At 39.8% G+C, this 64,814-nt stretch overlaps 2 protein-coding genes across 5 annotated transcripts; both read right to left on the bottom strand.

Moving 5' to 3' along the window:
• Window positions 1-4,757: 4,757 nt before the first annotated feature.
• Window positions 4,758-29,702, bottom strand: LOC138803179 (stomatin). 2 transcript variants are annotated; one of them, XM_069987021.1, is made up of 7 exons: window positions 29,544-29,702; window positions 18,923-19,026; window positions 17,856-17,928; window positions 15,698-15,780; window positions 12,115-12,318; window positions 10,466-10,600; window positions 4,758-6,834 (listed from the first exon to the last, which is right to left on the bottom strand). In XM_069987021.1, the coding sequence occupies exons 1-7, from the start codon at window positions 29,602-29,604 to the stop codon at window positions 6,640-6,642; spliced, it is 855 nt and encodes a 284-aa protein (XP_069843122.1). In that variant the 5' UTR covers window positions 29,605-29,702; the 3' UTR covers window positions 4,758-6,639. The 2 variants fall into 2 exon arrangements, with proteins under 2 accessions (XP_069843122.1, XP_069843123.1); XM_069987022.1 differs by lacking the exon at window positions 29,544-29,702 and adding an exon at window positions 29,057-29,281.
• Window positions 29,703-45,407: 15,705 nt separating this feature from the next.
• On the bottom strand, window positions 45,408-55,622 carry LOC138803166 (N-acetyllactosaminide alpha-1,3-galactosyltransferase-like 1). Of its 3 annotated transcripts, XM_069986986.1 has the most exons (6): window positions 55,524-55,622; window positions 53,424-53,503; window positions 52,151-52,186; window positions 48,835-48,882; window positions 46,510-46,647; window positions 45,408-46,135 (listed from the first exon to the last, which is right to left on the bottom strand). In XM_069986986.1, the coding sequence occupies exons 2-6, from the start codon at window positions 53,495-53,497 to the stop codon at window positions 45,469-45,471; spliced, it is 963 nt and encodes a 320-aa protein (XP_069843087.1). In that variant the 5' UTR covers window positions 53,498-53,503; window positions 55,524-55,622; the 3' UTR covers window positions 45,408-45,468. The 3 variants fall into 3 exon arrangements, with proteins under 3 accessions (XP_069843087.1, XP_069843089.1, XP_069843088.1); XM_069986988.1 differs by lacking the exon at window positions 46,510-46,647; XM_069986987.1 differs by lacking the exon at window positions 52,151-52,186.
• Between the last annotated feature and the right edge of the window lie 9,192 nt (window positions 55,623-64,814).

Below are 64,814 nucleotides of genomic sequence, written 5' to 3'. Positions count from 1 at the left end.
CAGTCCCTAACTCTCCATGTTTTGTGCCAGTACTGGAACTCGAACACAAGGCCTTAGAATCTTGTTTGGCTTTTTTGCTTGTGGTTGGTGATCTACTCCTTAAGCCATACCTCCACTATACTGCTAATCCTCACAAGTTCAATCTGCTGCCCAAGCTGTCTGGAGAAATCTGCTTTTTGTAGCTGTCATCTGTAAGAACTACCTACCCTAGATGTGCCCAAGTGTGTAGTTTCTGGGTACTGGAACGGGACTCCTTGGTGCTCTACATGATCCCCTAGGCCTGAGTCATTGCTTATGCTTAGGGAATCAAAAGGACCTCTTGGGGCCTTCCACCTACTGCTTCAAACCTTTTGTCCATGGAGGCTGCACACCAGCCCAGGGGGGCGGCTGGATGACAGAGCCATCGCTGCCCTTCCGCTAGATCTCATCACATTCCCCCTCTTGCCCATGGTCTCCTGTGGATGGACAGAAGCTTCTGTGGACAGAACTACAGAAGAAGGCAGTGTGAGATTTATGTGGTGGGAAGTGTGTGTGTATGTGTGTGTGTGTGTGTTTACACTGTCGTTTCCAAAGCTGGCTGAGCCCTGACATCCTCCAGGGAGCTTTTTAAAAGCATGATTCCCCAGCGGCCTTAACCTCTAGAGACTCTGCTTCATTGCAGAAATGACAAGGGTAGGTGGAAGGGGGAAGGAGTTTTCCAAGTGAAGTTTGGGGATAGGCTGAGTCATGTCAGGCAGAGGGTGTGCCGGGGAAGAATATGGGGCACAGAACAGCCAGTGTGTGGCTGGAACAGAAGGTGAGGAGCACTGGGCTGTGAAGCTGGACGACAGGCAGGCATCTTGAATGCCATGCCGAGGGCTCTGTTTGGATTTTACCCTACATGGCTTGCTCTTGCATACCCACCAAAGGCGGCTTTCATGAACGCATAATGTGCTGGAACAAAAGTAGCAGTTACCAATGGAGGCTTCTAGAACCTTCCTTCCTGGAGGCAGTTTCAGGGTTGTTGGAACAAAGTTTATTACTTCCTTGTGCTGGCATGTAGGGGTGCAATTGTGGCTACAGGAAAGTTTTGCAATGTTTTGAGGAGGGGAATTGCCTGGGCCAATGGAATTGCCCTGGCTTCCTTAGCAGGTTAAAAAAATTTATCTTAGGGGCAAAAGAGCAAATCAGGAGTAGTTTCAGTGCAACCACATTTTGTCTTCCTCATAGTTTTAGATTTCATGATGTTCCACAATGGAGAAGTCACTATGACACAGACTAAGAAGCCAGAATGACCTCGCTTGGAGACTGGGCAAGCCTAGGTTCCCGTGTGATGGTGTCTTAAGCAATATAACAGGTGTACTTAATTTTGAGCAAACCATTGGATATATAATGTGATTTTTTTTCTGAGTCGGAGATGTAGCTCAGTGGTAGAATACAAGCTTACCACGGATCAGTCCTCAGCACCAAAAATGTTTTCTTCAAGCACAGGTATCTCATACTTGTAATCTTAGCTGCTCAGGAGGCTGGAATCTAGAGGATTAAAGTTTGAAGCCAACCTAGGCAGAAAAATCCATGAGACTCAGTCTCTAAAAATACCAAAAAAATCAAGGAATGGCTCAAGTGGTAGAGTGCCAGTCCTGAGTTCAAACCCTAGTACCACCAAAATGTTTTTCTTCTTGAAAAATAAGTGTTATTTTTTTTGGCCGGTCGTGGGGCCTGAACTCTGGGCCTGGGTGCTGTCCCTCAGCTCTTCAGCTCAAGGATAGTGCTCTACCACTTGAGCCACAGTGCCACTTCCAGCTTTTTCTGCTTATGTGGTGCTGAGGAATCGAACCCAGGGCCTCATGCATGCAAGGCAAGCACTCTACCACTGAGCCACTTTCCCAGCCCCGGAAAGTAAGTTTTCTTTAAGCTCCCAATTCCCCCTTTGCAAATGGGTAGTAGTATATTTATTACCTAACCCAAGATAGTATAAAAAGTGGCTGATGGCTTAAGCCACTTAAGTGATCTTAAGCTTGTTGTTTAAAAGGTTCTTCTTCATTTAATCTTAGCCAAAAGGCTGAGAAACATTAAGAAGGTTTTTCTTAACTCAGCGTATGACCTATCTAGTAAGGCCTCAAGATTGGAAAAAGAAAATTCAAAGAGCTTAGTTTGTTGTATACACTCTTGGTAAAGACACACTGTGCTGTGGGTAAGGTTGGATCTTTGACTGTAGGGCATGGAGAACCAAACTGAAACCAAATAAAAGCAATGAGCACACTATATGTGAGTCCAGAGTTTAGGGGCCTTCATGGTTGACTCAATCCAATGGATTTGGGGTTCCTGTTGACTCTATGGGCTTTGCCCTCCTCAGTCTGGTAGCCAGAGATGTTAGCCAGGCATTCTGGTTTTCATCCATATTAGGGTAATGAATGCTTAGAAGAGAAAGGACTGTTCTAAAACATTTCCTAGACAAGGTTAGGAACAATTGCTTCCAAATTTTGAGATTTTCCTCAGATCTTAAGAGTTCACATAGACCATTACTAACAAAATCATGAGCCAGAAGGACACTACCTTCCACAATCCAATTAAATTTGCCCCTGCTTCTGGGAGCTCTTAAGAGGCTGCACTTGAACAAGGTGATTGTTTCTGGGAAGGGAGGATCACTTCTTTTTGCAAATCCTAGCCTGATATGAACCAGGATCTGCTGCAAACCTGGTGTTACTGGCATTGGTAAATAATCTCAATAAATTCAGGGATTTCCCCTAGCCTGGATTATGAGTGGAAATGAAAGATAAGACAGACTAACTTGCATGGTTTCCATGGGAAAAATATCATTGCAACTGCAAAACTTTTTGAGGTTAGGATCTTAAAGGTGATCTAGTCTAGTGATTCTGAAGTAGGTTCATGTGTGTGTGTGTGGGGGGGGGGGGTCACTGTCACTCAGTTAAGTATGCACATCTGTGTGGCATGACTCTGTATTTCTCAGCTTCCAGTGCATTTGCAAAACAGCCACGGCCTGAACAGGTGAACTATAATTTCATTTGACTGGTGAGGAAAGAAGTTGAGGGGAAAGGACTTATTCAAGGTCACATTAAAAGCTGGGGAAGTAACCCAAGAGTCATAGAATTCTATAGAACTCTGTAGAATCTTAGAAGCACTTCCCAGGATTTTACAAATAGATGGTTCAAATTTCATTTTTAAAGCAGTAATAACACTTCTATAACTGATAAATATATTTTTAAAGCCTCATTTCTCATTGGTTTACTTTATGGTATGTTACAAATATGTACTTAATAATTTGTTCTAGTGAAAGGCACTTCAAATATTTCACTAATGTATAGTTTCTTTTGTGGGGTTGGGTGGTGGGGAAGTGGAACTTGGTACTATCAAAGTTCAAAACTCCTAAGTAAAATGTTCTGGGTTCTGTATGGTTTAGTTAGCTGACTAACCTTGGGAAGATGTGCTATTGAGATCACAAGATAAATACGTAGTTCAAAAACTACCACCTCCGCTGGGCACAGGTGGCTCATGCCTGTAATCCTATCTACTTAGGAGGCTGAGATCTGAGGATCATGGTTCAAAGCGAGCTGGGGCAAGAATGTCTGTGAGACTCTTATCTCCAATAAACCACCAGAAAACTGGAAGTGGCGCTGTGGCTCAAGTGGTAGAGTGCTAACCTTGAGCTGAAGAGCTGAGGGACAGCGCCCAGGTCCAGAGTTCAAGCGCCACGACTAACCAAAAAAAAAAAAAAAAAAAAGCCAGAAGTGGCACTGTGGCTCAAATGGTAGAGTGCTAGACTTGAGCACAAAGAAGCTGAGGGACAGCACCCAGGCCCTGAGTTCAAGCCCCAGGACCAGAATAGAAAAAAAAAAAAAAAAAAGAAAGAAAAACAAAAAACTATCACCTCTATAATAATAAATTTTAAAAAAGAACCATGAAAATGGAAAGTACATAGAACTCTGGCTTCTTCCACTGAAGCCAGTGTTGTTATAACACGTATTTATGAACTCCTCTCATTTTTGGACTGAACTTTAGCTAAATCAGATGACCCAAAACTAAAGTGTAAAACTTTCTTAGATATGGCTGCAAAGTCCAATGAGATTTAAGTCTTGGGAAATGTGTAATCTACATAGAAAATGTCACGGTGGCAGTGGTGTGTGTATAGGAAAGATGGAGACAAGTTGTGTCACATGAAGCTACAGAGACACCTTAGAAGTCATCAGTATTAGGGGCTGGGAAGGTGGCTCAGTGGTAGAGCGCTTGCCTTGCATGCCTGAGGCCCTGGGTTCGATTCCTCAGCACCACATAAGCAAAAAGAAAAAAGCCGGAAGTGGTGCTGTGGTTCAAGTGGTAGAGCGCTAGCCTTGAGCTGAAGCCTTGAGCTGAAGAGCTGAGGGACAGCGCCCAGGCCCAGAGTTCAGGCCCCACGACCGGAACCCTCCCCCCCCAAAAGAAGTCATCAGTATTAGATAGGTTTGGGTTTGAAGATAACCAGCCTTGTGGTAGGCTGCCATTACTTTAAGATGGTTCTTCAAAAGTTGGAGGTAAAAAGGTAAAACCCATTGATTTCATATTGTTCTTCTAAGCAGACATAGGTCTGTGTGAATAGCTAAGTGACAAGAAGTGGGTTCCTGTCTCACATGGAGGAACGTGAAGGGCAATGAAGCCAGCCCAAGGCTTTGTGGGTCTGTGGTCTCACCTACGCTAGGGAAAATTCTTGGGGCAAGGTGGCCATCCTGGTACTGGAGGATCTGTTGGGACCCTTCTGAAAAATGAAATGCAGAGAAAATCAATTCCAGTGCACATGCTTTATTCTGCATTGTTGGAAGGGGAGGCAGGTGCAACCCCCGCACCAGCACTGCTCCATCCTGGAGTTCCCTCTAGTTCCACTGAACTTCAACCTACTGAACTAGGAATTCACAGACGCAAAAAGGCGGATCACTCAATATCTGGAGAGGAAAACACAGGGAACCTGGTGCACTGTTATTCATCCGGATATGACGTTTCCTGATCCTTAGTCACCATGTGTGAGCCACTTCACAACACAAAAACCATGACTTGAAGAAAATTCAAAATGTAAGTGTAACTTGGGTCCCTAGTTGAAATGTGCCATAACTTCTAATCAGCTCCACTAGGAATCTGGGTGGAGGGTGGTTCAAAGTTTTCTAAAATGAGCTTGGAAATGGGATATACAAGACAGGAAGGGACCAACAGGCTGGGACTGACAGTAATTCAGCTAAGGTGTAAAGGCAGATACAGAGAGTGCTACCGGGAATAGATGACTTATATTTAGACTTTGGGTGAACTGAGAGCCTCAAAGAGGAAGTGCTGCAAATGTCGGCAGCCGGCTTTCCAAATCAGGAAGGAAGAGGGTCAGGTGATTCAAAATGGACGAGGCTTCCTCATATTACAGACTAAGAAACCCTGGTCTAAATACACTTGCCACATCCCTTTCTACATCAAAGTACACACAAGAAAAAGCAGTTCTACATCTCTATAGATGACACCCTAAGTGCCAGTGTCTTCCCAAGATTGTCACATATTACATGTCCACTGTATTATGAGTTCCTCATGCTACTAATTAATGGAATTCATAACCAAGGTATCTCAGAGCTTGTAATAGTTTGTAGCCTGCGGTTATTGAAACATAATGGTCCTCCAAAGATACTCTTTTTAAGTGTTTTAGTCCCTAAGCTATTAGAGGGGTATATAACAATTGTTTATAAAACTTGGACAATATTTTAATAAAATAGCAAAACTATTCAAAACCTGATATATGAAAAAAAATCGGCAAGGTGAGAAAAGCACTTTTGTGAAAAGTATTTAAATTGGTTTGAAAGGCAGATCACAGAGCATTGTTTACTCATAAAAGGAGGCTCAGAGAAGTGGAAAAAAATGCACCTGTTAATTTTCAAAAGGACCACCACAACAGTGAATTTAAGTCTTTGAAGGGTTTGGGGTAATCTTTATCTAATTTCCCCTAGTTCTGACAGGTTTCCACAAAAGAGGGCCTATTCACTGAGGATTCTCTGACCCATGGTTTGTGTTTAGCAAGGAGATGGATATGAGGGAGACATTAAGATTCCGTGGAGGTAAGGCACAGATGGCCCCAAGAAGCTGCTGATAGCCCAAGTCATAGCTTTCTGCAAAGCATTTATCTGGCTAAGGGGAGTCAGATGGCAGTCTACTCTATGTTCTTGCTCTTGGCCTGGCTGCTGATAGAAAATTCAGAAGAGGAGGGGGTTAATCTACTACAAAATGTTCTAAAAATACAAACTCCTAAAATATTTTGAAGACTTAGGAGATTATCATATATATATATATATATATATATATATATATATGATCAATCTTTCTCTTTTAGTATTTACAAACTAACAATTCTTTCTTTCCCACCTTGTCCCTTTCTAATGGTGCTACAGATCAGACTCAGGGCCTCAGGCATGCAATGCTCTAGCCCTGAGTAACACCCCCAGCCCCAAAGCTAACAATTCTTTTATCTGTTTTTATGACCACTATACATTCTAAAAGCTTTACATTCAACATATGGAAAAGGAAAGGGAGGGAGGATATGCAGTTTCCTGCCCTACTCTCTCTCCTTGTGAGCTGAAGGCTAAATTGGTCCCCTTATCCTTGTAAGGGTACAGCCAATCTCTCTCTCCTAGCGCATCTGACTCATTGCTTTGCCCCCATGAGGCCTTGCAGCATATCTATGGGCAGAGGGAAGACGATGGTGGAGTTCTTCTCAGCAGCAATGGTGGTCAGAGTCTGAAGGTACCGGAGCTGAAGGGCTGCGGGAGACTCGGTGATGACAATGGAGGCTTCTTTCAAAGCTCTGGATGCATTCATTTCTCCCTCAGCTGCAATCACCTGTGAGCAGAAAAGGACAGTAGGGGAGAGAGTAAGACTGGAGCAATCCATTAACATCAAGGCATAATCACCAAATGATTACAAATCCTTTTGCAATTCTTTGATTTCAAAAAAAGCAAAGAGAATCTTACTGAAGCAAAAACTGATAGAGCATTCGATGCATGTTTTGATAAGGGGCTGAAATAAGGACTTTTAGTACCTTTAAAAAAAAGTTCTGTTTACATATGTAAATTAGGCATCTTCATCCATCAAAATGAAAAATAAGAATAAAACTTATATGGAATCCTATCTCATTCTAGCAATAAGTACATAGTTATAATTTAATTCATTTATGATACTGAGAAGCATATCTAGTAAAAAATATTTTGTGTGTGTGTGTGCTAGTACTGGAGTGTGAATTCAGGGCCTGAACACTGTCTTTGATCTTGCCTTTTTAGTTCAAGGATGGTGTTCTGCCACTTGGGTCACAGCCACTTCTGAATTGGAGATAAGGCTTTCATGAACTTTCCTGCCTGGGATGGCTATCCTCAGATCTCAGCTTCCTGAGTAGCGAGGATTACAGGCATGAGCACCAGCACCTGGTATGGAAAAGCTTTAAAGGGGTTTAATTCATCTTCTGTCCTAATTTGAGACAATACAGAGGGATGTGCAGAGATTGGTGAGAAGAAACTGGGGGAGGGCCCCAGGGAGGCTGGAGGGTAAGATAGATTGAGGAGGCATTTGGGGAGAGAATCAGCAGTATTTGGAGATGGATTTGGTATGGGAAGGGGAGAGCAGAGGGCCTGATGAATTCAAGTTTCTGGGTTTTACTTATATAGATATTGACATTAACTGATATAGGATCTGGGACTTACTGAGAGAAAGAACAGAATTAAACCTTCAATTATCAAAGCAAACCACTATGTCCTGCCTTGGTGGGCAAGTGCCAGACATGGTCAAAGAGATGCATGTAATTGTATTCCAGGATGAGCACTAGTGAATACAGAAAGAACCCTTACCACAGGACGAGCAGCCTCTGATATTTTTTTCCATGTCAGCTCATGTGTCCAATTAGGCACTATTTTTTTTTTTTGTCTGAACATGGACCAACTGCTGAGCTATCTCATTTCCCACTGCCAATTAATACACAATCTCTTGGCAGCAAAGCCAGACCCATCAGGATGGGTACACATTTTGTTCGTAGAAAAGCTGCTCTGAGCAAGCTGCCAAATCTATGAACACAATACTACAGGCTTTGTCTAGAGGTAGGCTGAGTACACTCTGCATAGCATCTTAGAGAACAAAGCAAGTTCTTTGGGGGAGGGGAGGGCTTTTTGCCAAATATGCAGTAGCTCCAGGTCAGTCAACTCTGGCACATGCCAGGCATTTTTCTGATCTGAGGCCATTAAAAGCTGGTCTATAAACTTTGAACCTATTGTAAAATGTGTAGAAAATCTGTCTTCTTTTGTGTCTCACAAATCTTCTACTTTGTGAACAGATATAGCTTCTTCCTCTTTGCTGCATAGTATTTCTTCATAGAACATCTAGCAACAGACATGGGAGTTGCCATGTTGGGGGCAATTAAGAAGTGCTGCCATGAACATCCCAGTCATGGCTTTTGGTACATTGCTGTAAGCCACATACTTAGGAATGGAGCAATAGCTTCTACAGTGTAGCAAACATTCAGCTTTGGTAGATACTGCCACTTTACTGCAAAGCAGTTGTACCAGCGTACACTCCCACCAGAAGAATGCAAGCACTCCAGGTCCTCTCTCACCTGCCCACATTTGGTTCTTACCTTGTTTTTCAAGCCACTCTGCTGTTTATCAAGGGAAGCACCTCTTTGTAATCCCTATGGCTAATTAACTTGAAGGATTTTTTTTTCTCCAGTGTCTCTTAAGCTATTGGTTCCCCTACCCTCTCTGTTTTCTGTGGCTGTTTTATTAAAGTAGGCAGGGTTCCTTATTTTTCATGGGAACATAAATATAAGGCTATGGTTGCTGCAGAATTACTGCACTTCGCAGCAGGGTCAGGTTCACTGTGCAAACCCTAACCTTGAAGATAGTCAGCCCAGGTTTCCTGAGAACCTTCCAGACTAACCTTCCAGCCCCATCCCACTGAAAGCATACTAATTCAGAATTTCTTTTTTCTTCTGGCTATAAAGAGAGGACAGGCACTCTCCATGCTGTCAAGAATGGCATAGAAGGCAGGGGAGGCTGGGAGGAAAGCAGGGATTTCTAATTTGCACTGCCATGGTGTGACACTGAAGAACTCACTCACTTAGCTTTCCTGGGCTTCAATCTCTCATTGACAAGGACGGCATGTGACTTTCACTTTTCGGGGCAAACTCTGTTACCTGGAGTACTGCAGATGGCTTCTGAGCCAAGTCTCAGCTCAGTGGAAAACAGTGCTGTGGTTAATTGATGACAGGGGAATAGGAGGTTGCAGTGCCTGGGCAAGTACTGGCACTTTTGGACGATGAACTCTGAGGAGTCTATGAAGTCCACATATGGGAAATTTTATTATTCAATATGGTTTAGAAGTGAGGTTTAAGATAATGACTAGCTAAGAGCAGTTTCTAATTTTCAAAATAATTAGCTGATATTAGGGAACATTACTAACACAATCATATATATGATGTGTATCATATGTATGTATAATACATATACATATATCATACATATATATATAATTTAGTTTCTAAGAAGTTATGGGTTTAAAAGAAGGCACATGAAGATTATGTAGTACCATTGGGTTATTATGCTGAGCATCAATGATCATATTAGGAAAACCTATCCCAAACAATTTATTCTTCTGCCTGGGGCTGGCTAGGAAATGATGGTGGCCAATTTGTGGCTTCAAGGGCATCCTAAGAGAACAAGGTTCCGTGGCCAGCCATCTTCACCAGCTACTACCATATTCTAATGACAATCTGATTCATTTTTTTTGCATTTAGTTGATTTGTCAAATTCATAGCAACACCCCTAAGAGAACTCCTTCTCTAGCTGCTCACAGGGTGAGGCTACTGGGCCGTGGTATATGTAGCCATGCCCTTGGGCCACAGTTGGATCAATGAGATGCTCTCTTCTGTGAATGTGGTCTGTCTCCTTTACTGCTCATTTGGGAATATACTTGAACTTGTGAGTCAGAAGTCCTCCAACCAGCACTATTTTACAGTGGTACATGGCCTAGGAAAGACTGACTAGCTCCCTTTATCCTTGACTGCTTTATGGTTCCCACATTTAATTCTGAGGATTGTCTCTGCTTCCTGATCCTGGGTCTGGTGAGGCAGCCTGAAATTTTCATATATTCTCATCTTAAAAGATACCATGTTTCAGGTCAGCTCAACACATTTTTCCTCAGTGCTTCTCAAGGGGCCACATCACCCAATATAGAGTTAATACATAGGCAGGGTTCTAATGGACTGAGAGCCCCATGAGACATTGTGCAGAATTTGCACATGTAACATTCTGTTTTGGCCAGCCCTGCAACAACCTAATTAATTAAAACCCAAGAACATAAAACTGTTAAAGAGTTGGTGGCCTTCAGAACTGTCCCAGGTGTCTAAAGTGAGCATCTTATTTTGGGGGGAAAAAGTTCAGCAAGAAAAACAACAACAACAAAAACCCTCCAAAGAAACAGAAAACATTACCTTGGCTCTTGCCTCGCGGGCTGCTTCTGCTTCTGCTGCCATAGCTCTCTGGAGCTGCACTGGCAGCTTTACATCCTTAATTTCCACACGCTCCACCTTGATTCCCCAGTCATCAGTGGCATCATCCAAGGTAGACTGTTGGGAAGAGAAGCCAATCGAGTCAACGTCCATCTCTGCTCAGATGGCCAGAGTAGCTGCTTTCACTGGGATGTGAAACAGATAAGGTGTTGGGAGAGTGGCATAAAAAGTTATCCTTATGCCCATTAGGGGCTGGGTTGTTAGAGAACTGATCTCCATTCTGTTACTAATTGAGCTAGTACAGAGGTTGGCCAACCTCTTCTAAGAGGGCTGTGTAGGAAGTGTGTGTGTGTGTGTGTGTGTGCGTGTGTGTGTGCGTGTGTGCGTGTGTGTGTTTTGTGTGTACTGGTCCTGGGGCTTTGAACTTAGGTCTTGGGTACTGTCCCTGAGCTTTTAGCTTTTTTTTTTTTTTTTTTTTTTGCTCAAGTTTAGTGCTCTACCACTTGAGCCGCAGTGCCACTGCCACTTCTGGCCTTTTCTGAGTATTTTATTAAAGAGGAAAGTCTCACAGACTTTCCAGCCCAGTCTGATGTCAGACCACAATCCTCAGATCTTAGTCTCAGATTACAGGCATGAACCACCAGTACCTGGCTGTAAGAACTGTTTATTTTCAGTTCCTGTTGCAATGATTAAAAATGTAGGTCAAAAGCAACCATCATGAATGAATGCTATGGATGTATATAAATGAAACCTTACAAATACAGGTGGCTGACCCTGGGAACTATAGCTTGCTAACTCCTGAGCTAATGTGACTAAGTGCAAGTCATATTATTTCTTGGTGCTTGTTTTCCTCCTTTATTTTTTTTATTTTTGCCAGTCCTGGGGCTAGAACTGAGGGGCTGGGTGCTATCCTTGAGCTTCTGTGCTGAAGATTAGCATTCTAACACTTTAGCCACAGCTCCACTTCTGAGTTGTTATGGTTAACTTGAGATAAGCGTCTCAGGAACATTTCTGCCCAGACTGGCTTTGAACTGTAATCCTCAGAGCTTATTCTCCTGAGTAGCTAGGCTTAGAGGTATGAGCCACTGGCAATCTGATTGTTTTCCTCCTTTAAAAGGGTAGGAATGAACTCATATTGGGTATTTCATAAAGTTGCAGAGGTGTGGAATATGATCACGATGAGATCTATACAAATTGAGTAGGAATTCAGATTTCCAGTCTATAAATCTGCCACCTATTTCTTCAATGTATCTACTATCTTGTTGAACAAGCCAAGTTTAACTAGATATCTATCATACGAGCAAGACTGGGCACAACAGAAGGGAAGGTGCGGGACTCACCCACAAAAGGGACTCACCCACAAAAGAGAGCTCTAACATGTCCAAGTTTACGCTAAACCAAAAAGTTCCAAGCACACACTGGAAGGAAGTAAAAATAACATTCACTGTCATGTTAGGAACCCAGAGGCTGTTCATATGAAAACCGTGTCCTTCCAAGTCTGGAAAACCTTACTAAATACAAAGAGACCAAAGATACCTCAACTTCAATTAGCAAAGGATTCTCAAACATCCACACGCTCCTTGCTTTCGTGGTCAGTTTCCAGGGGGCTGCCATGTCTGTATGTTCCTCACCTGCATGTTGTGGGCGATTTCTTCTCTGTCAGAGAGAATCTGAGAAAGGTTCTTGGTGCCTAGAACATTCCTGAGCGTAGTCTGAGCCAAAAGACGGGTGGCAGAGTCTGCATTGGTGATATTTGCCACAGCCAGGGTTGCATTCTGAACACGGTAATAGACTACGCCATCCACACTAATGGTCACAGAATCCTTCGTGAGGATCTACAAGAGGAAGGAGCAATCCTGTAGCACATTTCTTGACTATACAAACTACATTGTAATAAATTAACTTTGATAATGCAGTAGCCCATTTTCTGTAAGAAGGCATCAGAAGGTTCACTCTATCTTTAGAAATCTAATAAAACACACTAATTTATCCAAGTCCCTGAACCCATTCAATCACTCAACAAATGATGAGAAGCTACTTGATAGAAAGTATTGTGCTAGGGATAAAAGCATGACCAGTGTTGGGTCCTACTTTTGAGGAGGTGGGGGAATCAAAGGACACTTTAAGGGACAGAAAGTAGGTAGCCATGGGTGGAAGGGGTGAGACCTGACTCTCAAAGAAAGAATATTTTTACACAGCAAAGTTATGGTATACTTTATAGTATGTGCTTAATGTAACATAATTTTGTTTTGACTAAAGGATAATCTGAGTGGCAGGCTCCAGGAAAACAAGTAATCCAAATTAGTAGTTAACCTTTCTGGGACTCAGATTCCTCATTTGTGGAGATTAATAATATTTCCTACTTCACAAGTTTGGCTGTTAGAATTACTGAGTTTTAAGTGGTGAGAAAAAGTGCCTGACATATGATAATGCTATCATTATCAGATAATTTTAAGAGCTTTATCGAGTAAAAACTGACCTTGTTGAGTGGGGTAAGTTAATTTAGACAGTAAGAGAAAAGCCTTTTTGCCTTATTTCTAATCCGTGATTCATACATGAGTTCATGTGTTGTAAGGTGAGAAAAATGGAGAAGCCACATTTTGAGAGGATGAATCTTGGGAGTCTTTATTGGAGCACTAGTGGTCTGCAGGCAGCCAATTGTTACAAAGGCCTGCAGCTTGCAAATACACTTAACACAGCTAGCAAACAGGCCAAAGAGGGAAGAACAAAAAACACCATTGTGATACTATGTTGGCTGGGGAACAAGCAGGAGATAGGAGACAGGACAGGAACACTGGCCCAGGCCTAAATAGGCTCAGGTCAGGGGGCAGGGTCACAGGAAACTCCCAGTTTCAGGCACTGGATGACAGGTTTAGTAACCTATCAGCCAAAAGCCCGTCCTTGCCTCCAACCATTCAGGCAAACCCCCTAACCTGGGAGGCCACTCCTTTTACCCCTAGGAGTCAGTGGCTTCATCTTCTACCAAAGTAAAGATGCCAGACCTTACCATCCAGCATGTGGCCAAGAAGGGGTTGGCCAGACCCGATGGTCCTATTTCACTCAGGGCCCTGCACTTGCTACACAGGCAATCTATCACTTGAGCTATTCCTTCATTCTCTTTTTGCCTTGCTTATTCTTGGAATAGTTTTGCTCTTATGCCTGGGCTGCAACCCTCCTATTTGTGCTTCCCTTTGTTGCTGGGGTGACAGAGGCATGCCACTGAGCCAAGCCTCTGTGCTTTCCCCCATAGCTTGGGACAACACAACTGTGCCCAGCCATTGGTTGAGATGGAGATTTGCAAACTTTGATGCCCAGGCTGGCCTTGAACCATAATCCCCTAAGGATTTAAAAGACTTGATCCACCATGCCCAGCCTAGCCTATGAATTTGCTAGGGGCAACTCTTTGTATCTCTAGCGTTGGTAGAGTGCTTAATACATGGCAGGTGGTCACTGGGGAAGGGACGAATTGAACTGAATCACGGTGCTAGAAAGAATGAATGACAAAGAGCATGGAAGCAAACACAGTTCCAGCTCAGCATGTGCTCTTGGCACCCTCTATCTAGCAGGGCTTTAAACTATGTGTCCTGGTAAGCCTGTGCTGACAATACCTTCCAATTCTACCCAAATTTCTGTGAAGATCAAGGAAACTAGATCCATGTAAAAGATGTCCCTTGGAAAGTATAACATGCTACATAAATAGAAGGGGGAAACAACCATCTTGCTAAGTAGCTGTTTAGCTCTACCAGGCATCAAAGCATCCCTCCCCTCCTCTCCGTAAGCAATCTAAAAATACCTCTAGCTTAGAAGCAAAGAGAAGGATCTGCAGATCGACAGAGTATATTATCACCCTATGTGAAAACTGTTTTCCATAAAGTGATGGGAAAGCAAATGTCTTTTCTAACAGAATCTTGCCACTGACTCTGCTTCAGTTGCTTGCTAAGCTGCAGCTTCTCCGGCAAGTGTTTACTGTAGGCAGAGTGTTCACAGAGGGGTGGGGGTGGAGGGAAGAATTGCTTGCCAAGTCCAATCAGCTCTGCATTCATCCACTTGCAGGGAGGGGAGAGCAGCTGGAAGGCAGCAGCTTTCAGCAACCTCAACAGATGCCTGCAATGTTTACAGAGGAAGATGCCAGCAATCTGAGAAATCCTGAAAGGGGGTCTTCTGAGAGTCTTATCTTCTCTGAAAGATAGACCATGCAAGAGATAGAGCAGAGCTCTGGGACTTTCATTTTTTGGTGCTGGTCCTGAGACTTGAACTCAGGGCCTGGGCATTGTCCCTTAGGCTTTTTTGCTCAAGGCTAGCACTCTACCACTTGGGCAGAGCTCCACTTCTGGCTTTTTCTGGGTAGTTTATTGGAGATAGGAGTCTCAAGGACTTTTCTGCCCTGGTTGGCTTTGAATCATGAAATCAGATTTCAGCCTCCTGAATAGCTAGGATTATAGGATTATAGGAGTGAGCCAACTGGCTTTGGATTTGTTTTTATGGAAGAAATGGACATTTTGATGATTTCTGGGACCACCAAGCTTGTATGCACTAAAAAGTCTGACCTCATCAACTATTTGGATCAGAACCAGCAAGGTCCTGTCTAAGCTGCTTTCTGGATTTTGTGATTAGAAAAGGCAACATGGCCAGGCTCCAACACTGTGCTGAGTTCCATAGGCCAAAAAACAAGACAGGATTCCCCCATCCCCATCAGCCTGCCTGAAGGTTTTCTGTCTGCCATGGCTTCTGTGATTCCTAAGACGGGTATAAAGGGCATGACAGAACTAATGAAGAATGCAACTAATACTGAGCTAAGGAAAGCACCAGACAGGGACCTCAAGGACTAAACTAGATTTAATCCTGGTTTTGCCACTGAAGTCTGAGGAATGAACCTTTGTCTATATTCTTCTGGTATTTTGCTATTTCAATGGTGACAACTTTGTGACGTAGTCTGAAAAAGTACAAGATGACCTCTAATACAATTAAACTTCCAAAGGAGCAATTCTAATTCTTTGGCCTCTAACCCATGTCTCGTGAATGAAATGGTCATAACAGGAAAGAATATTGGGCTACACAGGAGTTTCTCTCAGAAATTTATAGAGAATGATGACAGTAAACGTAATGACAATAATGACAGTAACTCGACACTTCCATTAGCATTAATTATGGTCTGTCATGACCACTTTTACACCCAAGAATTCCTCAGTTAGCCAAGGTGAGGGAGGAGCTCACCTCCTGAGGAGGAATGTCAAATGAGATGGTCCTCATGTCCACCTTGATGAAGCTGTCAGTGCAGGGTAGGATAAAAAACAAACCTGTAACAAAGACACACATAGGATCAGAGTGACCAGAGTGATGTGACCAGCCCAATTCTCCATCAATGCTAATGAACTGACCTACTCAATGCAAGTCACCAAATTTTCTTTGTGAAAAACTTAGAAGCTCAGAATGTTGTCCTTGACTCCCTTTGCCCACTTCCCACCTTGAACTGTCCCCACGGGAGGCCTGTGGAATTCATTTCCTTACTCCGTGCTGTGGACATTTTTTCTTTCAATGAAAATCTCTTCTCAAGCCATCTTTTTGTTTCTGGTAGTTATTCTTCCACAGCTAAGATACCAACCCTGCCCTGGGCATGGACTTGCATGACCCATCATAGGCCACCTCTTCAGCCATATCTGCATATCCTGTATGCATATCTGCATATCTGACCCCTGATGACTCTGGAGGGATTCCCTGATGACTCAACACACTGTCTCCCTTACACGGCTTTGTATGTGGTGCTGTGTCTGTTAGGAACCCTTCTTGGTGGCCAACACCTTCCCCTGCCATAAGTCTCTGCTAGGATGTCTCCTTCAGGAAGCATGCTTAGCTGCATGCTGGTGGCTTATGCCTGTAATCCTAGCTACTCAGGACATTAAGATCTAAAGTTTGTGGTCTGAAGCCAGCCTGAATAGGAGAAAGTCTGTGAGACTCTTATTTCCAGTTAAGCACCAAAAATCCAGAAGCAGAGCTGTGGCTCAAGTGGTCGAGCACCAGCCTTCAGGGTAAAAGCTAAGGGACAGTGCCCAGGCTATGAGTTCAAGCCCTAATATCAGCATGCGCACCCGATGGACGGACACACACACACACACACACACACACACACACACACACACACACACACACACACACACACACACACACACACACACACACACACGAAGCCTGTCTTTCTCACCTACTGCTATTTGAGGTTAGGTACCCTGCTCTGGGAAGTCTCTTGTTCATAAGACCTATCCCATGGGATGTAGCTATCCATTTCCTTGTTCGTGTCCTGCTACTGGACAAAGCTTTGAGGGAAGGGACTGTGTTCTAGTCTTGCTTCAATTCCCAGGCCTTGGGAACACGGTAGGAACTTCACTGAAGTGTACCAGATGAGTAACTAAAGGCCTTTCCTTAGTAGGGATTCTCATGCTCTGACTTCTAAAGCTGTAACCATTCCTGTGTAAAGATAATCTTCTGGGCTCAAAGGGGAAGGGCAGGAGGAAGTGTGCACAGGGATGGAGAATACTGAGACTAGCTAGAACCACAGGTATTGTTACACAATGTCTGATACCACATGGCCCTCACAGGGAAATCTCATCAATTAGAATGCTCCTGTCTCAAGTGAGGAGGGTATGATGGTTTACGTCTATAATCCCAGTATGTGGGAGGTCAAAGCATAATGATTAAGAGTTCAAAGTCCACTTAGGCTATATAACAAGTTCAAGGCCAGCCTATGCTACATATTGAGGACCCTTTCTCAAAAAAAACTAAACAAGCATGAGTAATTTATACCAGCTACTCAGGAGGCTGAGATCTAAGGATCACAGTTCAAAGCCATCCCAGGCAAAAAAACAAACAAACAAAACCCAAAAACAAAACCCAAAAAACTGTGAGATTCTTATCTCCAATTAGTTACCAAAAAGGCAAAAGTAGATCTGTGTCTCAAGTAGTAGGGTACCAACTCTGAGTGAAAAAGCCAAGTGAGAGTACAAGGTCCTAAGTTCCAGCCTTAGTACCAGCACAAAACCAAAATGAAACACCCTCTTCCTACAAATACAAAAGCAAATGAAAAAAAAAAAAAAGCCCTGTAATGCCAGCTACTTGGAAAGCAAAGATCAGGAGGATCATGGTTCAAGAAGAGCTTAGGCAAAAAAGTTTGCAAGATCCCATATTAATCAACAAGCAGGGTGTAGTGTCATGGGTGTAGTGTCATGAGTCGGTGGTCCCAGCTATCAGAGCAGTCACAAGTAGGAAGACTGTAGTATGAGGTTGGCCCTAGGTAAAAAGGTAAGATCTTTATTATTGTTATTATTAGTATTTTTAAAAGTTACTTTTCAGATAATCCTCCTTGCATCCCAGTACTGACCAGGTCCTTTGGCTCCTCCTTGTAAAATGCGACCCAATCTAAAGATGATGGCTCTTTCATATTCTTTTATAATCTAGAATTAAAAAACATAAATAATAATTTAACATGAGGAGCACAGACACATACACAGAGTCTTAAATATGTACTTACGTTCTCAACAGGTTAGCTATCTCCTATCTTTTCTCCGTATCCATACATTATCTATAAACAACATGTGCAATCTTTTACCCTTTATAAGCACATTTGCTATTTTCATACTGATTACAAAATATTCGCTGTAGAAATTTACAAAGTATAGAACATAATACAGAAATACATCTATTACCTCATTCCTCAGCTGTGACCATTTATAATCAGTTGTTCATGTATTATTTATTCAGGAAAAAAAAAGCTTAAGGTTTTTCTTTTCTTTTTTTTGTGCTGGTCCTGGGCTTGAAGTCAAGGCCTGGGTGCTGTCCGGGAGCGTATTTGCTTAAGGTCACTTGAGCGACAGCTCTATTTCCAAAGGTTTTTGTTCTGATCTTTAAAATTACAATAAAAGTATCTGAAAAAGCTTGTAGCATATTTTATTTTTCTAAGAACATGTAAATGATAGTCACTTATCTAAACCTTGATAATTTTGTAGGCGAAAGAGCCTTTTCCCTTATGATATGGCAGAAACTGCAATAAGTACATTCAGGCTCATCAATTCATTTTACCTTTACCATAGTTCCCTGAAGAAGGAGGTGTCATGGTTCAATTCCACTTTATAAGTGAGGACCCATGAGTAAACCATGGAGTCAGCACTTGAACCTCGCCATTGCTAACTCTTGAGAACTTGCACTCCAAGAACATCTCATATCCCTGATCCAGAAAATATCTGATGGCAATTCTTACTTTAAAATTAGATGGCTGGGAATTTTTTTTAAAAAAGCATTACAAATCCAGTATAATTGATGAGTAGAATCAGTTTTCCAAAAGAGGAAAAAAAAATTACAGGCTAGACCATCTACATCTCTTACACATATAAAAGTAGGTTGAGTAAGTAGGAACGGACTCCATCCTGATGTAAATGAAAAGGTCTTTACCTTTATGCACATCCATATCGATATTGGGAAAGTTATAAGTGTGAATAAGAATGAGGCAGCCACCAAAATCCATCCACAAGGTCCAAGGCCTTTATTTGGGATATCTGTTGAAAACAAAACCACATAGCTTGAATCACTGGAATTAACATGGCTGCTGCCTGCATCATCCTCATCTTTATATCCCCACTAGCAATTCAGAGCTTTGTGCTGAGCATTACTTTTCACATTAATCCTCATACAACCCTAGAGTATAGGTTCTCTATTCCCCAATCTATGTAACACACTATTCTTTCTTTTATCGAGCAAGAAAAGTGTATCACTTAACTCTCACAACAGTCCTGGGAGGCTAAGTATTTTTTATTTGCTTTGTGAGATAGGGTCTTAGCATATAGCCCAGTAGCCTCAAATTCACTATGTAGCCAATTGCATGACTGTCCTGTCTCAAGAAAATGTTAGGATTATAAGTGTGTGCCACCTTGCCTAGTGAAGCCAAGTACTATTTAAAAAATAATTAACTAATTTTTATTGTTATTCTAAAGGTGATGTACAGAGAGGTTACAATTATATAAGTGAGGTAGTGAGTACATTTCTTTTTGCATAATGTCACCCCTTCCCTCGCTCTCCCCCAGTTTTTCCCTTCTGCCCCCAGCCCCAAGTTCATTTTCAACATAGTGTCCAGTGAGTACCCTGCTACATTTGTTTATCCTGTCCCTCCATTTCTGTGTCCCCTTATCTCCCAATGACATATAAACAAACAGAACAAAAAGGAAAGAGAACAAAAGAGTGAAAAAAACCCTCATTTCCATTTCCTGGAGTTCATTTTAATAAATATTATTTTGTATGATAATCAGATGCAGACAAGCATTTTGTCTTTCTGTTCCTCTCCTAAGAGTATGCTCCTTTGGTCTTACTGTATGTGAATGCCTAGAGACCTGTATAATTTACTATGTCCTAATGTATTTTAGATCTAAAAGCTAAGTATTTTTATCATGGTTTTTTGTTGTTGTGTTTGTCGGTTGTGGGGCCTGAACTTTGAGCCTGGGCCCTGTCCCTCAGCTCTTCAGCTCAAGGCTAGCACTCTACCACTTGAGCCACAGCGCCACTTCTGGCTTTTTCTGCTTATGTGGTGCTGAGAAATCAAACCTAGGGCCTCATGCATGCAAGACAAGCACTCTACTACTGAGCCACCTTTCCAGCCCCAGCATTTTTAATCCCATTTTAAGAATGAGGTAATTGAGGCAACATAATTTTCCCATGGTCACAATGGGATCCAAATACAAGTCAATTACTACAAAGCCCCCATTCTGTGTCTCTTTGACCCCTGAACTACTGAATTTAAAAAGTATTCCTTAATTTGGTTTCATGTTTGGGGTACTTTCTTGAGACAATATCTAAACTGGGTAAGTACAACACACAGGGATTTTGAAAATGAAATCTGATATTCATACAGAGGAAGGAAGCCTTCTTAATTCCAGTGATGCCTATTTATAGCAAAAGACCGTTTCAGGGCTTTGTGCCAGGCTTAAAGGTCTAGATTTTGAGTCCCACAGATTCTAAGCAAGAACAGATGGACTACAGATACTTACACCTGACAGCATTTGGTGCTTTCTAAAATATTGTCCCATACTCTCACACTCCAAAACACACATCTCTGTGTCCTATGCTATAAACTCCCTAAGGGTTCGGAGGTATCTTTTTACCCTTCCCCCCTCTTTTGGTGGTGCTGGGATAAAACCCAGGGCCTCACATATGCTAGGCAAATACTATACCAATAAGCTATGCTTTTTACTCAGTTTCATATTCCAATGTTTAACAAAGCATCCATCATAGAAAGGATATTTGGGCCTTAGTTACTTCAACTGTAAAAAGTAAGGATTAGTGCTAATTCAGCTTATAAAGTTGAATTAATGTTCCATAAATATAGATGATACCTTTCTATAACCCTCTATTCTATTTGAGTATTCAAATTTGCATGATGAAAATGAGGGAAATCCATACATTTGCTCTTTTTGAGGAAAGTTTCTTAAAAGACTTAATTTGTGTCTTGATGTTACCTCCCTTCCTCTCCTCATACATATAAACTGCCAGTCTAGGCTTGACTATTGAGATTCTTAGGAAATATAGTTTCAAAGAGAGGCACATGAAGACAAACCAGAAAGCACTGCCCAGATCATGTCTGCATTCACTTTCCATTGTCAAGCAGAGTGTCTTCAAACCCTTGTAAGTATATGGGATTGCAAATCAAGAGAACAGGAAGCTGAGTAGACGCTATGAAAATCGAGTTTACTCTTTCTTATATCAAATGTTCAGCTAGAAACAATCAGGGTTGCATCCACACTTTGTTTCCCCATTTCTTTGCAATTAAAAGATCCTATTCTCAACCCTCAAGCTTCACAGCTCGAAAAACTACAAAACCATATTCATCAAGGAAAAGAGGCCTGGATGCTTATAAATAAAACTTCAGGCTTATAAATAAAACTTCAGTCATCTACCACTTCTGGGAAAAAGAGCAGAAGCAATCTTAGCTACTCAATCACATTTCATAAAATTCATTTTCTTCAAATTTCCCACTCATTACTTTAGGATGGAATTCTAGCAACTTTAGAAAAAACAATGGGAAAACAGAATTCCTGAGATGTATTGGTTGATGCACTTGTCAATGTTTTGCTAGGTAGAAACTCTCTCTCCCAAAGATTAGGGATTCCCAATATTTGGCTGTAAATACTGTTTTGCTGTGTTTTAGTTCATTTTCTTCTTTTACTACCAAACTCTTTCCAGGAAATTGCATTAGAATACATTCTTAAGCAATCAAAGCCAAGGTCTGAAAGTGGATATGATCCTATACATTTCAATTTTGGCATTAAATATTCAAATTGAGCTTACTGCCAAATACTAACATAAGTTCTTTTTGTTGTTGTTGATCGTGGGGCTTGAACTCTGGGCCCAGATGCAGTCCCTGAGCTTTTTACCTCAAGGCAAGCAAGCACTCTACCAGCTTTAGCCACAGCGCCACTCCCAGTTTTCTGGTGGTTTATTAGAGATAAGAATCTCACGGACTTTCTGGCAGGGGCTGGCTTTGAACCAGGATCCTCAGATCTCAGCCTCTTAAGTAGCTAGGATTACAGGTGTACTCATGAGGCTGAGATCTGAAGATCATAGATCAAAGCCAGCCCAGGCAGGAAAGTCCAGGAGACCCTGATCTCCCAAGTGGTAGAATGCTAGTCTTGAGCTGAAGAGCTGATGGACAGCACCCAAGCCCAAAGTTCAAGCCCCATGACTGACCAAAAAAACAAACAAAAAACATGAAAACAGACAAGTTACCCAGCAATTTTTATTGGGTTAGTTTCAGGAAGAACAGTAACACATTCTTTCCCTGGCAACATTCACAACAGTGCATCTATCACAACATCTGGTTTACTTTAATATCTATTGAATGTGGCATGACTAGAAGTCATATGCAGTCATAAATCCATTAGTCCCTGAAATTTAATTACTCTAAAGTTCAAAAGATAATGGCTTTCCTCTGCTGACAAAAGCCAGAAACAAGTCTTCTATCATATCTAAAAAATAAGATTAGCCTGCACACACAGGAGGTTAGCTAGAGTCACTGAAGTAAACAAAGTTGAACCATTTAAAGGCATCTTTTCCTTCCCCTTTAACAGAACCAGAGTGAAAAATTTGATAGCATGAACCACCAGGAATTCTGTTGTCTGGGTGGAGAAAGATAGGTTGGTGAGGAGTAATTTTATCTTAAGAATACACATGATTGGTTCTCATAGCATTTTTTTTGCTGGACATGGGGTTGCTAGCACTCTACCACTTGAGTCACAGCCCCGCTTTTGGCTTTTATTGGGGATAAGAGTCTCACAGACTGTTCGAACTGGCTTTGAACAGGATCCTCAGCTTTCCTCAGCCTCCTGTGTGAACCACTAGCGCTGGCGAGATACGTGTTTTTTTAAAGCATTATTCTACACCAGATTTTGTCAGGATTTGACAAACTTCCCCTTTAAAGGGCCAGAAAGTAACATTTCAGGCTTTGCAGGCCAAAAAGTCTGCGGCAAGTACAACTCTGCACTGCCATGCGATAAATACACAATATGAGCGGGCTGGGCTAATGTATGGACACAGAAGTCTGACTTTCATCTACTCTTCACATGTAAGGAAATATTCATCTTTTTTAACCACTTAAAAATAGACAAACTGAGCCTAGCACAGGTGGCTCATGCCTATAATTCTAGCTACTCAGGAGACTGAGATCTAAGGACCATGGTTCGAAACTAGCCGGGAAGGAAAGTCTGTGAGACTCTTATCTCCAATTAACCACCAAAAAGCCAGAAGCTATGAATACTAGGCCCAAGGAGCTGATACAGATGAAGCATTATGTGATGTGGATGACAGAGGTTAAAATCTGTTCACTCCACAACCTTCAGGGAAGGAGAGGTTCTATTAAAGATTATTCTAAAAGTTGAAACCAAGAGAATTCTTTGCTTAGTACCAAAAGAATAAGGCAATTAAATAGCTATAAATATTTTATTTCCCAAGCATTCTTTTATTCCCATGTTTCAAGCCATAAAATGAGTCAGGAGAGAAAACATGAGAGAGCAACATCAGTAAACTAAAATTTAGAAAAACCAAACCAAACAGGAACTTAAGGAAATTCTGTCATTAGGCTCCCAATTCTATCTTGAGGCCAAATAGCTAATGTGTGACTAAAAGCCTGAGGATTTTGTGCCTGATTTGAAATCTACCACTCCATTTTCTTATCTGTAAAATGGGAGAAAGAAACATTACTTATTTCACAGCATTAGAAAGATTAAATAAGAAAATACATAATGTGCTTGATACTTAGAAGTGTTCAAGAAGCAAATAGTTATTATTTTTTATGCTCTCAACATTAAGGTCCGTCTTGATAATTGTTTATAGGAATAAACCTTTTAGTAAGTGAATTGCCTTCTGGGACCTACGCACAATGGAGAAAAAAAAAAAGAAGACTAACAATCTGTTTAGGGACTCTGTCTCTAGAGGAGGAACTTCATGTCTGGAGCAGGGAGTGAGAGGGCTAAACTTTGTTAGGCCATTTGTCATATATCTTTCCAATTTACCCTTAAACTTGAATTTGCCAGAGAATGTCCAGGCTTTCTGAAGGTTTTTCTGGACAAAGCACTGGAAATGTAGCCTTCCATGTTTAAAAGTTCTAGTCCCTGTTAATCTTTTTTTTTTCTCATCCATTAAGTATCTTAATGTTTTCACTTAAAGTTTCAAGAGGAGATATGTGTGTATACATTTCATACTTGAAATCTTGAGCTAGAAGGCAGTAAGATTATGGCCACAGTATAGATGAGAAACTGACATTCTGGATGAGAAGAAGACCAAATAGTAAGTTGAGAGTACTAAGATCTCAACCTAGATCTTCCGATTCTAATGTCTGTTTTCTTTTCCTACACTACTCTACCTTTCCTAAGGGCTCACTCTAGTGGACCACAAATTTGTTATCATTTTTACTGTCTATTCCTTTAAGACAGGCATTTTCTTGGTTGTGTTTTCAAAGCTAATCTACTAATAGCAAAGTCAAAATCAAAGCCAAAGCTTGGGGTTTAAGTTTCTCTAGTGGTCCCAGAACTTGGATAAACATGGAAAAAAAAGGACTGAGGAATCAATTCTCTACTGATATACATTTCCTTCTTTCTTCTTTCTATAACAGGGTGCTTAACTAGTCTACTTTTAATTTTTCTCAAATGAGGCTCCTTACTAGGACAGTATACTATGTTGGTAATTATAGTCTGTTTATAATATAAACCCAGATAAGCAGCCTACCCATAGTAAGAACATGTGATAAAGAACATCATGATCATACCCTAAAACAACACTTTGGGTTACAACAAACAATGACAGACTCAGAGCAGGGTGTTCACTTTTCTGTGATTATAATAGTTTTCAGGAAATTGCTTTTCCTTTCCTCCTCTTCCTCTTCTTCCTTTTTTTTTGTCGGTCATGGGGCTTGAACTCTGGGCCCAGTTGCTGTCCCTGAGCTCTTCAGCTCAAGGCTAGCACTCTACCACTTGAGCCTTAGCCACTTCCAGTTTTCTGAGTGGTTTATTGGAGATAAGACTCTCACCCTGCCCAGACTGGCTTTGAACCATGATCCTCAGCTCTTAGCCTCCAGAGTAGCTAGGATTACAGGCATGAGCCACCATGCCTGGCTCTCCTTTCTTTTTAAAAACTTTTTTTTTTGCCCATCCTGGGGCTTGAACTCAGGACCTAGGCACTGTCCCTGAGCCTCTATGCAAAAAGCTACTTCTCTACCACTTGAGCCATAGCACCACTTCTGCCTTTTTCTCAGTAATCTATTGAAGGGAGATAAGAGTCTCATGGACTTTTCTGCCTGGATTGGCTTTGAACTATGATCCTCAGGTCTCCACCTCCTGAGTTGCTAAGACTACAGGCATGAGCTACCAGTATCCAGCGGATTTTCAATCTCAACTGTATCACTTTTTCAAGTTTGAACACAGGGCTTTGTGTTTGCTAGGCAGGTGCTCTTACTGCTGAAGCCATGCCTCCAGACTCTACTTGGCTCTTTTGCAAAGCTAACTCAGCAGTTAATGATGCTTTTACAGTGTAAAATTTACAATTAGGTGGCACAAAAATTTATTTAATTACAAGTACATGACAGCTTCTGTAGTTTTAACCTACAAATTAATTGAGTTAATTTATGACCATGAATGGTTTAGCTCAGGTTGATTATTAAAGAAGTACAAAGTCTCCCTAATCTGACACTGTAACAACTGAAATAAACAAATCAGTCCCATGATTCTGCTTATTTTCTGAGACTCTCCCAGAGAGATTTATCCTGTTGACATGACTCTTAATTACAATGATACATTTCTTTGCAATCCATCTGCATTATTTCATTACAAAGCTAGAGCACTGGCTTTAGGACAAATTAGACATGTTTTGATTCTGGTCATATCTAACTATCTAGGATTAATTTTCAGCAGATACACAAAGAGGCAGAGTTGAGCTTTTGTAATTCTACTGCTTCCCTCAGAAGCAGTCCTCTAGAACTGTCTTATATACTAGGCCTTGACTGAAGGTGGGCTCCTTTGGGCTTTCCTTGTTTACTGTTTCTCAACTTCAGTGTGTACTAAAGTTGGCTAAGATCGGATATGCATTTTGGTGGTAGCTCTGGGACAGAGAACATGGTTTGGAAAATCAGATAGCCTAAGTTTGAAACCTGATTCTGAGTCTTATGAACTGTTTGTGATTTTTATCACTCTGGCTTCAGTTTTCTTACTATAAAACAGAATGGTACTTTATTTGTTGTAGACGTGCAATTAGACCTTTGTAAATACTTAAGTTGCTTTTATCACATGACTAGCACCCAAGAGATAATGCTTGTGTAGCACTTAGGTGGTCTCTGGCACATGACAAGCATTTAAGAAATTCTATTTAAGGGCTGGGAAGGTGGCTCAGTGCTAGAGCGCTTGCCTTGCATGCATGAGGCCCTGGGTTCGATTCCTCAGCACCACATAAGCAAAAAGAAAAAAGCTGGAAGTGGCACTGTGGCTCAAGTGGTAGAGTGGTAGAGTACTAGCCTTGAGCTGAAGAGCTGAGGGACAGCGCCCAGGCCCAGAGTTCAGGCTCCCCCCCCAAAAAAACAAATTCTATTTAAGATATTCCAGCAGTAAATTCCCCCTTCCCCCCAGTATCAAGTCTCTATGGCTTACCATTAGAAAAAAAAACTTACAGAACAAGAAAAATTTGTTTGTATGTATCTGGGGAACAGGTGCATTCATTTTCATTAGTTTCTTAAAAGAAAAAGGTTTAGTGTCAAACCAAGTAAATGAACTTAAAGTAAAAATCTGATCTGTGGCCTATAATCCCAGCAATTAGGAAACAAAAGCAGAAGGAGTTTGAGGCCAGCTGAGGCTATACAGTGAGTTCCAAGCCAGTCTGACTGCTTACTTTATTGTTCGCTGTAACGCAAAGTGTTGATTTGAGGGTATGATCATCATGTTCTTCATCACATATTCTTACTATAGGTAGGCTGCTTATCTGGGTTTATATTATTAGTAAACAGACTATAATTACTAAGATAGTATATTTGTCCTAGTAAGAAGCTTCATTTGTGAAAAATTGAAAATAGAAAATCTAAGCATCCCTGTTATAGAAGAGGCTATACATAGTAATAGAGAAACAGCTGGTCTTTGACTATTAACCTCAAAGATCATATTTATTACCAAACAACTCTCCCAAACTCAATCTTCACTGTAGTTTTCTCCTAGGTTAGGGTACAAGAAGAAAGTGGACTAAGGAAGTATAATAGAGGGGGTGAATTTACATTATATGCATATCTGGAAATATCACAATGATACACGTTAGTACAATTAACACAAAAATAAGTAAATAGCTGGCCGCTGGTGGCTCACACCTGTAAAGTAGGCTGAGACCTAAGGATTATAGTTTAAAGCCAGTCCATGAGACTCTTATCTCCAATGAACTACTAAGAAAAGGCTGGGAATAGTGCTGTACCTCAAGTGGTAGAGCACTAACCTTGAGCCCAAAGAGCATCCAGACTCTGTGTTCAAGCCACAGGACCAGCAAAATAAATAATGTACAAGGTAAAAACTGTACCAACAAAGGTCAAGGTACAAAGGAAAGGATTCAACCCACTGTTTTTGTCTAGGAAATGACAACTATTGAAGAGTTGGTAATAGACTTTTTTTTTTCTTGTTCAAGTTCTAGAATTACTTACATGAAGGTATTAAATATGATTCCACTAAACCTGTGTAGCTTTAAGGAATTTAACCTCTGTATCAGTTTCTTAAAGTATAAAGCAGAGATAGCAACAGCACTACCCCTGTTGTGAGGATCCAGCAGATCCAGTGCGCATATGTGGTGGTGGCAGGGATGGAACCCAGGCTCCCTTCCTTGCACACTACCACAGAGCTACAGCATCAGCACTCTATAACTCTTTTGGTGCAGGAAGGAATTCAAGACATGTATCTCTGGGCAAAGGAAATTATATTCAGATGGGTGAAAAAAAGGCTGCTTCATACATGTTTAGAATTATTTATTGATAATTCCGGTGGAGCACGCCTATAATCTCAGGCAATTGGGAGGGAGAGGGGGTAGAATAAGTGCATTAGAGGCTCGCCTGGGCAAAAGCGAAAAGACTCACAAAACCAAACCAAACCAAAATAACCAGAATAGATTATTCCAGATGTGTTTGTTGTGGGGTACTGGAAAAGCTCATCTTGCCTCAGTTTCACTATTGTCCATTCTGAAATTCTATCTTTAGAACTAATTCCTTAGGATGGGTAAAGGATCCTGAGAGGATCTCATTATTCCTGAATCATTTTGGGCCTAACTTTATTGGGCATTCCTTCCCTCCCTCAAGGAGTTAGCCAATAAATGTTCAGGATGGCAGCTCTCTTGATGGCAGCAGTTTCTTCAAAAGTGGATATGGCCGGTCGCCGGTGGCTCACTGTCTCATGCCTGTAATCCTTGCTACTCAGGAGGCTGAGATCTGAAGATCATGGTCTAATGCCAGCCTGGGTAGCAAAGTTCCTGAGATTCTTATCTCCAATAAACCACCAGAAAACCAGAAGTGACATTGTGGCTCAGATGGTAGAGTGCTAGCCTTGAGCTCAGGGACAGCACCCAGGCCCAGGGTTCAAGCCCCACGACAAAAAAAAAAAAAAAAAAAAAAAAATGGATATGATGGAACCACTTACAGTTCCTGTCTCCAGCCTGGGAAGGGCCTCATAGGGTGGTAATGATAGGGGAATGTAGAGTTCTCAACTGGAGCTGATGACTCCTAGCTACTCAGGAGGCTGAGATCTAAAGAAGATGGTTCAAAGTCAGCTGGAGCAGTAAAGTCCGTGAGCCTGTTTCCAATGTACCCTAAAAAGCTGGAAATGGAGCTGTGGCTCAAAGTGGTAGCGCACTAGCTTTGAGCACAAAAGCTCGGGGTCAGTGCCCAGGCACGGAGTTCAAGCCCTAGGACTAGCACAATCAAACAAAACAAAGCCCCAAAGGAGGGGAACTGACTGGGGTAGAAAGAAGCGAAGGAAGAGAGCCAGAGACTTGCTAAGGCTGTGGTTGTTGTTGTTTGTTTGTTTTTCTCACACGTACCGCCTACTTCGTGTCCTGGGTCAGAGCCTGACATCTTTCTGTGTGAAACTGATGAGGTTCTGACGTCGGAGACGGCGACTCCAGCACCACCGGGAGACCCACCGGTTACTTCGGCGATTCCGCGTCCTCGTGGATGCCGCGAGCTAAGGACGCGCTGGTCCCGGGCCCTGCAGGTCCGTGCGAACGCGGACCACGCGAGCCCCGGCCGGGGTCCCGGGCATGGGACGCGCCTCTGCTAGTGGCGCCCACCACACCCCAGCACCCCAAAGTCGCAACCCTCAGCCTGAGAAGCACGGGGTACACGAGCAGACGCCCGACGACTCGGCGAAGCGGTCGCGCAGCACGAAGCCGCGAGGACGCCGCGCCCGGAACCGCGCCGGAACCCGCACACCTCGAGCCGCAGGCCGGAGCGCGGCCGGCCCCCGAGGGGAAGGCGACCGGGTGGGGCAGCCCGCCGTCGGGCGTTTACCCGGGGCTCACGGCTTACCTTTGAAGGAATCGGGGAGCCGTCGGGCTTGGGTGTCCTCGGCGCGCCGCTTCTCAGCCATGCTGTAGGAGTCGGAGCCGCACTCTGCAGCGCGCCACGAAACCTCGAGCCTTTCCAATTGTGATCCCTCGAGCGGGTGCGAGACCCGGGCGGCCCGAGCGCGGCTCTCCTGAGGCCCGCCTCCTCACGGCAAGACAGCCAATAGACGCCCAGCATCGAGGAGGACACGCCCCATATTACCCCACCCAGCCATCTGACCACGCCCCTGGCTTCCCGCTAGGTTTGCGCGCGGAGGGGCGTGGCCTGGCCTCTGAGGCGGCTGCGGGGAGAAGCACACGCCGGCCTCGGAACTCGGAGCTGGGGGGCGGGAGCCGGTTTTGACGTGGGGTGGGGGGGGGGGTGAAGCAGACGATGGAATGGTTGAAGGCAAAGATGCGAATGAGGGAAAGGCGTCCTACGGGGTGGCAGTGTTAATGCAAGGCTCCTTTCCGTTCTTCCTCAGGGCAGAGGAGTTAGCGGGGAGGAAATGGCGCCCTCTCGTGGCGGGGCGGCACCGACCAGGCCTCCGTGCGGTGGGAAAGGGGCGGCGGCGGCGACCGCCCGAGCAGCCCCAGTGAGCGAATGGGAGTTGAGGAGGTGCTTTGGGTCCCGACGAAATCCCTTGGCCTGTGGCCGTCGGGGTGCGCTGGACGGAGACAGACATGGTGGCCGTAGGCGCAAGTGTTGAGGCAGCCACAAAACACCTCAGGTGACGGGGGGGGGGGGGGGGGGAGAGGAAGGAGGGGGGCAGGGAAGGGGGGAGCCGAGGGCCTGGCACGTGAAGTCATTTGGTACCCGACTGGACAGACACCTGTGCATCTCCTTGGCCTACCAGCTCCCTACCCGCACCTGTCAGCGTTGACAATTGTGTTTGGATGTTCTGAGCACCCAAACCAAGGGTGCTTGGTAGACAAAAAGAAAAAAAAAAAGATTTCCATCTCTTGGGGGAGATAAGAAAAGGCATCTTCATTCAAGGAGATGACCTTGGGATGTCCTTGGTGGTACTGGAGGGCAAAGGGAATCCGGGTCTAGGAAACGGTTTATGTCAGGGCATTCCCAGTCGCAAGCCTTCTCCCTTGGAGGTTTGTGGCTGGAAAAACTTCACCTGAAAACCTTAAAACCAATGCCAACCGTCCCTACCATACTCAGGCACATAAGAAGGTGCCCTTTGTAAAAACTATCAAAGTAAATACAGTCGCAAGAAGTTGCAATATTACAGACAAGTCACGTGTATCCTCTTATCTAGTTTCCTCCCATAGCTACATCTTATGGAACTATAATCTCAAAACCAGGAAATTGACAATGTACATTTTTATCACATATAAAGGAAATTCCCATGACCATGATGATGAAGATATGGAGCTATGTTACCAGAACAAATGCGTGAGAAACACCTTTGTCTCTTAGTATCAGAAGTTGGCTATGTTATATCAGATACCTTGTACTTCTGGCACATGACATGGTAGACTTTATTTGATTTTATAGCTCTGGAACCTTGACTCATGCAGTCAACAGAGAGGTGCTACAGTGATCTTTGCTATAATGCAAAGGCTCTAGAATCTAATGGAAGCCTGATTCACATTTATCATGTTGATTTCCGGTCAAATACAAGCAAGGAACCCTATGCATCCCTGGGAATGGTTTTATAGTTTATGTGTGTACTTTATTAGACTTCTGGAGAAGATAAGAAAGTGAGCAGAGTTATTTAAGGATCCCGCCTCTTTAAATGATTCTCGAGGAAGTCCATAGCTTCATTTTTTCCATTCTACCATGAATAAGCTCCAGAGGCATGAACTTCCTGTTTATGCTGTGGTGCCTAGAAAAGAAAACCAGTAGCATAAGAAACTAAACTTTCCAGTAAATGAAGGAGAAAGACTTGATTATAGATCGCATAGGGTGAAAGGGTATTGAGTCTAAACTTTTACTGGAAAGAAAAATATTACTTCAAAATGAATTTAATGTGTACTTTTCCCTGCTATGATAGCTCCTGTGGCAACCCCAACAACGTCACTGCTTCAGTGTCCCTTTTGGGACAGAGACTTCAGTAAACACTTGGCTCTAGTGTTAGATTGCATCAGTTCTAGAGATAATTCCTGGCCTTAAACTAAGAACAAGCTCTGACTTATTTTCAGATCACTTGCAGAACAACTGAGAGTTTCCAATATTGCTTTAAATATGTTGACTTTTACTTGCCGTTGAGACTAGTGTGTTGGTTTTCTTGCACATACTCTGTACAAATGTATAGATCAAATGTACTTTTAAATTAAATATTAACATACATCTCCCTTTGGAAGATATATAACTTTTTCTAGAATTTCCTAAAAGAACTTCAGTGCTTTAAAAATGGAAACAAAATTGTGAATAAATTGGAGACGAAATTGCTAATAATCTTATCACCTCTAACAAAACAATGGCAATTTTGGTGAATTTTCTAGTTGTATTTGTATGTGCTTAAATTTAGAATAATATATTCTCTTATTGTTTTCATGTTTTATTTTGCTATTATTTTCCAAATCAGATTAAGGATGACAGTGATGACATTGAAATGTAGAAAAGATGAACCATAAATCTGTGATTGAATAAATCAGAAGGAAATTTAATTAATCTTGTTTCTGTGCTCACAAGAAATGCTTGAATAAGAACAATAAGAAAGTCCTTATTTTCCTTTCCTTTAAACTTTTAATCTGGGCTGTTCTTGCTGCCTTTAATGAAGTCAGCTTTAATGAAGTGAGAACAGCAATATCAAATTATATGTTCATCCCATTTTGTCCAAGAGAATTAACAAATCTGATGTCTTTTTTCTAGATGGATTACTTTGATTTGAATAAATTACAGTAAAGTTTTGTCTTATCTCTTCTTCAGAAAGTTATTCTAGGAGTTGAGTCATCACAAGAGTTTCATCAGAGCATTTAGTACATTTGGGGTGTGGCAGCAGACATGTTACACTACCAGTAAGCCCCTAGAAGTCCAGGTGCTCAGATCTTATGACAATAAAAATCATTACTATAACATTAGGATATTGAATAGAAACCTAAGTAGGATATTGAATCGAAACCTAAGAGAAGATTCTTATTAATCTGCTTGATTTATATGTTCACTCACAGATATTTATTGAACATTTACTGTATCCCAGAAATCAGTGTTTAAGATACATCAACAAACAACAACAAAGACAAAATTTCTTGTTCTCAGGTTTCAGGAAAGACAAATAGCAAGTTCTTGGTATTACTGATAAAAGGGGCTGACACACAGAGAAATTTTTTGTTGTGGTTATTTGCAGTACTGAGATTTGAACTCAGGGCCTTATACTTACTTGCCAGACACTCTACTACTTCAGTCATACTCCTAGGACCCTTTTGTTAGGTGTGTGTGTGTGTGTGTGTGTGTGTGTGTGTGTGTGTGTGTGTGTGTGTGTGAAATACAACTAACTGAAAGATGTATTTGTTACATATATATATATATATATATATACATATGTATGTGTATACACACACAAACACTTTTACTTGGAGCTGTTATTGGATCACTATTCTTCTACCTATGCCTCCTATAAAGCTAGAATTACAGGTGTGTACTACCACACCTATTTGTTGAGATGGAGGTCTCTCTAACTTTTTTGCCCAAGTTAGTCTCAAAGTTGGAGCCTTCCAATCAACCTACTGAGTATTTGGGATTGCAGGCATGTGCCACCAGGCTGTTTGTGAGATGTGGTCTTGCTATGCTGTTTTTAAGAAAAGGCCTTGACTAGCCTCAAAGCACCATCCTCCTATCTCTGTTTCCTGGATAGCTAGTTTATAGACATGTGCTAATATGCCTAATAGACAGGGTTTTGTATTTTTTTCATAGGGAAGATTTATTTAAGCATAAGCTTAACTTTATTGAAACAAATGACAAAGTGATAGTACACCCCAAAAAGTGTGTTATAACTGAGGGTAGGCAAGTTGACCAAGCAGTTAAGTACATTGATCTCTTAATTCTTAGGCACTGTTATGGGTAGGTTTTGACGTGCTAAGGATATGTTCATAGTTGTAGAGTTTCCCAAGAAATGGGAGGGCCTTTCCAAGAACCAGGGAATAGGGAGCAGTTTAATAAGATATCCTTAGAAACAAGATGGTGATTTGCGGGTAGGTGCATTCATGGAACTGCAATTTGGAGATGTTGTTGGGGACTACTGGCTTCTATACTGAGAGTAGTCAGATTTGTCCTACCAAATTGTTTAAGGCTTGAAGGAAATGAAGGATATACTTCAACTAGAATTGCCAGTTTGTTGCCAAGGTCATCTGACTTGTCTTGAGAATGTGTCTCTAGTTTCCTGCTTGGGGATCTGGGGATAGGGCCTGGGACTGTTTGCTGTCTTTCTGTTTCTCTGTGCTTTTCACTTGTCCTGCCCTCTTTCATGATTCCTGATGCTCTTTCTCTCTCTCCAAAATATAATGTCTTCTGTTACATGACTGCTTATTCAAAACAGATAATCTTCTATTTTGCCTATAAATCTAAAACCTTTTTGTTTTGAAATAATTTTAAATGTATAAGAGTCTCAAAGATGGAAGAGAGTTCCCATATACTATCTACCAAGTCTTTCCTCATATTAATACCTCATGCAGTCATGATACATTTATCAAAACTAAGAAATTAACACAAATATCATACTATTAATCAAGTCACAGACTTCATTTGGCTCTCATCAGGTTTCCACTGATACCTTTTTTTTTTTTTCTACTCTGGAAGTTCCCATTGCATTTGGTTATCACATCTTAGTCTGTAAACTACGATGCCTTTTTGGTCTCTCCCCTTTTTTCTTGTCCTTACCAATTCTGCACAGTACTGGTCAGGTATTTTGTAGGATGTCCCTTAATTTAGTTTTCTCTAATATTTGAACTTGTTATTATTAAGTTAAGAATACGAGTTTGAGGAGAAATACCACAGTGGGAACTGTTATTTTTATTATAACTACATGGTGATACCTACATGGCTATAACTGATGCTTTTGGATAAGGTGATTTCTGCAAGATTACTCTAGTTAACTACAATTTTCTTACTATTCTCTATTCTGTAGAAGCACATTGTTAAGTTCAACACACATCCAAGGAGTGGATAAATTCCATTAATTATTTAATACCTTTCTTAAACCCTTTTACTTCTAAAAGTCCACTTGCTTCTCAGTCTTTACAAGATTCTGTGGTATATCTCAATTTAGCCTTTTCTTTCCCTACTGTATCCTAAGTCATTTTTTCTGCAGTCCCAATTATAAATTTTTGTTGTCCCTATTTATAGGGATATGGGTAAAAATAAAAACCCCTTATTCTAGCTTTAGTGGATTTTCAGAGGGAGTAAAATTATGCTATTATATTCAACCTGCCATTTTTAGCTGGAAGCTTTGAGGAAAACATTTTTAATCATCCAGTTGATTTTTAATCTGTTTTTTATTATATATATATTTATTGTAAAGATACTGTGCAGAGAGGTTACAGTTAAATGAGCAAGGTAATGAGTCCATTTCCTATCAATAATCTATGTTTGAATTTGCCATTCATTCTGCATCTCACAATTCTGCCATGGATGTAATCCACAAATACTTAATGCTTTTGTTTTGTATCATTGTTATGTTTTATATACCATTGTGATCTGCCTGAAACCTGATCCACAGCTAAGAAAACAAGTCTGTAGTGTTTCTTGATGTAATGGGTCCTGATTTTCTAAGGTATTATGGTTACTGCTATGAAGTAGGGTTTGTGAGGAATCTGGGGTGTTGCTTGTAATTACCACAGTCAGTTATTGAAATTAAAAAAGAAGATGGGGGGACTAGGAAGGTGGCTCAGTGGTAGAGCACTTCCCTTGCATACATGAGGCCCTGGGTTCGATTCCTCAGCACCACATAAGCAAAAAAGAAAAAAGCCGGAAGTGGTGTTGTGGCTTAAGTGGTAGAGCACTAGCCTTGAGCAAAAGAGCTGAGGGACAGCGCCCAGGACCAGAGTTCAGGCCCCACAACTGGACCAAAAAAAAAAAAAAAGAAGAAGAAGAAGATAGGCTTGGATACCTCAAGAATCAGTGCTTAGATCAGCTCCAGGCAAGGAACCTTAGCCTACCGCTATGGTCTCCCTTACTTCTCTTTCATTTTTGGGTTTCCTTTACTTTATGGTGTTTTGCTGTCATTTCTTTTTATCCTTTTTTTTTTTTTTTTGGGTCCGGTCGTGGGGCCTGAACTCTGGGCCTGGGTGCTGTCCCTCAGCTCTTCAGCTCAAGGCTAGCGCTCTACTACTTGAGCCACAGCACCACTTCCGGCTTTTTTCTTTTTGCTTATGTGGTGCTGGGAATCGAACCCAGGGCCTCAGGCATGCAAGGCAAGCGCTCTACCACTGAACCAACTTCCCAGCCCTCTTTTTATCCTTTAATGACTAGATTACTAGATTTTTTCCCCCTTCAATATGTTTTAATATCTTTTCAAGGTAATATGTCTGTGTGGTTCAAAACCAAAATAACACAAAAGGTATATATTGAGAATTCTCCCTCCCATTCTTTTGTGCCTCTTTCTCTCTTGTTCTTTCCTGCATGTATAACCATATTTATTGTTTTTGTGCTTACTTTTTGCAAATATAAACCTGTATTCTTATTTTCCCCTTCCTACCTGTTATCCATATTTATACTTTCCTCATTGAAGAATAGTTTCTTTTTTTTACAGCTCTGTTATATATCAGTATTTATTTAACTAGTTCCCTATAGAAAATAGCATGTTTGCTTCTCATTTTTATTTATAAACCATATTGTAATGAACAACCTTGTAAAACTTCATTTTGTAACTATGTAGGTATATTTGTATGTAAATTTCCAGAAATAGAAAAGTTGTAGAATATTGACTTAATATTGTAATATTTCTAGAGTGGTATTAGCTATCATCTGTTTTAACAGTCAGGGACATCCTGGTACTTTCTCAAGAAAAAATTTAGTGTTCTTATGTTTTTTTCTTTTCAAAATACTATTTATTTTTAATATTTTTCAGCTCTGAGAATGGAAGTTAGGGCCTTCTGGATATTAGACAAGCACTCTTCCATTAAGCTATACCTCCAGCCCTTTGGATTACTTAGTGTGTGTGTGTGTGTGTGCTCGTACACATGCATGTGCAGATACTGGGCTTGATTTCAGGGCCGCTAGCTGTCACTTGGCTTTTTTGCTCCAGGCTGTTACTTTGCCACTTGAGCCACACCTCCACCTTTTGCTGGTTAATTGATGATAAGAGTCCCATGGATTTTTTTCTGACCAAGCTGGCTTCAAATTGTGATTCTCAGATCTCAACCTCCTGAGTAGCTTGAATAACAGGCATGATCTACTTCTGATTGGATTATTATTATGGTTTTACCTGAAAAATTTAATTCAGGGGAGTGATGGAAAATGAAACAAATAAGATTAGTAGTAGATTAGTGGAGATAAAAAGAGGATACTCTTAGAAGAGAATCACAGAGGTGCAATGCCAAAGTGCTTCTTCACATTTATATAAAATAATACACATACTGAAATGAACTTCATGATATGGGAAAAAAGACCTTTCTTCCTTTCTTTTTTTTAGTGTTTGATGATTCTGTTTTCCTTACCTTATAAATGTATATCTTTGGGAAGGTGGGGAGGGGGAGGGCACAGAACTTGGGGGGAAACGATGAAAAAGCGCAGCAGTGGAGCTCACTGGACATTGATGAAAGTGAACTATACAACTTGTGGATGGAGTCGGGAGGCAGGATTGGGAGAGAATGAGGGAACAGGTGATACTGTAAGAAAGGAAATTACTCATTACCTGACTCATGTAATTGTAATCCCTCTGTATATCACCTCTATAATAACAATAAATTTTTTAAAAAGATGATACAATAAAAAAGTTAATGGAAAAACTACAGAAGCAAAGAAATGGCCAATGATTATTCAGACCCTGCAGAAATGATAGATTGGGTAATATTCCTGGCAGATTAGCTGTCCTTGGATGACAGAGTATGTGGTAAGATTAGTGATTTTCATAGAGGGTAATTTTAGTCACACTTCTCTTGTGAGATATGTTCCTTGGTCCAAAGCTGTGTGAAGTATGATACCATGACAGTAAGCAAGGGATTATGCTGTACACAAACAAAACACAATAGACAGGAAAGGTGTTCCCATAACCAGAATATATGTCTATTCCAGTACAAACAAATAGCTTTTCTATTTATGATGGAAGTAGAATACCATGAACAACCTACCAAAAGATGGTTTGCTTAGAAAATAGTGTTATATTGGGTATTCCATTTGGATTCTGCTCTTGGAGATTCCAATGCTTGACAGTGCTAGTAGACAGATCAGCTCAGTAAGGGGCAGTATGTATTGTTAAGACTTTGGTTCCATCCCCACCACTATAGTCACTTTATACATCGGTTCCTTGTACACTAGGGTAAGGAAACATACTGACTTCTTAACACAGGATAAGTCATCTTTTTCCCCCTTATTATTGAAGCCTCTTCTGTAGGTAGTGTTTTTCCCCTAAATACTCATACTAATTCCTTTATACTTTTTGCTCATTTCTGAAAGATCTTTCCCTTTTCTTTGCTACCAGTCTTTCAGGTTTGTTATTTTCTACTACAGGCTACCTCTCCTTGCTGGCCAAGGGGACCACAAAATGTACTGCCAAAAGGTCTGCCCTTTGAGAGGATTTCCTTCACTAGTCTCCTTCATGGTTTCCCTGAGTGAGTACACTGGTATTAGCATTTTGTGGAGACCTTTTTGTAAATTTGGCCCCATTTTTTTCTTACTCCTTGAACTGTTTGTATTGAACTCCCACATGAAACCAAAAGGGTGGGCTGAGGAAAGGACTACAAAGCATAAGAAGTAGGTTTTCACCAGATGCTGGTGGCTCAAGCCTGTATTCCTAGCTGCTCAGGAGGCTGAGATCTGAGGATCACAGTTCAAAGCCAGCTCAGGCATGGAAGTCTGTGAAACTCTTATTTCCAGAAAAAAACTCAGAAAGAACTGGAAGTTGTGCTGTGGCTCAAGTAGTAGAGAGCTAGCCTTGAGCACAGAGTGGCTCAGGGACAGAGCCCAGGCCCTGAGTTCAAGCCCCATGACTGGCAAAAACAAAACCAAAAAAAAGTAGGTTTTCTATGGGTCTGAACTAAATATTCATGCAACAACTTATGTCTCATGTCTTACTGAAGACTTAGTTTGCGTTTGAACATCTGTATACAATCTCCACTTTATGATTATTGCTTCACATGTCCAGACTTGGTATAATATTTAATGTCTTGCCCAGACAACTCTTGTTCATAATGGGTAGTTTAGTCAGATAATCATTTAGAATCCCACATTAACAAATTAGTTTCTTCACTAAAGAAGGAATAATTATCAGCAAGAGAGAGCATGATTCTGTTCCAAACCCTAGCTATCTCATCTAATTTCTTTGTTGGGGCTTGCAAAAGGATCCACTGACACTTTGAACATTATTGGATAGTGTGACTCACACTACTGCCTGACCTGCTCCAGAGGCTTTTCCAGTCGTAGGCACTTCTCAGAAATAGCAGCCATATAATAAGATGTTCAGTGCAAATGAGTCAGTATATCCAAGAGTATTTTGTGTGTGTAGAACATCTAAAGAAGACCAGGACTGCCACCACACTATTGATCCTGAACTTGAAAAACAAGGTTTTCACAATATTACCTATTGAGCTGGACAGTGCTAACTCATGCAGTGTTCCAATTTAGGTAGTGCTATTACTCACCCTCAGGTGAAAGTTAGAAGACAGTCTGAGCAGAAAAGTTAACTAGCAAAAAATTGGACAGAAGTTATGACTCAAGGAGTAGAGTGTCAGTTGTGAGCCAGAAAGCTGATTGAGTGTGTGAGACTCTGAGCTCAAGCCCCAGTATGGCACACATACAAAAAATATTGATATAATGACAGGATATGGCTAGCTGTTTTATTTTTCTATGAAGTTGTACTTGAAATAGCACATTTTGTTTGTTAGATAGAAACTTTTTTTAAAAATTTCTATTATGCCAGGAAGGTTATATGCCAGCAGTGGGTAGAGTTCAGTCTTTTCTTCCTACCTGCCTTCCTTCATTCCTTCCTTCCAGCTACATAGCACTCTTTGCTCTAAGGGAAACTTTACTTCCCAATTTAGGTAGTTCTGATGAGTGGAAGCTACCAGATATAAAGTGAGTACCACAGAAAGAAGGACCCATAGGCCCTAGGAGAACAATTATTAAATATGAATAGGAAGCAGCACTTTGGGCAAAGAAGTTTAGAAAAGGTGAGAGACAAAACTGGAAAGATTGGATAGAGATATACTTATGAAATTTATGTACCATACTAAAATGTAGATAGCATCCTGTGGGCTGAGCAAAGGTAGTAAAGGCTTACTACAATGTCATGGTACAATCCAGTTGCTTTGAAAAATATTCCATAACAATGAGAACAGAAGATTGGAGATGGGCATTACTGGGGGATGTAATTATTATTTGAGATTATTTATTAAAGCTAACATAAAATAATGAAGACTGAACAAAGACTGCAAGTATAGAGGTGAAAATATTCATAAGAGATGAAATTAAGATGTAGTAAGTGATTATACACGGATTAAGAAGAGAGGACAGGCCAGGTGCTGGTGGCTCACACCTGTAATCCTGGCTACTCAGGGGCCAAAGCTATCTGGGCCAGGAAAGTCTGTGAGACTCTTATCTCCAATTAACCACTAAAGAACAGGAAGTGCTGTTGTGGCTCAAGTGGTAGAGCGTTTTAGCTCAGGGACAGCACCTGAGCACAGAGTTCAGATCCTACAACCAACAAAAAAAAAAAGAAAAAGAAAAAAGAGGACAAAACATACATAATACATACATACATACATACATACATATATATATATATAATATTTTTTAGGGTACTATGCTGGTTTTGGTTTGAATGAGGTTCAGATCAATCTGGACCTGCTGGGCCTGATGAAGAGCCACCAAATGTTTTGGTTCACACCAAAGAGATTTCCTGAAATTTGGGTTTCTAGCACCAAAGATGAGACAAGACTGTCTCTCTATCCTAATATGACTGATGGGCAGGTTAATAGCAGGAGTTTATTGCCGTAAGCACTGAGAAACCTAGAGATAATTATGGCCCAATAAGATAGTGTTTAGTGATACAAGGAAATAGTAGGATGTGTGTGTGTGTGTGTGTGTGTGTGTGTGTGTGTATGAAGGGATTGGGGTTTGAATTCAAGGTCTCATACTTGCTAAGCAAATGCTCTACCATTAAGCCATGCTCCCCAGCCCTTTTTTTTTTTTTTGTCAGTCGTGGGGCTTGAACTCTGGGCCTGGGCGCTGTCCCTCAGCTCTTCAGCTCAAGGCGAGCGCTATACCACTTGAGCTACAGCACCACTTCCGGTTTTCTGGTGGTTTATTGGAGATAGGAGTCTCATGGTCTTTCCTGTCCCGGCTGGCTTTGAACTGCGATCCTCAGATCTCAGCCTCCTGAGTAGCTAGGATTACAGGCGTGAGCCACCAGCGCCCGGCAGCCCAGCCCTTTTTTTATTTAGGTTTTTGTTGTTGTTTCTTAAAGAGTCTTGCACTTTTGCTCAGCTGGCCTTGGACTGTAATTCTTCTATCTCTACCTTTTGAGTAGGAAATGGTAGTTCTTAATGTTGCATGGTACTGTCATTCAGATCCTCCTTCCCTCCCCCCATGGATCCAGTCTGAGGTTCCAAGAGATTAGAGAAGTAAAATACAAAAGAATATTGACATTAGCAGGCTTTCTTTGAAGCAATTCTTCAGAAACAATGTGATTACTATTTATTATGTTGTGCCATCTAGTGTAATTTTCTTTCCTTCCTTCCTTCCTTCCTTCCTTCCTTTCCTTCCTTCCTTCCTTCCCTCCCTCCCTCCCTCCCTCCCTCCCTCCCTCCCTCCCTCCCTCTCTCTCCCTTTCTCTTTCTCTCTTTTTTTTATTTTTATTTTTTAATTGTGAAAATACTGTACCGAGGGGTTACAATTACATGGGCAAGATAATGAGTACATTTCTTATCAAGCATTGTAGCCTCCTCCTTTGTTTCCCCTTCCCATCCTCCCCCCCATCCCCTCATCCAATCCTCCCCGCTACCCACCCCCACCAAAGTTGTGAAGTTCATTTTTCCACATAATGATTTGTACATTGTTGCAATGGGTCCACTTGTATCCCTATTTAAAAGATTTCCCATCCACAAATTATACCGACATCAAATACAGTGAAAGCAGGGGTTATATCTCTCCTTCTTTCTCTCCTTCTTTCTCTCCTCCTTTCTCTCTTTCTTTCTTTCTCTCTTTCTTTTTCTTTCTTGTCGGTTGTGGAACCTGAACTCTGGGCCTGGGCGCTGTCCCTCAGCTCTTCAGCTCAAGGCTAGCTCTCTACCACTTGAGCGACAGTGCCACTTCGGCTTTTTCTGCTTATGTGGTGCTGAGGAATTGAACCCAAGGTCTCATGCATGCAAGGCAAGCACTCTACCACTGAGCTACCTTTTATACTTCCCAGGCCCTTTTATACTTTTCTTATGCCATGTTAGGATTAAACAAAGGCAGATGAAGCAAGAATCTGAGGACCATTTCCTAACTTGTCGTTCATTTATGCATTCTTTCCTTTTTTTAGTTGTTAAAAAAATGAATATGACAGCTTTCTTTTACACTAGTTATTATCCCATGTTTTAGAACTCTAGCAGGAAATAAAATTTTTAAAACCCTTAAAGTCAATGAAGTATACACTGATGAGGAAAAGGGTACATTTTCCTTTTCCTGTATGTTTTTTCTATGTTCCCAGTACCATTTGCTAAAATTTATCTTTGTTTTCTTTAGGACTCAGCAGTGCCATTATTGTCATATATGATATATCCATTTGTATGTGGGTCATTGCATATGTTACATTGATTTGCCAGCTTCTATGCTAATATGTTATTGTAATATCTTACCTTATGATCAGTCAATGTTTTGTAGAATAAGAACTCTTACCTTAGCTGAGCACTAGTAGTTAACCCCTATAATCTTAGCTCTTCAGGACTCTATGATCTGAAAAATGTTGTTCAAAGCCAGCCCAGGCAGACAAATCTGAGACTCTTATTTCCAATTAATTAGAAAAAAGCAAGGAGTGAAAGTATTTAAACACTAGTCCTGAGCAAAAAAAGCTAAGTAAGAGCTCCAGGTCCTGAATTCAAGCCCTAGAATTAGCATAGTTGTACACGAGTCCCAGGGTGGGCATAAAATGTGCATAAAGATTTAAAACAATCTGTAAATATATATCTATACATTTAAACACTTCCTATAAATTTTAACTGGGATAAAACTAAATCAGTCAATCATTTTGAATGGATTGACATTTCTAACTTTTTGAGTCTTCCAATTAACCATTTAGTCTAGTTTTCTTTAATACCTTTAAATAGACATTGAGGTTTTACAAATGTTTGTAGATTCATTAGTAGATACTTGATTTTTTGCTATTGTATGGTAAAATGTCATCTTTAAAAATATTTACCAATGATTTTTTAATAGTAGTTTAGAAATGCAGTTGATTTTTGTTATCAGAAAGTATGCACAAATCTATACATTGGTCTTTTTGTTGGGTGAAAGAAGAGTTCAGGCAAGATGTATCATATAGTGAAAGTGATAGATAATTTGTTCGGAAAGCAATATGGCAGAGACAGAAGATTTTTTGTTTGTTTGTTTGGAAGGCTCTTTAGTACAAGAGTCTGATAATTATATTGTTGGATTGGATCCTCACTCTTGGCGGGGGGGGGGGGGGGGAGAGAGGCACAGATGGCAACAGGGTACAAAAGAGAATTTACACTATTCCAGGCATCTAACGAAGGATGACAGTTTTGGGCAACTCATTTGACAGTTTTGCAATTCACAAAAGATTTTTTTGAAAGGAAATACACAGGCACAGAAAGCACATACACCCCCTATAATACTTTTTGTCTAACAAAATAAAAACAACAGAAGTGCCTTGCTTTTGCTTCTCTCTTGCTTTGCTTGTCTCTGAGATGGCTCTATTTTGTTCATATATGCAAATTAGGACTAACGTCTGTTCCAGATCTGTCCAGCACTGAAAATTTACTTCCTCCTCAGAAACTGACATTTGTAAAAAAAAAAAAAAAAAAAAAGAAAAGAAAAAAAGAAAATGACATTTGTATAGAACATTGTTCTGCATTTTGATACTATACCATAAAATATTTGGTAAGGAATCTTAAGGGGGAAAAAAAAGAAAAAACATGGAAAGACAATTTACAAATAGAGCATTAGCTTTCTCTAGGCTATCAAATGAGCTGAAAGTGCTGCTAAGCATACATTAATTTTTGTGTGGCCTAGTATGTACTTTTAACTGCTCATAATTGTTCAACTTTCTGATATTGTGGATGAGGTTTCTAATATGAAATGTTCATGGGGCTGGGAAGGTGGCTCAGTGGTAGAGCGCTTGCCTTGCATGCATGAGGCCCTGGGTTCGATTCCTCAGCACCCCATAAGCAAAAAGAAAAAAAAAGCCGGAAGTGGCGCTGTGGCTCAAGTGGTAGAGCGTTAGCCTTGAGCTGAAGAGCTGAGGGACAGAGTTCAGGCCCCACAACTGGACCTCCCCCCAAAAAAAATCTGCCTGCCATCGTCATCATCATTATTCCTTAAAAGTTTAGAGATAATTGCCAGTAATAGCATTTAAAGAGTACTTATTAAAACTCAGATTTTTCTCCCATAAAAGTAAATAAAAACAATTCACTTTGACTTTAGAAGCTTTGGTTTATATAATTATGCTATAATGCCTCGTTAAATTTGTGAAATGATGACATAATTGAGAGGATTACACATTCTTACATGAGTGATTTCTCTCCTTTCTGAATCACTACAACATTTTAGCCATGTCTTTTCTCTGGTTAATCTGGGGACTTTAAAATTTGCCAGGTAAATATTTATACATAGTTTTCTCTTCCTTGATAGTCCTTGAGGAAAAATAGTCAGAGAACCTTTTTTTTTTTTTTTTTTTTTTTGGTGGTCACAGGGCTGGAACTCTGGGCCTGGGCACTGTCACTCAGCTCTTCAGCTCAAGGTGAGCGCTCTACCACCTGAGCCACAGCGCCACCGAGGAAAAATAGTGTTGTAACACTTTCCTACCTGGGATTGTACCCAGAAGAGCCTAGAGCGCCTCCAAGAGTTCAATAAATGTTTGTTTGAAAAATATGACTTCTATGTACCATTTAAAAATATGAACTTCACATCTCTCTTTGTAACCATAAAAAATGCATAGTTGGTAGAATGTCTTAATTCATCTAAGTTCAATCACATACTAGATGGATTAAATATTGAATGAGATTAATCACAAGCTATATATATCCCAACACTATAAATCGTGGTAAATATCTAATGAACAAGTTGCTGAATATTATTTTCTTTACACATATCCCTTTCACATGATACATGTGTACTAATATTACATGTATATATGTATATGTGTGTGTGTGTGCATATGTGTTTCCTGAACTGTGTGTGCGCATATTTTTCATAAAAATCATTTTTATGAAGTACCACCACATTATTTAAAAGACACATGACGCTACATTATACAAGTAATAACATCACATTAAACTATTATCCACTTAGTTATTTATTAAAGTTTTAGCAAGGATTTGTTTTAATATAACAGGATTAAAGTTAGAAGGAATAAAAAAAAATAAGAGAAACAGCTCCTGCTTCCCATGCAAGAAATGGAAGTTAAAGACATCTCATTCATTCATTATTTTATTCAAACTAGGTAAGATTAAATGGTCCCAAATTACAATAAAAACAATTTATTTTTGAAAGTTTCTAAAAACTGAAAAGTTTCCCAAATTTTGCATTCAAGAAAATATTGTAATTTACTTGTTAATCCATAAGCCTAATGGTATAATCATCAAATTATTTCTGACTGCCATGCTATATTAACATGTTTAATTTGTGGAGGAGTTTTAAATTTAAGGTCCCAATTATATTCTGGTGATAACAGCTTAGTGGGTTTGTTGACAAAAAAATATTTGTTTAGATGGCTTTCATACCGGCTGTTAATTTTTCTTCTGGTGTCACTTTTAATTCCTTTTATACACTGTGTAAAGAAGACTAAAATTTCATGGGGTGTGCCACCAAAAATGGCTTTATGGTAATAGAAATCTCCCTGTTCAAAGGGGATAAAAGCTGCTGATTTATGTCTTCTCTCATAAGGAAATTCATTAATAGTTTTAAAATACCACCATGCATGGAGTTGAGCTACAGACTTTCCCAGGGCTTCTACCCCGAAGTCATTCTTGAAGATCTGGTTTACAGCCATAATGAAGAGAAAATCAACTTCATACTGAATTTTGTCCACGAGGTGTGTGTTGAAGTTCTTCATGGTTCTGATACTAATGTCTTGATCTGTGCTTTCATTGAATAGAGGAAATACCTTGAATGTTCGAAGAGGACTCATCTTTATGTAAGGAAGCTTGGTTTTGCCATCAAAAAAGATGTAAAAGATAACATTAAATCCAACCATAAAGTGCTTATCAGCAGATTGTAGAAACTTTTTCATGAAGTGGTATACAAATCTGAAATATGAAAAAAACAGAAAAATACTTTGATGAAATTAATCAGTAGAAAATATGTCATTAACACGCCGATTAACATACATGTCAATGATAGTAAAGAAGGTGAGGTAGAAAAGCTGGGTCTATAAACAACTATTTTGGTTAGTATAGGAGAAGATTGTATGTTTGGGGACCTGAGAAGTGCCATAGCATTTCTTGTGAAGCAAGAAAGCTAAATGTAAAAGTAGTATTAAGGACTGAGCTAAGGTGGAAGAAAATAACCAGTCCATGATAGGCAGAACTCATTACTAGGGTTAATTGTGAATTATTCTTTTGACGTAAAAAGTCCATAAATTCTCACTAAAATAAAAAAGACAAATATTAGGAGCACCTACTGTTCAGGAGCAAATACAACCAAGCCTATTGTAATATTCAGCTTCTTGTAATAGTTTTCTAGGACTTGTCTATTGTAAGTTCCTTCCCATATGACCGGAGCAAACCAGTCAGTTCTTGTTATAACATCAGGACGCATTCTATTGAGCAAAGAAGAAACAAATTGAGCAGGTATTTTATTATGGCAGTAGAAATTGTGCAAGTGATATAATGATTATAGAGAACTTACTATGTGTCGGGTTCAGTGTTGGTTTACATAACCCATTTAATCCTTGCAGTGACTTATAAGGAAAGCCTTACTATTATCTTGCTTCTCATATAAAGAAGCAAAGAGACAGATTGATGATTATCTAATTTGGTATACCCAAAGTCCATCAAAAACATAAATATAGCCAAGAAACAGTGGGTCATGCCTATAATCCTGCCTACTTGGTAGGTTGAGAACTGGAGGATTGTGGTTTGACATCAAGCTTGGACAGAAAAGTTCTTATGACCCTTCCCAACTTGTAGTTGGGTATACTGGGTGTATGCTTGTCATTCTAAACTATATAGAAAACAGAACAGAGGACTGGTTTGAAGCCAGTTCAAGCAGAAAAATCTACAAGACTGCATTCAATGGAAAGAAGCTGGGTGTGGTGTCAAATGCCTGTTATTCCAGCTATGGAAGCCTAAAATAGGCAGATGATAGTCCAAACACATGCCTGGGCAGGAAGCAATTTATCTTAAAAATAACAGTGCAGGAAGTGGTGCTGTGGCTCAAGTGGTAGAGCGCTAGCCTTGAGCTGAAGAGCTGAGGGACAGTGCCCAGGCTCAGAGTTCAGGCCCCATGACCGGACTCCCCCCCAAAAAAAGTTGAAGGTGTGGCTCACCTGCCTAGCAAATGTGAAATCCTGAATTCAAACCCTAGTACCACCAAACAACCTCCCTACAAATGGGAAATAACATCCAAAGATGATTACATATAAATGAATAACAAATACAAAATGATGTTCAAACTCAGATTGGGAAATGAAAAGATAATTGAATTATTTTAATCAATAGTTTTTCCAATTATACATTTTGAAACTACTGGACTAATAATAACAAGTAAGTAAGTAAAATAATGAAATAATAAGATAAAATAAAAAATAACAACGTATAATATTGCTAACATTTTCCCACAATAAATTAGAAAATAAGTAGTATAAATAAGGGCAATTTAACAATCTGAATCAAAATTAAAATCCTTTTAAAATTTTCTTTCCCTCTCTCTTTTCCTCCCTCCCTCCCTTCCATCCTTCTTTCCTTCCTCTATTTTTCAGTACTAGAGGTTGAACTCAGAGCTTCATGATTACTGCGAGGTGCTCTATACCTCTTTACTTTTCATAGTTTTTCCTTTGTATCTTCCATTTTATGCACAGGTGGACTTAGACCATAATCATTCTACTTATGCCTCCCACATAGGTGGATTGGTCGGCCTGTACTACCATACCTGGTTAACTGATTAACATGGAACTTTCACTGTGTGCTCAGGCTGGCCTCCAACTGTCATCTTCCCTATCCCTGCCTCTCAAGAAGCCAGGATTACAAGTATGAGCCATCATACCTTTTTAACTGATGACTCCATCCTAGGAATTTATCCTATAAATAATTCTGCACACTTATGTAAAAACTACATACAGAGATATTTGTTGTAGAACTGCTTATAATAGTCCCCAATTGTAAATGAAAAAAATAAAACCAATTAAGAAATAAATAAATATATAAAGCATAACATGGAATATATAACATTGAAAACAACAAACCTCCCCTGAATGTCGCTGTTAACTGAGGATATTAAGGCTATATGCATGTATGAAGTGTCACAGTGAAACTCATCTATTTGTACGATCAATATATTCATTATAACAATTTTTTTAAAAATCAGGAGTCAATGGCATCTTCAAGTTATTGCTAGTGACATTTTTTCTGATTAATGTTGCCAAGAATATGAAATAAGATAAGAGTGTGACATATTTCATATTGGAAGTCTTAACTAAGTTTTAATGAGCAGACTCTAAGTCTATAATGTGGCTCATGGTAGAGTGCTTGCCTAGCATGCATGAAGCCCTGGGTTCAATTCCTCAGTACCATATAAACAGAAAAAGCTGGAAGTGGCGCTGTGTCTCAAGTGGTAGAGCGCTAGCCTTGAGCTGAAGAGCTCAGGGACAGACCCAGGCCCAGAGTTCAAATGCCATGACTGGGGAAAAAAAAAAAAAACAACAACAATAAAAACTATTAGTCCTAGAAAAAAATAATCTTCTTCAAATAGAGTTGTATTACTTGTGAACAGAATTTTTTGTTCTTACTTAGAATTAAACCAGGCTGAGAGCTGGGGTTCTTCCACTTGATCATTCCTAGGTCCAAAGAGAAAAATCACATTAAGAGCAATCCACTCACTCAAATAAATATCTGTTGAACTTCTATAGTACCGCAGGGACAGTTAAGTGCTGTTTTTATGACTATGAACAAGAAGCTTATGGAATAGCAGGAAAAACAATTAAAAGAGATAATTACAGTATAGAGGGAAAGTGCTACACAGAACAGAGTTCTGCGGGAACATATAAATGAGTTACTCAACAGAAATTTGAGGTTCAGGGAAACCCCTTAGAGAAGAAATATTTAAATTGGATTTAAGAGGATAAAGACTACTCCAGAAAGTACAATATGATAAAGAGGTTATGCCCAAAGGCCAGAAGATAGAGAAGAATTGGTGATGGCGGGTCAGATATAATTTTAAAGTAACAGATCATACAGAAAGATATGTATTCACTGGGCTGGGAAGGTAGCTCAGTGGTCGAGTGCTTGCCTTGCGTGCATGAGCCCACATAAGCAGAAAATGCCAGTGTGCTGTGACTCAAGTGGTAGAGCGCTCACCTTGAACTGAAGAGCTGAGGGACAGTGCCCAGGCCCTGAATTCAGGCCCCACAACTAAATAAAAAAATTTTAGACAATGTAAAGATTTCATTAACTTCTACCAGTCATCAGTGGCTTGCTATGTGATAGGTACTCAGTTACGCATTGAAATAATAAGTTGGGAATAAAGGTCCACGTATCTTTGATTTTCATTTTAAGGTAGAATCTACCTAAGATTTTTTTTCTTTTCTTTCTCTTTTTTTCAATTTCTTCTTCTTTTTTAATTGTAAAGGTGATGTACAAAGGGTTTCTTTCTTCCTTTCCTTCTTTTTCTTCCTTTCTTTTCTTTCTGTCCTTTTTTCTCTCTCTCTCTCCTCCTCTTTCTCTTTCCCTCTCTCCCTTCCTCCTTCCCTTCCTTTCTTCTCTCCTTTATCTCTTTCCTTTCTTTCTTTCCCTTATTTCTTCCTTCCTTCCTTCCTTTCTCCCTCTCTCCCTCTCTCCTTCTCTCCCTATCTCCCTCCCTCCCTCTCTCTTCTTCCTTCCTTCCTTCCTTCCTTCCTTCCCTCTCTCTCTCTCTCTCTCTCTCTCTCTCTCTCTCTCTCTCTCTCTCTCTCTCTCTCTCTCTCGTTTTCTTTCTTTTCATAAAAACCTCATTATGTCATCCAGACAGGACTCCAGTTTGTGATCATCTTGTCTCAGGTTTCTGAATGCTGGTATTAATAGGTGTGTGCTACCCTCCACAGCCTACCAAAAGTTTTGCTGTACATTCTGGTAACAATATTATTAGTCAATTTTCCTTTTATAAACTTGGAATGTTTTGCAAAGTAAGAATGACTTTAGCTGGGCACCAGTGGCTCATGATCTAAGGATCACAGTTCAAAGCTAGGCTGGGCAGGAAAGTCTGTGAGACACTTATCTCCAATTAACTACCAAAGAGCTGGAAGTGAAGCTGTGGGTTCAAGTGGTAGAGCACTAGCTTTGAGGAGAAAAGCTCAGGGAGAGCACCCGGGCCCTGAGTGCAAGCTCTAAGACCAGCAAAACAACAACAAAGAATACCTTTAAACAAACTTGCATTTCTGGAAGGATGAGATAGCCCTAATTTTTCTTATTCTTCATTCCTTTATGATATACTCTGATGAGTATAGTCAAAAAGCCCGACATTGTATATAGACCAATGTTCTGAATGGTTGAGAGAAGACAAATTGGTTAGAAGCTCCAGGACTTAAGAGATTGATATAGCACTGGGTTCACATAACCCTAAATGATTACTGGAAAAGCCAGGAACCAGAAATGCTGATTAACACAGACACTGAAAGAGCCTCAAGAAAAAGCTACTCTTTACAGTTAAAGGCAGGATAGGGGCAACACAGCAAAACAGAAGACTTTTAGACCCTAACCATACCACTGCAGCCTAATACTACAAAAAAACTGTGGCCTTCAGTCTACTCATCTAGAGGAAGGCAGAACTTTAATCAGTACTCAGCAATTCAGCCCAATTTTCTGTGGCAACACAGAAGTCAATTCTGACTTCATCTCCACTCTTCAGTAACCATTCCTGATTTTGATGGAGTTAGAATAGAGACCTCATATTTCACCATTAACTGACAGTGATGAGATGACACCAGCCCCTTTTTTTGTGGCAGTGTCAGAAAGTACTGAGAAAACACAGGACTTAAACAAAATCTAGAATGGCACAACCTCACACCCCAAATGTGCAGGAGGATCTCAATGTAGATGAAGAAAGGTAAATTATGCACATGTAAGATATAATGTGTATTAGAATGATCTCACTTTACTAGTACTTTAAAGAAATCATTGTAAAAAATGTTTTTCAGTGAGCAACTATAAACACACTTGAAGCATATGAAACCAATAGGAAACCTTAGCAAAGAAACAAAAAAAAAACACTAAGTTTTAGAAGATACAAAGTAGTAGCAAATATAAATTTTAAAAGATAAAATTTGAAAGAAATAACTGTGAAAAGACTCAACAGCAAAATGGAACGGACAGAGGAAGATCAATGAACCTGGAAATAGGAATCATTTTGAAAAAAAGAGAAAACAAATGGTAAACTCCAGCTTCAAGGACAAGTGAGACTATTTTAAAAAAAAACATTCATTCTTAAGAGAAGAATACAACTGAAAAAATACTTAGTTTTTATTTTTATTTTTGGCCGTTCTGCAGATTTGGCTCAGGGCCTTAACACTTTCTAGGCCAGGACTCAACTGAGGGTAAAAGATCTTGACTTACTGTCAGTTTCCTGATTTTGATTATCATTATTATAATCATGTAAGATTATTGGAGACAAAATAGGCAAAAGCTGGTTAAAAAGCATGCATGATCTCTTTGTAGCTTCCTCTGATCTATAATTTTATTTTGAAATAACATGAAAAAAAATAAGTTCATTCTTTTCTATTTTCAGAAGTGTCTTCACCAAAGATATTTCATTATGAGATTCCCTAGGAAAGCACTGGGGAATTAGAACTTCCTGTGCCTACCTTCACTTAAAAACAGTGACAAATGCTGATATTGTTAAAAAAAAATTATTCTTTTGAAGGTTACTTTCACTAATCTTGAGATCCTACACACACTGAGTAAGTTGGCTACCTAGTGCTATTAAAATCAAAAGAAAAACATTGTCTTGTACAGGAATACTTAAATTATAGCAACTTCCAGAACAATGTTTTATATCAACACAATGAGAACCCAATTGACTCCAGCCAATTTCTCCTAATAGATTTTTACAGTATTTATAGAACAGACTCTTACCAGCAGGCATATATCTTCTGTAGGTGATTCTTTATACTTTGGATAAATGAAAAAAGTTATTTTAGTTTTAAATTTGGAAAATATGTCTAGAATTTAAATTCAATTTGTTAACCATATCAAATTATTTGCCAGGAATAATGCTATAGTTACTGAATATAATCCATGCCTGTTACCAGTTTATGGTCTATTACTTTTTCAAAATAAGGTAGACCTTTATTACCTTCAAAAATATGACTTCAATACTATTATAATTAATATACAATACCCCTGAAGGACAAAAAAACATACAGACTATATTAAAGCAGTAAGGTTAATTTGAAAAGATATTAGCTCCCACAATATAGCTGCTTCTCAAATAACATTCATAACATTGTGTTCCTTACAAAGACCAAGAGAAGCTGGGCATGGTGGCTCACACCTGTAATTCCAACATGTAAAAGGCTGAGATAGAGGTTGAGGCCAGCCTGAGCTTCACGGTGAGAGCTTGTCTCAGAGAAAGAAAAGGAAGGAAAGCAAGGAAGCAAGGAAGGAAGGAAGGAAGGGAGGGAAGGAGGGAGGATGGGAAGGAAAAATGTCCACAAAAATAAGGCACTGGAGTAGGTAAGAATTTGAATTTTCATTATCTTTAAGTAGTTGTACAAAGGGGTTTCAATTCAGCATAACTATTTTTTAGTACAATGCATCTCGATCAATGCCACCCTTTTCATTGTTCACACACACACACACACACACACACACACACACACACACACACACACATACACACACTGAATCTTTACTGTGAGGAAATTTTAGCAGGTATAACAAATTTTTATTCCAGCCATATCTGCCTAGCAGGTGCTTTCATTCTTATTCACACTAGATCAAATTTTGATGTAAGTTAAAATTTTATCTTAAATAGGCCAAAGCTATTCTCTCGTTTTATTTTTTCCTTCACAATATTAAAACAACTGGCATCCCTAACATTATATGATATACTTCATGTTATGTTCATTGACCTCCACCTAAATGTAAAGCTCCAAGAGAAAGGTAACTAAGAGTTATTACTGCTTTCTACTGCCTAGAACAGGGCCTATACTAAGAATGCGACAGGTAGATACTTCCTGAACGTTGAAAAGAAAAGAAAAGAAAGAATTAATATTTATATTCACCAAAGAAGACATGATTTCTGGTTAATTTAGTAACTATTTTAATTTTTTTGGATAAAACTCAGCCATTTTGATCAACTCTGCCAATCATTCAAGATAATGATTCATCAGGACTGTATATTTACCTGAAATGATGCTCAGTCAATATCAGCAATAAAGAAAGTAAAATCAACAATTGCATTTTTCTTTTAGAATTCATTTCCTCCTAGAAAAGGAGGAGAAAAAAGGTAGTTTTTTAAAATAGCTGCTTCTTCACCATCTTCTAACAACAAATGAACTTATGTACATTTAGCTATCAGCTTTAGTATCTGATTCTGGATTACTCAGCCTTAGGATGAAGGTTTATTTGAGTCAGGGAAGCCATCTTTCTGTTTGAAGTGTATCTCCTTTGGGATACCAACTGACTCTTTTTTGATTAGGTGCTAAGTATCTATCATGTTCTTTTTTCATTCTATAATTATACCAAATTATCAAATTATACCAAATTATCAAATTATACTTCTATTACATAGAAGATATTTAATAGGACCCTCCTATTTTACTAGAGCTTTTGTGAAAATAAAACTAGGTTATCTATGAAGATGTTAGTAGGTGCTTGGACTTATTCTATCCTAATATTGATATTTTTTAAAACAAAGACAATAATACATATAATTTAAGCAAAGACCAGAACTAAAAACTTCAAACATATGAACTTTCTCAAAGGTACATACTTATGACTTAAAAGCTAAAGATATTAAACACTGTAGTGAAATATTTGGCTCCAGCCTTTTGCTTGGGCATAGGTTGGACATATTCTCTATCTACAAGTACAAACTGGTTTTGGTAAGCATCATTCAAGAGCAAATATTGCTTTGGGGTTATGCATTGGAGTAAAACAAAGGTTTCCAATACTTAACTTTTGAGCACTCATTTAAGGAGCAAGGTGTTTTAGATCTGTACCTTATTATATAATGGATATTAGCCATTATATTATAATTTAGTTAGAGAGCATGTGAAACATTTCTAGTCCAGTCAGACCTGAAGACCTAGTATGAAAAAATAAGTTTAAGATACCTAGTAATTTTTCTATATTGAAGACTTGTTGAAATGACATTTTGACATAGTAAGTTAAATGAAGTAGTTTATAAAATTTTTAAATGTTTTTTTGTTGGTGTTGTTGGTTGTGGGGCCTGAATTCTGACCCTGGGCATTGTCTCTCAGCTCTTCAGCTCAAGGCTAGCACTCTACCACTTGAACCACAGCACCACTTCCAGCTTTTTTCTTTTTTCTTTTTTTTTTGGGGGGGGGGTCCGGTCATGGGGCCTGAACTCTGGGCCTGAGCGCTGTCCCTCAGCTCTTCAGCTCAAGACTAGAGCTCTACCACTTGAGCCACAGCGCCACTTCCAGCTTTTTTCTTTTTGCTTATGTGGTCCTGAGGAATCAAACCCAGGGCCTCATGCATGCAAGGCAAAGGCTCTACCACTGAGCCAACTTCCCAGCCCCAGCTTTTTTCTTTTTGCTTATGTGGTGCTGAGGAATCGAACCCAGGACCTCATGCATGCAAGGCAAGCATTCTACCACTGAGCTACCTTCCCAGCCTCTAAATGTTTCTTACTTCTTGGTAATGTTAGTTCCTGTAATATTTAAAGTGAAAAAGTGTGGCTCAAATTTCTTGCTGGAAAGTTCTCCTGTAGATAATGTCATCCTGTGAGTCAGTGTGGTACAATTTAACTGTCCCAGCAATGTGCATGACCACCTTTTAAGTTCAGATAATTTGTAATACTGCATGAATGAGATAAGACTGATCCATTTAACCAGGTTATTTTCTGGCAATATGCCTTCAATGACATTATTCTTAAAAGTCAGTAATATAATAATAAGTTGAAATGTCACCATTTTTTTTTTGTCAGTCATGGGGCTTGAACTCTGGGCCTGGGTGCTGTACCTCAAATCTTCAGCACAAGGCTAGTGCTCTACCACTTGAGCCACAGCATCACTTCTGGTTTTCTGTGGTTTATTGGAGATGAAATCTTACAGACTTTCTTGCCCAGGCTGGCTTTGAACCACAATCCTCAGATCTCAGCCTCTTGAGTATCTAGGATTACAGGCATGAGCCACTAGTGCCTGGCATTCACCAAATATTTTATATGATGAACTTTTAGGTAAAAAATTTGAATCCCTACTTAGGATTTTTGCTAACATCATCTAAACTTTATGTAGTACCTTTGTAAGAGTAACTTTACCTGGTTTTGGTGATTCAGTAGAGTGCTAGAACAGATGACTTCCAAGCATTATATTTGTAAGTCTGCAAACAACAAACAAGGTCAAATGAAATATTTTGTACTACCTTGCTGTCATGTGAATATTCTATTTCTGGTGATGTCACCAGACTCTTTTGATGATGAAAGTATTAGAAAATCAGTGTCATAATGATGCAGTGATGCCAAGTTCTCATGGCTACCAAACAGTAGAACTTCATCCCGTTTGAAAAATTAAAGGATTTAAACATTTTAGTTTCCTTTCTTACACTTTTTTACCTTTTTTTTTTTTGACTCCCGTCGTGGGCCTGAACTCTGGACTTGGATGCTGTCCCTCAGCTCTTCAGCTCAAGGCTAGCACTCTACCACTTGAGCCACAGTGCCACTTCTGGCTTTTTTTTTCTGCTTATGTGGTGCTGAGGAATTGAACCTAGGGCCTCATGCATGCAAGGCAAGCGCTCTACCACTGAGCCACCTTCCCAGTCCTACTTTTATTTATAACTTATCTTTACTTAAAATAAAATTTGGATGATGTGTGTACATTTGCATGTGTATTTATGACAGAGAAAAATTAACCACTTTTTTTCAACCTCTTTAGACATTGCTTAATTATCCTAGACAGAGATAAATAAGCCCTTAGAATATTTTTTATTTTTTTATTGTAAAGATACTATACAGAGGGTTACAATTACATCAGTGAGGTAATGAGCCTTAGAATGTTTTTAAAACATGTACTTTTATGATAATAAAAATAACATGTTTTCATGTTACCAAACTTGTCAAATGCATAAATGCACAAGAAAAAAAATAAGCAAATATACAATATCTAAAGGTAACTACTCTTACTTTGAAATTATATGTACCTTGGGGCTGGGAAGGTGGCTCAGTGGTAGAGCGCTTGCCTTGCATGCATGAGACCCTGGGTTCAATTCCTCAGCACCACATAAGCCACATAAGCTGTGGCTCAAGTGGTAGAGTGCTAGCCTTGAGCTGAAGAGCTGAGGGACAGTGCCCAGGCCCAGAGTTCAGGCCCCATAACCAGACCCAAAAGAAAAAAAGAAATTATATGTACCTTTGTTTTCTCCTTCCCTCTAAAACGAATTGTTTTTTATTTAAAAGGTATGTGCATTAATCAGTGTGCACATGTAGAAAAATTTTAACAGAAAATAAGGTGACTTGATACATATTGAGGCTTATTCTCCAGCCTGATTCTTCTAGTTACTCCATTTCCAATAGCTACTGTTAACTGTTTCCTGGGCTTGATCTTCAATTTTTCTGAGCTGATACAGGTGCGTGCGTGTGTGTGTGTGTGTGTGTGTGTGTGTGTGTGTGTGTGTGTGTGTGTGTATGACATGCTCTTAGTACTTCTACTTTCTCTCTTACCAATATATTCTGAAGATAATTCCATTATAATTCATCTTTTTCCCTGGTAAATTGTATTTTATTACAAAAATATGTCATACTTTATTTAAGTAGTTTTCTATTACTAGACATTTTGGTTGTTAAAAAAGAAAACATGGAGCTGGTTATAGTGGCTCACACCTGTAATCCTGGCTAGCTACACAGGAGGCTGAGATCTGAGGATTGTGGTTCAAAGACAGCCCTGGCAGGAAAATCTGAGAGGCTCTTATCTCCAATAAACTACCCAGAAAAAGCTGGAAGTTGTACTGTGGCTCAAGTAGTAGAGTGCTAGCTTTATCACAAAGAGGTTCAGGGACAGCACCCAGGCCTTTTGTTCAAGTCCCAGGACTGGCAAAAAAAAAAAATATGAATCAAAGATTTGAGGAACAACTACAACAAAAAAGCTAAACAACACAAACACACACAAAAGGCAAATAAGTATAATTACTGCATGGTATTCATGAGGATTGTGTTCAGGACCCTCCATTTTATATAAGCAACTTGAGTATCCACATGATTTGATATTTGACATACATTGCATCTGGGACATCATTTTTAGTTCAGGTATAGCTTCCCAGTTTTTTTGGGGGGGGGTTGTTTTTGGTCATGGGGCTTGAACTTTGGGCTTGAGCACTGTTCCTTAGCTCTTTAGCTCAAGGTGAGCGCTCTACCACTTGAGTCACAGTGCCACTTCCAGTTTTCTAGTCGTTTATTGAAGATAAGAGTCTCATGGACTTTTCTGCCTGGGTTGGCTTTGAACCATGATCCTCAGATCTCAGCCTCCTGAGTAGCTAGGATTACAGGCATGAGCCACCAGCGCCTGGCAGCTTCCCAGTATTGAATTTGGAAATTAATGTCCAGATATGAAACACCTTTATAAATACAAATGATAATAATAAAAATTAACAAATTAAGAAAAAGCAGCTTTGCTTTTCATAAATAAAAACCATTTACACTGAGCAATGCACTTAAAAAAATATTTTGGCTACCCCAAATTGAATCTCTTTCATGTAAGGGGAGCTCTAAATTTGAGAAGGAGCAATATTCTTCTGTATAGTAGTTGAAATTGCCAACAATTTTTTTTCTTCCTCAGCTAAAAACTGGGTATATGACAAACTACCTGGCAAGCTAATAAAATCCTCCTTCTTGGGTCTCTGAACCAGCCATAAGGGGGTTCAGTTAAAGTTTTCATAGTAGATTCAAGGATTAACATTGTGGCAGATGTTTCCAGAGGTGTAGATGGAGTCAGTAATAAGCAACTGAGTGTAGGGGAAATGGGGTCAAAGCCCACATCCAAACAGATTATTCTTCTTGCAAGATCTTGTCTGTGCCTTTCCTCAGTTCTTTTCTGTGACTTTTTTTGCTAGGTACTTTGAGTACTAGATATTACTAAATTACTATATTATTACTATATTTCTATTATTACTATAGTATATTTTCTAGGCTAGATATTACTAATATTAACCAGTATTTCTTCCTAGAAAATGGTATAGTCCATTTTCTAGTTCTCTTGCACTTACATAGGGGCATATGGTAAATTCAGATTGAGTCACTCAAGAGCCCCTGGCTTTTGGCCTTTTCTTGTTCTTCTATCCTTGAAGATGGTTCTATTTCACTCCTTAACAGTTCCAAATTCCTTAGCAAACCCATCACTGATTGATTGTTCTATCAACTGATCACATTGATTGATACAGTTGCTAATATTAGAGTATGGTCTAGTGTCAGCTTTTGCTGCATAACAAACCACTCAAAACTTAAAGGGTTGAAGTAACAATGCTTTATTTTTTTTTAATTTTTTTTTTTTTGTCGGTCATGGGGCTTGAACTCTGGGCCTGGGCGCTGTCCCTCAGCTCTTCAGCTCAAGGTGAGCTCTCTACCACTTGAGCTACAGCACCACTTCCGGTTTTCTGTTGGTTTATTGGAGATAGGAGTCTCACGGTCTTTCCTGCCCGGGCTGGCTTTGAACCGAGATCCTCAGATCTCAGCCTCCTGAGTAGCTAGGATTACAGGCGTGAGCCACCAGCGCCCGGCCAATGCTTTATTTTTGTTCATGACTCTAGAGTTCATTTGTGGTGATCTGCTCCAGGCTAATTTAGTCTTAGATAGACTGCAATAATAAATCTGGTGCATTGATTGGGAGCTTCCTGGTTCAAATCTACTTATTTGGTTATTAGATAACTATCTTCTGGAGGCAGTGCAGAAGGTTGTAGATACAGAGAATGACTAATAATCAATCATGCAATTATTTACCAAAGACTCTGAGAAATAGACTGTCAGATTAGAAAGGAAATTCAAATGTTCATGCTATTCAACAAAAATGGACACACAAATTACCAGCTCCTCTGGGACACAGCAAAGGCAGTACTCAGAGGCAAGTTTATAGCTCTGAGCTCCTACATCAACAAATTGGAGAGATCTGAAACTAGCAATTTAATGACACATCTAAACCTCCTTGAAAAAGAGCAGCAAGATAAACCCCAATCCAGTAGACGGAAAGAAATAATCAAAATTAAATCAGAATTAAATGAATTAGAATCCAAAAAAACTATAGAAAGAATCAACAAAACAAAGAGTTGGTTCTTTGAAAAACTTAACAAAATTGACAGACCCTTAGCAAATCTTATCAGAAAAAGAAGAGAACACACCCAAATTAATAAACTCAGAGATGAGAATGGAAACATCACCACGGAAACAACCAAGATTCAGAACATTATAAGGGAATACTTCTCAAAACTTTATGCTAATAAGTTCGACAACTTGACAGAAATGGACCTCTTCCTAGCAAATATTGACATGCCAAAACTAAACCAAGATGAGTTAAACTATCTTAACAGGCCCATATCAAGCATTGAAATAGAAACAGCAATAAGAGACCTCCCAGCTAAGAAAAGTCCAGGACCAGATGGTTTTACAGCGGAATTTTACAAGGCCTTCAAAGCAGAGCTCACACTAATTCTCCTCCAACTCTTCAATGAAATTGAAAGAGAAAGCTCACTACCGAACACATTCTATGAAGCCATCATAACCCTCATCCCCAAACCAGGCAGGGACTCATCAAAGAAAGAGAACTATAGACCCATTTCTTTGATGAACATTGATGCAAAACTTCTCAACAAAATTTGGCCAATCGACTTCAACAATTCATCCAAAAAATCATACACCACGATCAAACAGGATTCATTTCAGGGATGCAAAGCTGGTTCAATATACGCAAATCAATTAATATTATTCATCACATCAACAGGAGCAAGAACAAGAACCACATGGTTATCTCAATAGACGCAGAAAAAGCATTCGACAAGATCCAACACCCCTTTATGATGAAGGTTTTGGAAAAATTAGGAATCCATGGAACATTCCTCAATACAATAAAGGCTGTATATGACAAACCTACAGCCAGCATTATACTCAATGGTGAAAAACTAAAGCCATTTCCTCTTAACTCAGGAACAAGACAAGGATGCCCACTCTCTCCACTTCTCTTCAATCTAGTATTAGAATGCCTAGCTACAGCAATAAGACAAGATGCAGACATAAAGGGGATCCAAATAGGGAAAGAAGAAATAAAACTCTCCCTCTTTGCAGATGACATGATCTTGTATTTAAAGAATCCCATAGACTCCACTCCCAAATTACTCAAGCTGATTCAAAACTTTGGCAAAGTAGCAGGTTATAAAATTAACCCCCAAAAATCAATGGCTTTTCTGTATGCCAACAATGAGAAAAGTGTGGCTGAAATTAGGAAAGCAACTCCATTTGTAATAGCCCCACAAAAAATAAAATACCTAGGAATTAACTTAACTAAAGAAGTGAAGGACCTCTATGATGAAAACTTTAAAATCTTGAAAAAGGAAATCAACACAGAACTTAAAAAATGGCAAAACCTCCCATGCTCCTGGATTGGCAAGATTAACATCGTGAAAATGGCAATACTTCCCAAGGCTATCTACAAATTCAACGCAATACCAATCAAAATTCCACCCTCATTCTTCAAGGAAATAGAAGAGGCAATCCAAAAATTCATATGGAACAATAAAAGACCCCGAATAGCAAAAACACTTCTCAATGGAAAGAACACTGCTGGAGGAATATCAATACCAAACTTCAAACTCTACTATAAAGCCATAGTAATCAAAACAGCTTGGTATTGGCATAAGAACAGACCTCAGGACCAATGGAATAGAATTGAAAACCCAGAAATGAACCTACAGACCTATAGCCATCTAATCTTCGATAAGGAAGCTAAAACAATAGAATGGAAGAAAGACAGCCTCTTCAGTAAATGGTGCTGGCAAAATTGGTTAACTACATGTAGAAAACTAAAGCTAGATCCTTATATATCACCCTGCACCAGAATCAACTCCAAATGGATCAAAAACCTTGAACTCAAAGCAGACACTCTGAAAACATTACAGGATGGAATAGGAGAAACCCTAGGTCTCCTTGGCTCAGGCCGAAATTTTCTGAATAGAGACCCGGAAACACAACAAATCAAAGAAAGGTTGGACAAATGGGATTGCATAAGGTTGCAGAGCTTCTGCAGGGCAAATGACATAGCTAGCAAGATCAATAGAAAGCCCACCGATTGGGAGAAGATCTTTACTAGCCATACAACGGACAAGGGTCTCATATCTAAAATATACTTGGAACTCAAAAAATTAAACCACCCAACAACAAATCCTCAAAGAAACAACTGCCCAATAAATAAGTGGGCGAAAGACTTAAAGAGAAGCTTCTCTGAAGAAGAAAGAAGGATGGCCAATAGACACATGAAGAAATGTTCAACATCCCTAGCCATAAAAGAAATGCAAATCAAAACAACATTGAGATATCACCTCACTCCAGTTAGAACAGCAAAAATCAAGAACTCTAACAACAACAGATGCTGGAGGGGATGTGGACAGAAAGGAACCTTACTTCATTGTTGGTGGGAATGTAAACTTGTTCAACCACTTTGGAAAGCAGTATGGAGGTTCCTCAAAAGACTTCACATAGATCTCCCCTATGATCCAGCAATCGCACTTTTGGGCATTTACCCAAATGTATACAAACAAGACCACACTAAAGCTACCAGCACAACTATGTTTATTGCAGCATTATTTACCATAGCTAAGATATGGAACCAACCCAGAAGCCCCTCAGTAGATGAATGGATCAAGAAAATGTGGTATATATACACAATGGAATTCTATGCCTCCATCAGAAAGAATGACATTTCCCCATTTGTTAGGAAATGGAAAGGCTTGGAAAAAATTATATTAAGTGAAGTAAGCCAGGCCCAAAGAAACATAGGTCCCATGGTTTCCCTTATTTGCAATATCTAGTATAGGTATGAGTCAAGCGGAAAAGATCAGATAATGTGATGTTAGGAAAACGAACCCTTAAATATGTATTTTAATGTTTTCGTTTCTTTCATGCATGTGTTTCTAATGCATTTATAAGATTATTTCTTTGTTGCTTTGTATGTCCCTCCCCCACAGTGTAACCCCCGCTTTCACTTTATTTGATGTCAGTATAACATGTGGAGGAGATGGGGACAAACAAGTCGTTTAAGGATTCAGGTGGACCTGTTGTAACAAGGAGAATTACAAAATATCATGTCAAAGCAAGCTTTACAATGTCGGTGTGGGGGGGGGGGGAAGGGGGGTATGATTGGGTGGGGGGGAGGGGGGAGGCTGGGAAGGGAGGTGAAGGGTAAACAAAGGAGGAGGCTGCAATGCTTGGTAAGAAATGTATGCATTATCCTGCCCATGTAATTGTAGCCCCTCTGCACAGTATGTTCTCAAATAAAATAAAATTAAATTAAAAAAAAAAAAAGAAATAGACTGTCATACTGGGATTCTTGAATTAGGTTACATACCTGTTTGAGTTGGCTACCATGTGTCAATGACTCTGTCTTGAAAGGAGAATCTTCTCCTTACCATTAGAAGAGTTGCAGCCAGATGTCTTGGCTCACACCTGTCATCCTAGCTTCTCAGGAGGATGAGATCTAAGGATTGCACTTCAAAGGCAGGTGTGGCAGGAAAGTCTATGAGATTCTTACTCCAATTAACCACCAGAAAGATCAGAAATAGTGACTCTAAGGGATAGCTTCCAGGTCCTGAGATTAAGCCCCAGTACAAGTAAAGGGAGGGAGGAAGAAAAGGAGGGAGGAACGGGGTGGGGGGAGAGAGAGAGAGACAGAGAAAGAGAGAGCCTTTGGCCGTAGTGGCACCACAATTATTTAGATTATCAAGAAGACTCTGTATTATGCATGCAACAAAGGGAAGCCAGGAGGAGGAACAGAATAAGTGGGAACAGCCCACACTAAGCAAAAAGAAAGAAATGTAAACATCACCTGATGCGGAAAAAATAACTTGTATTGTCAAAGCTCATAGAATTCACAAACTGTATAGACCATGATAATGACAATTTGCCTTGTGAAAGTTAAAATATGTTTGAGACTCTAACAATACTGTGAAATATGTAAAATTTATGTAATCACCTAATCTCAATTAAAGAAAAAAGTGAGAGAAAGGATGGGTTAAGAGAGATGGGTGACAATGTTGTCAGACACTTTGTACTCATATACTGTTTTGTAGAATGGGAAGTTCTTCATACAGCTACATAAAGATAATAAAAAATAAATAAAGTGTTAAAAAAAAGAAGATTCTGGGACATAAAGTTGCTGCATACCCACTCGGGGTTATAATAAGATCTGTGAATACTTATGCTTATTCTAGAAAGTTTACAATGTCATAACTCCCCTGGCATAACATAGAATAAATCCAAAGGTTGAAGGAAACATGAATTTTGGAGTTAATTATATTCAGTCTCTTCCTGTACCCTTTTGTTCCCTGATGGGACTTCAAAGATAATTTCCTTCAGCAAGTCACTGAAAAATGGGTCAATGTGGAAAGATAGTGAAATGAACTCTCTGGCTTCAGTAAGAATTATGAATTCTGTGATGCTAGAAGAACTTTGAGACCTCATACGTCAAAATGTGAGTTGAATTGCTACAATAAGAAATGATGGTGTCTTGCTGTGTTTCTACATCTGCCAGTTTACAGACAATAGGCTCCTTGAACAAAGAGGAGCCTATATCACCTTGAGGAAGGACCTTTACTGGGATGACCATATCCCTGACGGAAAGTATAAAATGGATACTAGTTATGAGTACATAATAACTTATAGAGGTTAGAAATGTCATGTGATTTGCTGAGCAGAGTGAAGACTCAGGGAGTAGAGAAGATAAATTATTATATTTCCTGCCATCTTCATCTATACACAAACACACTGAAGTATGGTCTACAAAGGGGGGGATTTCAATGGTGTAACTCCTTTGAAATACTAAGTTACCATCTAACAAAATGAATCCCAGGAAAGGAAACTTGAGGTGTTGGGGGACGGATGAGTTCAAGGGAAGGGGCATAGACAAATGAAGAGAGGAAGGCTGAGAGAATGCAGCCATAATATGTGTGAAAATGGAATTAGGAAAACTGAGGGGATTGATGGGGTTGGGAGAGATGGAAAAGAATAATGAAAGGTGTGACACTGGTCAAGATGCATTGTACTTTGAATAAACCCTTTGAACAATCCTTTTTAAAAACTAAAAAAATGAACTGAAATAAAATCTGCCCTGGATAGGTAGCAAAAATAGTGAACTGAGATAGCCATTTGCCTGTTCACTCTCAAGTCTATCTTTCCAGTTTTTTCGAATAGTATGCCCAGCATTTGAGGGTCAGCATTACACAGAATGGATTTGAGTATATAAATACATGAAAAATAATATGGAGTCTTTCTTTTCTTTTTTCTTGTTTGTTCATTTATCTGCCTTTGGAGAGTTAAGGGGGAGCAGAAATAGAGGGTCAAAAGGAAAACAAATGCAGGCACTAT

This window comes from Dipodomys merriami, unplaced genomic scaffold (assembly GCF_024711535.1).
Source record: "Dipodomys merriami isolate MVZ:Mamm:240054 unplaced genomic scaffold, mDipMer1.0.p SCAF_336, whole genome shotgun sequence".
NCBI classification, from domain to species: domain Eukaryota; kingdom Metazoa; phylum Chordata; class Mammalia; order Rodentia; family Heteromyidae; genus Dipodomys; species Dipodomys merriami.
This window is presented reverse-complemented; position numbering and strand designations above follow the sequence as displayed.

Excerpts from the sequence above, each read along its gene's own strand:
- LOC138803179 (XM_069987021.1), bottom strand. The coding sequence starts at position 29,604 with ATGGCTGAGAAGCGGCGCGCCGAGGACACCCAAGCCCGACGGCTCCCC. Across the intron at positions 19,027-29,543 it reads GCTCCCCGATTCCTTCAAAG|ATATCCCAAATAAAGGCCTT; the intron begins GTAAGCCGTGAG and ends TGTTTTCAACAG. Across the intron at positions 17,929-18,922 it reads CGATATGGATGTGCATAAAG|ATTATAAAAGAATATGAAAG; the intron begins GTAAAGACCTTT and ends TTTTAATTCTAG.
- LOC138803166 (XM_069986986.1), bottom strand. The coding sequence starts at position 53,497 with ATGAATTCTAAAAGAAAAATGCAATTGTTGATTTTACTTTCTTTATTG. Across the intron at positions 52,187-53,423 it reads TTGACTGAGCATCATTTCAG|TATAAAGAATCACCTACAGA; the intron begins GTAAATATACAG and ends ATTTATCCAAAG. Across the intron at positions 46,136-46,509 it reads GTTGTATTTGCTCCTGAACA|ATTTGTATACCACTTCATGA; the intron begins GTAGGTGCTCCT and ends TTCATATTTCAG.